This window comes from Beta vulgaris, chromosome 8, assembly GCF_026745355.1.
Source record: "Beta vulgaris subsp. vulgaris cultivar EL10 chromosome 8, EL10.2, whole genome shotgun sequence".
Taxonomy (NCBI): Eukaryota; Viridiplantae; Streptophyta; class Magnoliopsida; order Caryophyllales; family Amaranthaceae; genus Beta; species Beta vulgaris.
Window position 1 is genome coordinate 6792289 of NC_079209.1, and position 72089 is coordinate 6864377.

At 34.0% G+C, this 72089-nt stretch overlaps 4 protein-coding genes and 1 long non-coding RNA gene across 6 annotated transcripts; 2 read left to right on the plus strand and 3 right to left on the minus strand.

Annotated features, from left to right (window-relative positions):
• The first annotated feature begins 28652 nt into the window (after positions 1–28652).
• On the plus strand, positions 28653–31758 carry LOC104900877 (cytochrome b561 and DOMON domain-containing protein At4g17280). Its single transcript, XM_010688407.4, has 3 exons — positions 28653–29275; positions 30115–30369; positions 31501–31758. Exons 1-3 carry the CDS (start codon positions 28667–28669, stop codon positions 31756–31758), a joined length of 1122 nt encoding a protein of 373 aa, XP_010686709.2. The 5' UTR covers positions 28653–28666.
• Positions 31759–32136: 378 nt separating this feature from the next.
• Positions 32137–36570, minus strand: LOC104900878 (inositol monophosphatase). The gene is made up of 12 exons (XM_010688408.3): positions 36418–36570; positions 36215–36270; positions 36068–36118; positions 34761–34841; positions 34555–34658; positions 34383–34467; positions 33920–33974; positions 33793–33836; positions 33172–33240; positions 32988–33088; positions 32602–32658; positions 32137–32468 (listed from the first exon to the last, which is right to left on the minus strand). Exons 1-12 carry the CDS (start codon positions 36428–36430, stop codon positions 32372–32374), a joined length of 813 nt encoding a protein of 270 aa, XP_010686710.1. The 5' UTR covers positions 36431–36570; the 3' UTR covers positions 32137–32371.
• A 3372-nt stretch (positions 36571–39942) lies between these two features.
• LOC104900879 (putative MO25-like protein At5g47540) lies at positions 39943–47109 on the minus strand. 2 transcript variants are annotated; one of them, XM_010688409.4, is made up of 11 exons: positions 46779–47108; positions 44697–44858; positions 44373–44491; positions 43962–44036; positions 43199–43292; positions 42850–42909; positions 41171–41239; positions 40823–40921; positions 40663–40707; positions 40466–40568; positions 39943–40322 (listed from the first exon to the last, which is right to left on the minus strand). In XM_010688409.4, the coding sequence occupies exons 1-11, from the start codon at positions 46893–46895 to the stop codon at positions 40243–40245; spliced, it is 1023 nt and encodes a 340-aa protein (XP_010686711.1). In that variant the 5' UTR covers positions 46896–47108; the 3' UTR covers positions 39943–40242. The 2 variants fall into 2 exon arrangements, with proteins under 2 accessions (XP_010686711.1, XP_048490513.1); XM_048634556.2 differs by lacking the exon at positions 42850–42909 and having other exon boundaries at positions 46779–47109.
• Positions 47110–51207: 4098 nt separating this feature from the next.
• On the plus strand, positions 51208–51522 carry LOC130589812 (uncharacterized). The gene has a single exon (XM_057391399.1). The coding sequence runs from the start codon at positions 51208–51210 to the stop codon at positions 51520–51522; it is 315 nt and encodes a 104-aa protein (XP_057247382.1).
• Positions 51523–54303: 2781 nt separating this feature from the next.
• On the minus strand, positions 54304–55265 carry LOC104900880 (uncharacterized). Its single transcript, XR_791115.4, has 2 exons — positions 54808–55265; positions 54304–54599 (listed from the first exon to the last, which is right to left on the minus strand). It is a non-coding gene; the product is annotated as an uncharacterized LOC104900880 (long non-coding RNA).
• Positions 55266–72089: the final 16824 nt, after the last annotated feature.

The following is a 72089-nucleotide window of genomic DNA, read 5'->3' on the forward strand; positions in this document are numbered from 1 at the left end:
CGTTTTAAGTTATCTTTTAGGGTTTGTACGGGTTCCTTATGATTATAAAAGGGCTCTTAGTGTTCATCATTATTAACACAACTTATGAAACACTTTTAGCCTCTAGATTTAGGACTCTTGTATTATTCTCTCTGATTTTCTCCATTATAGTGAAGAAGCTCTAATCCCCACCTGTGGATGTAGGTCAAATTTGACTGAACCGCGTAAATCCTTGTGTTCTTTGTTTGTTCATCTTTATTATTTTCTCACCTTCATTATTTCATTGATTTTATGTTCCGCATTAATCAAACTACAACACATCCGTTATAACAAACTGGTATCAGAGCTTGGTTGTTTTAAGATCTTAGTGTTTATAGAAAAAGTTTGATTTTTTCATTATGTCAATGAAATACAATATTGAGAAATTTGATAGGCAAGTAAATTTTGACCTATGGCAATTAAAGATGAAAGCCATCCTGGTTCAAAGTGGTTGTTACAAGGCTTTGGTAGGTGCATCCAAAAAGCTTCGGATATGACGGATGACAGTGGGAGGATAGGATTTGAAGGCACTCTCAGCAATTCATTTAAGTCTATCTAATGAAGTTCTGAGAGAGGTTGCCAAAGAACGACTGCTGCGATTTGTGTTGAAGTTGGAGTCACTTTATATGACAAAATAGTGACCAACCGTCTACTACTAAAATTACTTCATGATCTCAGTCTAGAAGAAGGTAAACCGCTTGAGTCTCATTATAGATGAATTCTTCTCTATAATTATGGATTTGCAAAATATTGATGTTGAGATCGATGATGAGGATATGGCTATTAGGTTGTTGTGTTCTTTACCACTTCGTATAAGCACTTTCGAGATACCTTATTATATGGTAAAGATGATTTGAGTTTGCAGGATGTTAAGGAGGCCTTAACTCAGAGAGATTTAATTGACAATAAATTAGTTAATAAATCTAATAATTCTGCTAACACAAATGCTTTTGCTGCTCATGGTGGAAAGAATTCTGGAAAAATCTGTAACTATTGTCATGTGAAGGGTCATATTAAATCTGAGTGTTGGAAATTAAAGAAGAAAAGTGGAGAAAGGTCCAATGAGGGTCAATCTGCAAATATTGCCGACGCTGTTTTGATGATTCTTGCACTTTAGGGTTACAAGATTTGGGGCTGCGGTTTCTACGATCTCTTTATGTTTGGTGCCCTTTTGAGATCTCTTGGTAAAACGAGAAACCGTGTGGATTTTGCTATGGAGTCTATGATAGATTTTTGGAGTTTATAATAAATTAGCAATCTTGGTTATGCATTAGATTTTGTTCTAGTTATGCTATTTCTTATCTCAAATTTGGTACTTTTGTGATTAGTAAGTACAATTGCAATTTAGAAATTATCGTTGTCATTCAGTTTCTAGAATTGCCTTTGAGTTTGTTGTTGAGATGAAGAAGTGTTTGAAGAGAGTTTGTCAATTTGATGAAGCATGCTAGCGTTGGTGACTTTATACTCTCGATCTAGGCCATGTGATGGTTTTGTATACGAATTTTGTTCGAAGACGCATCGGTACACAATTATAGAAGATGTCCCTGGATTGCCTACAATGGGTAGGTTTATGGAATTTTGCTTAAGGTGGAGTTCTATGGTGTTTTTGGTTAGCATCATTTTTTGGTTTAAGGTGGAGTTACCTTGTTTGATCGGTTTCAAGTCAAGGTGGAGATTTGTTAAATATGACTTGAAATCTTGTGAATGGCATAAGGCTAACTTTGAATGCACATATCTCTCAATCTATAAATGATTTTGATGTGATTCAAATTGGAGGTGATAGCTTGTCAAAGAGCTTTCCAACGATAGGTCATATGCCCAATTTCGATGAGAAACGAGAAAGTTATGACTGTTTTACGAAAAACTGACGAAGCTGTTTCGTCCCGGGCCCGACCGGGCGGATTTCGCCCGACCGGTCGGGCGGTGCGCAGTTTTGAACGCTGAACGCGTTTTTTGATATATTTTTCGTTTTAAGTTATCTTTTAGGGTTTGTACGAGTTCCTTATGATTATAAAAGGGCTCTTAGTGTTCATCATTATTAACACAACTTATGAAACACTTTTAGCCTCTAGATTTAGGACTCTTGTATTATTCTCTCTGATTTTCTCCATTATAGTGAAGAAGCTCTAATCCCCCACCTGTGGATGTAGGTCAAATTTGACTGAACCACGTAAATCCCTTGTGTTATTTGTTTGTTCATCTTTATTATTTTCTCACCTTCATTATTTCATTGATTTTCTGTTCCGCATTAATCAAACTACAACACATCCGTTATAACAGCACCAGCAACTTGAACTTTAATGACAAATTTAGCGTAGGTTAATATTCCTAAAAGTACAGCTGACCATCAACTCACACGTGGGAAGGGTTAGTTGGGACCTGAGAAACTTTATTACATTACGATTTACGAACGACCATAGTCATTAGTCATTAGTCACTAGTCAGTTAAGACGACCGTACAATATCTGGACAGAAGGACACGTGTTTTACAGATAGGCCAACGTAGCAGCTGATGAGGGTTGTACACGGTTTCAACTGTGCACCGTTTGATTATCTTTTAAAGGTACCTGATCAACTTCAAAAGGGAGACAGTCAACTGTTTTGTAGCCTCGAGTTTTGTGTTAATATTATGACGGTCCAACGCCCTAGATTTCAGATCCTCTTAATCTTTCAAATTTTTGCTAATCTTTACCATTACTCTAAAGAGTTACACGTGCTTGCATCCAGCGCAGCTTTTGCATTTAGCACAGGGAACAAGATAAAGGTCCGGTTCTTTTGGACATTTTTTTTTTTTTTTTTTACTTCGAGCAGGTTTAATTTAGTTTAGACGCTCTCTCATGTTCAGACATTCTCTCAATTCACATCTGCTCGTTCAATTTATTTCAATTTAATTGTATTCAATTTATCCGAATTAAAAAAAAACAAGATCTAATTAGAGTTTTAACTTGATTTAAATACCAAACTACTTCATCAGTTCCTTAATAACAAGAATTTAATGTGATAACAAGCATGATCCAAACTTGTGGTTTATCTTTTCTCATCACAAGAAAATGCGCAAATTAGATCCTACACCGAGGTGTAGGATGAGCATCCTACACCTTGCCCATGTGGCTGACTTTTGGCAATATTTTTGAAAGTGGGCCAGCTCTTTCTCTTTCATCACGTGAAACAATTTTTTAAATGTACAAATGCATATGGTTTGGTGTACAATAATTTGCGAGTGTACATTTGGGGATTTTCAGTGATCAAAGCAATGACCGTCAATGTACATTGTGATTTTATTGAATTTTGGTATGAGATTGTAATTGTACATATTGAATTTCATTAGTGAACAAACATCAAACACACCAGTGTACAAAGAATGAAAATTACTCACTTGACATATTTCGGTATGGGACTGTAATTGTACATATTGAATTTCATTATTGAACAAACATCAACACACTCGGTGTACAAAGATTGCAAATTACTCACTTGACATCAACTTCATGAATTGGGTTATTACTTTCAGCTGGGGGTTGTCATTGTACATTTTGATTTTATTAATGAACAACCACGAAGCCAAGGATGTACAAGGAGGTTGAGTGTGGAAAAGAGAGAAGTGGTGAATTTCGGTATGAGACTGTAATTGTACATATTGAATTTCATTAGTGAACAAACATCAACACACCCAATGTACAAAGATTGCAAATTACTCACTTGACATCAGCTTCAGGAATTGGGTTACTTTCAGCTGGGGCTGTCATTGTACATTTTGATTTTGTTAATGAACAACCACAAAACCAAGAATGTACAAGGAGGTTGAGTGTGAAAAAGAGAGAAGTGGTGAACAGTATATGGGGGGACATCAAATCAGTTATTAAATGGTGAACAGTAATTGTCAAATCAGTTACTTTTTGTATTTTTGACATGTACACCAGATGTAATGGGAATGTACATTAGCTGTCAAATCAATTACTTTTTTGCATGTTGAATGGTGTGTTTTATTCTTATTGCCTTGCGTTTTGGAGCTGGTGTAGGATGCTCATCCTACACCTTGGTCCATGATCTACTAATTGAAGAAAATGTTAGCAACGCTAACTATCTTTCTCTTTTTTTAATTGCATGAGTCTCGATCGTAATATTGTGTGTCTATATCTTCATTTCACAACTAAAAGAATCATTAAAGGAAAATTTTTTGCTAGAAAGTTATGTGTTTGATCTGATTTGTTTTACAATAAGCATAATAATTTTCTTAGCATTGAAAAAAAGATAGAATAGAACGACGGACAAACAGACAGAAAGTCGAAACAATATAAAAAAGAAAAGGAAATAAGCAAATTATATATAAATTAAAGACGATAATGTTAATTTTATTATGAGACGTCTATATTTAGTAAATGTTACGATTATGATCAAGAGAAGAAGTATGCACTTAGAGAAAAAAATAAAGTTTAATAAGTTTTCAACAATATTTTACTTAAGGCATACCGCCTAAAATTGACAAAACTATTACTTAATACTTTAAACGAACAAATAATATTATGTTGATATTGTTAAAATATCGCATATAATATGAATTATTTTCAAAAGTGGCATAGAATTAGGAATGTTCAAACAAATGGCACATCTATTGATATTATTAATGTTTAGTTGTTACTTATTATTTCTATTTTAAATTTTTTTTATATATATAGCCCTTAAAATTACTTTTATATGATATTTTTTTAAAAGTTGATTGCGAAGTACTTTAATTAAGAAAGAAGCTAAGGGGAGTATGTGGTCATGTAGACAATAATAGTACAAGTAAACATAGTTTGATCTAGTAATTAGTGTTAACGAATGTCTAATTGGAGCATTCCTATTAGTTTAGTTTTTTTGTTGTTGAAAATATTAGTTTAGTATTATGATGTCTCTTTGACCACTCCAGAAGGTCATATATGTATGTTTAGTTTGATTTTGTCGGGGCCAACCCAATTTGTATCGGCACAATCTATTTTTTGTAGGTGTATAATAATATATACCACCTTCGTAGCAATGTCAATTTTATAAATAAATATTCTTATCAAATATCTACATACATGATCAAATAACAATATCTATATAATTATCTTTTCAATTCTCTATTTGTCATAAACTAATGGCATAACATATGGTATATACGAATTTGTATTGAGCGGCAGGTGATAATCTAGTGGTGTTGCCATCACCAGATATTTTAGGATCGAATTTCACCCCTTACAAAGAAGGATTACTCACTTAAAAATTGGTCAAAAATGTCAAAGGACCAACTCAACCAAAAGGTTAAGCTGATGGTTGATGCCCCAAGAATAAATCTATATACCTGGCGCGAAATATTCCACTGAGCAAGGAGGGGTGGATGAGATTCAAACCCATGACCTTTTTGTCACGCTGGCTCTTGATACCATGTCAAAGGACCAACTCAACCAAAAGTTTAAGCTGATGGTTGAGCCCCAAAAATAAATCTATACTCTATCAAAAAAATATATGTCAAAGTGGTAAAAGTAATTTATAAATTGCTTGCTGATATAAGAAAGACTTCATCTAAAAAATGCTCAATTATATTCGTATCTTGCATTGACAAGAACTGCTAATAATAGAGATTAGTGATCATACAAAACGACAACTATCACCTAAATACAAAGACATATCATAACCAAAAATTAATCTCTTAATACAATATATTATGAAAGACGTGTGTGCCTTAGATTTCACTCCTCAGTCCTCAGGTAACAATACCTAAAAATATATTGAGAATATTGCACAATAGGAGGAGTAAAGTGCAGGTTTAATTAAGGATATATGTTTAATTAATTAATTTAGTAAAGATGCATGGGCTCTAATTAATGCAATGCAGACATGCTGAGTTGTCTATCACCCCTAATTACATAGTCAACATTGGATTAGGAAGATTTGGTTGTCCCAACCCCGACCTAAATGGCTCAACCGTTAGAGACCAAACTCAATTTCTTTGTTTCCTTTTTTAAAAAAAATTGTTAGTAGTTTTTCTTTTGGATAGAGATAGTTCTTTTGTTTCTTGTGGATATATAAAGTGCAAATAGGTAATTTAAATAGTATTTGTTTGTGATATATTCGAGCAAACTTGGTCCAATACGTAAGCACCAACAATTACAAAATTCAAGACTTTATGCATTACATCATACGATAGAGCTAACAGTAGTTTTAACTATTACCTAACTTTTTATATTAATATGGCTCAAACGTAATTCAAACTAGTTTTTAAAAAAATTTACTATAATTTTTCAAAGTTTTTGTACTCTGATTTTGCCAATCTAATTTTACACTATCTCCAATTTACATTTAACCACAACAAATCCAACACAAGCTCATAATACTATATTTTGTTTTACAAAAGTTGCGAAAAGCATGGTTAAATGACCAAAAAAAAACCTCGAGTAGACCGTGTTCAAAATAACTTATTGTACACTGAAAATCATATGATATATAGTCATTTTTCATTTGATAAAGTCATTTTTTCTATGATATAATTATTGTTATGGCTGGTTTTGACAGGATGACATTGATGCAACGACGCAATGACCTTGACGTAAGATGTGAGGCTAGCCGTGAGAATAAAGCGCAAAGATCAAGCCAAGCAGCTTAGCAAACTAATGGTTCGAGAAAGGAGGATGGTGATCTTATCATGATTTAGTTAACGGAGCTACAAAGGAAAATCAGTTGCACAAAGCTAGGGACCGTATACAGTTGGTTGAGCATAATAAGGAGAATCTCCTACAATTGGGGAAAGATTACCGTTGTAAACTTTGAGTTGAGTGATAGAGTATTTAAGCACAAAAAAGCCATAAAGAAAGATACAACATTATTGATACAAAAAAGCATACAAAAAGAGTTATTCCTTAATCTGATTTTACATTGAACATTTGTACTTAGATCAAAAACTTAAGCTGTAACAATTGTTGTTCATCTGGAACGACAGTCACTGATAGTAGATTCTGTGTGTTCATCCCTTGAATCCCATTTGCATTCATTCCTTGCATCATAACATTCAATATCTGGTTAAATCATCCCTAACTTCAATTCTGTCGCAAGAGGCAAATTTTAGCATAAACAATTATACAGTTAGTTTTTGTATGATATAGTCAATTTCCATATGACATAGTTGATTTCTTTTCCTAATATAATCAGTTTTTGTGTGATTAATTCGATTTAGGTGCAAAATAAATTCTTGTGAAACTAGTTCACCCAAGACATTTCGTTCCAATGAACACGACAAAGAACTACGTTATTTTTCATCTTATTTTTTCTTGACTTATCTTACCTTATTTAATCTGAACTTTTCTTATTTTTCCATAACTTCTCTTATAGAACTTTCTTATGTATTCTTAACTTACTTTTCTTATTTAGGCTGATAATTAGCAAAAATAAGGTGAAAAGGATAAATTTTCAATAACGCCAATAATATTACAGAATACGACAACAGGACAAATATTAGGGATCATAATTCATGGAATACTGGTGATAATGGTAGATTTAAATTACAAATATACCATCATAAATTAAAGTATTTGGGCAATCCAAGGGGAAAATACATGAACGATAAAAAGTAAATATAACTTGAACTAATTTGGTGTTTTGGGTAAATTAAAAGGGAATATGGAAGTATTAAATGATGACATGTAATATTTGGAGTTGTGTTTATATGTATAATTCATATGTTGACCTTTAAATTTTTTTTAAAAAACTAACGTTATCTTGAGTTTGTGGCAAAGTAGATAAGAGAGGATGTGAAACAAAATTTTAAAGGACATGTTATTTTAAAGATTTTCAACTAGTTTGAAGAAGCTCAAGTAGCATTACAATGTTACCTCAACATTCTTGCAAGTGGATTATGTGCGCTAACAAGCGCTTAGAAGCGTAGACCATCATCTAAACTAAGAGGTTTGTATGGACAATTCTGCTGCGCTTGAACTCCTAAAGAGTCTGATGTTTGTTAGTCTAGTAGTTATTTAGCTAGTTGATACTTTTCTAAACTTGAAAAAGATGAATGGTCTTTTATTATTATAAGAGTCTTGCGCAGAAATCGGATGAAACAAGACAAAAGGATGAATTAACACAACTTGATCAGGATTTTTCTAGGGTTATATACTTATTAGTAACTTTCTATTTTTTATGTATTTAAATAGACTTTTCAAATATATATAAGTCCTTATTCGGTTGATGGTTCGATTTAGAGTTTAGATACCTAAACGTGTATTATATAGTATTTAGCAATATCTCTATTATATAAGGAAAGAGAGGAGAAACACCAAAAATTATAAACTCCATTTTACCCTTGACTAACAAAATACAAATTTACCCCTCTTTTACCATCATACCCTCAATTAACAATCACATTTATAACATTTCTTATTTATTGGTCTAAAAAAAAGGAAATACAATGAACGTTCTGAACGATTTTTCATATATGTTATTACACAATCAAGCTTTTTATTTGTTTTTGCACATGTCGCGTGCATATAAGGCTAGTAGACAGAAAAGAAACCTATGGCAAACAATTTTTATTGAATTTAATTGGGTAATCGTTTTCTAGAATCTCTTAATTCCACTGCCTACAATTTGGTAATAGGGAGGAGATGACGGAGCTATTGTGGCGTAGCTTATTCCATCAAACCACCTTAAACCCTAGGAAGAAATATTTAATTTATAGATTTGAGTGTCTACTACAGCAAGATTCTGTTGTATTTTGATAAGTACTCTTTCTGTTTTTTTTATCGTTCTCACTTAGAATCTTGACACTATTCATACTTAGAGAGAATTCTCATTTTTTTTCAATTTATATCATAAGAAAAAATATAGTCATGTGGGGTCTTGTTTGATTCGTCTCAATTAGTACATTATTAATATTTAATCGTTATAGTTTTTACTAATATATAATGAAAGATATTTAAATTTAAAAATGTGCATTGGGAGATGTGCACATGAAAGTGAGAAAGATAAAAAACAGAGGGAGTATATATTTTGTAAACTTTCCTAATAAGTCATTATAGGGAAATTTCCATTGGTAACCCTGTATTATGGAACATTTGCAATGATAAATCGTTTTTCTTTTGATTTTCAAAAATAACCCTATACTCAATAATACTACCTCTGTTTTTATTTAGTTGCAACGTTTTGACTTTCACGCTTGCCAATGTACAATTTCAAATCGTTTTATCTCTAATTGTATGTAAGTAAAAATTATAAAAATTTGATATTATGAAAACTTACATCGAAACGAATCAAACAAGACCCCACATGACTATTTTGTTTAACATATAAATCAATAAATGTGGTCAAATAAGAGAACATGAATAGTGCAATTTGTCAAACGTTGCAACTAAAAAAGAACGGAGGTAGTATTATACAATCGCGACATTAATGATCCTAACCGTCACTCTCTCCCTTCTGATGAATTTTTCTCTCTCCTCGTCACTCCCTCCCTCCCCGTGACTTATGTTCTCATCTCTCTTTTTCTTTTGCTGATGCCTCCCTGGATCTTCACCGTCACTCTCCCCCCCCCTTCATGTTGATGCTGTTGGTGATGTTCGTAGGGTCGGATGTGATGTTGCATATATTCTTCTCTTTAATTCAATGGTGTTGCTGCTACCTTTGTTGCGCTATTCTTGTTGTGATCGTGGCTTGTCGATGTTGGTGCTATCCCCCTCTGTCTATTTCTCGAGTCTTCCTTCCTCATCTGCCTACTTCGTTGTGCCCTTGATATCTCTTCCTATATCTTGTAGATATGGGGGTTTCGAGTAGTTAAATGGTGTTTTTGGTGGCTGGAGTGAGGTTCGGATTGATGGGTTGTGGTTTCAAGGCTAGGTTAGGATTTCGATGAGTCTTTAGTTTCAGGGGGCGAGACAATAGTGGTGGGTGGGGTGGGGTTTAGGTGGAAGGGTGGGACAATGGTGGTTGGGTGGGATGTTGGTGGGTCGGGTGGTGGTTAGAGGTTAGGTTAAGCTGGGTTATATAAACCAATAACACTAACAGTTGAATTAACTGTATAACCTTCATTAATGTTAGGGGAGTATAATAATATTACTAAGTATATGGCTATTTTTGAAACTGAAAAAACTAACGGTTTAGCATTACAAATATTCCATAGTACAGGGTTACCAGTGGGAATTTTCCATCATTATATAGTATGAAGTTTTACGATGCAGCTATATACTTCATTTTTTTTTTTAGTTCTACCATTTTGACTTTGGACGCTATTTACAAATCATACATTGAACATCTTGTATATATTATTTATACATAAGGAAAAAATGTAATTGTGTAAAATTTGTTAGATTCGTCCCGATATATATCTTCAAAAGATTAACTTTTTATATTTGTTATTTACACCTAATTAAATATATAATTGTTTAAAGTTGTGCGTTGCAAAAGGTGCAAAAAGCAAATAATAGAACCGAAAAAAGATGGCCAAGTATCTCCTAGCTAATGAATTACATTTGCTATACATGTCAAAAAGTTTGTACCTGTAACTTAGATTTATGTTTGAGTTAGACCCGGACATGGGATGGGCTTGTTCACGGGTTTGTACCTGTAACTTAGATCTAGAAGTGTCGAGTTGTGCGGGGCCGGACCTGAAATTTCCAGATTTTGTCGACAGCTCGGGCCGGGCTCGTGCCTCCTCTGCTAGTTGGCCCGTGTTTTAAAATTGAGTGAGGACTTATATTGAAATCACAAAAGAGAAATAAGAGATAATGAAAAGACGTCATGGTAAATCTCTATTATATAAGCCAAGGGAGGAGGTGTGGTGTCCTCTTTTGAAGTGACTAAAATACCCTTAATGATATAATTAATGGAATGAAAAAAAATTACAAAAGCAAATCATTTAAAAATTCTCATTCCAACTTGCCATTTAAAATAAGTTTAAAATGGTATATGCATCAAATACTTCAGTCAAAAATTAAATGGACAAAATATTTATACATTATAAAAAAAGATGACATACATAACGTGCACATGAAAAGTCTGAACATTCACTACCTTTGATACTCTTTAATTCAGTTAAACCAACTCATTATGTTTGTTCTTTCTGTTCGATATTCATTCACAAAAAATTAATGTTAACAATCACTCACAACCTTTTTATTTTTTTACATTAGCGAATTAATATACTACTATCTAAATTCATCTAACTGTTGAATTTTTCACATTTAAGTTTAATCATAAATAAAGTACGAATGGAGTATCGAATAGAATAACAAATTTTGAAATTAACGCACGCATCGCGTGCATATAAAGGCTAGTTTTTTTGGGCCTAATACAAACCCATGTTGGAAGAGAGTTTGATTACATAAAAAATTGGTATGATTCCATCTTAAAATCAATTGGTAATAAGAAGAATATATAAGCCATCAATTTATATGTCTGTCAATCTCTCTTTATTTTTTCAATATCGGACAAGTATCCCAATATAAATATGGGTTATGCTTTTAATTCTTCAAGTACACTCTGTACAATGTGAAAGACACATACCACTCCGAAAAGAGGTTTCGACAACTCTTTCTTTTTATTTTTGTTGATAGTTTCACTTCGACTGGAATTGTATGTGTGACCTTATTGGTAGATAATAAGTATCTCAAACATGGTTAATCATCTTATTGGTAAAGTTTACAAGTAAAATGGTTCATTTTTGTTGTATTCTATTATTTGTCATAAGCACTAAGGTTTATGTAATCTCAACCACTTAAATGCTTGATTTTAGGGATCATTTTCATGCCATATCGCATATATAATTAAAATGTCAAAATAGGAAGCTAATGAGTGCCTCAGAGCCTCGTAAGGGAGAGGAAAAAACGACAGAGTTGACTGATACATGATAAAGATTAGGGAATAATAATTGCACACGTAATTAAATTAGTGGATATTAGAGAAAAGCAAGTCGAAACTCGAGAGTGACACTCAAACTAAAGCATGGCACTTGACATCACTATTTATGTCCAATAATACAATTAAAGATTGAAAGGATATTATAGAGTCCAAACCAAGCAATGATAATATCCTCCTATGTGTGGTTAATAATTCTTCAACCATATAATGATGATTATGATAGCTAAGATGTTTCCACGGTAATCACTAACTTTATAGGAGAATTCCTCAATATGCACAAAAAAAATAGAAAGGAATTGACTCCCCCAAAGTGAAAAAACAAAAGCATGTTTGCCATAATTACTATGCAAATATTGAAATTTATTAGCACACCGACACATAATCTCCTCCTTAACCTATATGATTATTATTCTAGGTGAAAACAATAATCCAATAATATGTGACTTACGAACCGTGACTACTTTGGATTTAATATTGAGTACGTCTTGTTATTTATAATTTGAAATTTTATGAAAATAGCATAAGGTTGACTTTGAATACACATATCTCTTAATTTATAAATGGTTTTGATGTGCTTCTAATTGGAAGTGATAGCTTGTTCCAAGAGCGCTTTCCAACAACATGTCATATGCCCAATTCCGCTGAGAAACGAGAAAGTTATGGTTGATTTACGAATAACTGACGAAACTAGAATTTCTTCCCGCGTCCAACCGGGCGGGTTATGACCCGATCGGGCAGCAGAGTGTCGCTTAAAGCCATCATTAGAGTTATATTAGGAGATTAATAGGGTTTATTATGGTTTCTTATTGTTATAAAAGGACGGTATTTGTGATCATCATTTGACTCACACTTTTAGCCTCTAGTATTTAAGATTTCTTGTATTATTATCTATGCCTTTTCTCCATCATAGTGAATAATTCTCGTTCCTCCACATGTGGACGTTGGTCTACATTGACCGAACCACGTAAATTCTTGAGTTCTCTTGTTTATTTCTTTATTGTTTTTCTCATCTTTATTATTTCATTGATTTGTTCTGCATTATTCAAACAGTATAACACCCCTTTCCTAATACATCTTTGATGTAACATGTTACACCATAACTTATTATGTAACATGCATAAGGGTCTGTTCTCTTCGGCATAAAACAGCTGAACTGAACTGAATTGAACTGAATTGAACTGAATTGAACTGAACTGATCTGAACTGAACTGATCTGAACTGATCTGAACTGAATTGAACTGAACTGAACTGAAATGAATAGTGATATGTGAGAGTAAAAGTATTGTCAAGAGCTGAACTGAACTGAACTGAACTGAATTGAACTGAACTGAATTGAACTGAACTGAATTGAACTGAACTGAATTGAACTGAACTGAACTGAAAATAAGCTGGGGAGAACAGACCCTAATAATATACACTAAAAAAATTACATGAATTATACAAATAATGACATGAATGTCATGTTATTATACCATTAATTTCATCTCATTTGAGTTTCTGTTATAAAACAAGCGGTAATTTGTGAGTTGCTACTTATTAAACTATAAATTACGGCATAACAGTTGTACCCAAGAATTTGTGTTTGATGATATATGCATGCGGGATTTTCGAGCCGGCCAAAATTTAGCCTAATTTCCATATTTAGGTTGCTAGCGGCCCCTTTTTTTGGCCAAAAATTAGCCGGGACAAGCCTATAGCTCGGGCCAAAAAAAAGTGTATAAAATGCGCATTACCGAACCCATGTTGATCATACCTAATACAACCCTTAAGGTTTGCATATACGTATTAAATATATTTACTAGAATAATAGTAATTTAGAACTTCATTTTCAGGAAAAATGAAGATGGAACGGACATAACATAATCACGTGTTAATCGATGTAATTAATGCTTATTAATTATTTAATATTTTTATTTTTAACTTTTTATAACCATTTAAAATATGTATATCATTTTTTAATTAGAACACCCTGTACCATCTTATCTCTATGCACTTTATAGTCTTATAGTGATAATAATATTATTATTATCGAAGGCAAAGTAGTAGTTATTGATTATCCTGACGACTAGGATTGCATTAGAGTTTGATTAATTTGGCATTGACAACATGAGTACAAAAGTCAGCCTCTTCATTTTCATGGTGGCATGCAATGCTTTTAGTGAATACTCCAAGTCCTACTTTCTTGAGCACTACTTTTCAGTAAACCTGGTAAAGTTTCACTTGCTTGAAATGATTACCACTTACCAAAATAATCATAGTGATTTGTTTCTTTCATCTACTGTGTGGGAAGATAAATTGGAGAACAACATAACAAAGTTTTTTCTCTCCCCAAAATAATACCTAAGTAGTAATTACTCTATCAATTGCAATATTTTGATTTTGTACTTATACATTTAATTTTTTTTATAAATGTGACCATAAATTGAAGTATCTAGCTAATTCTTGAATAATAGAAAGTTGATATTTTCCATGTGAACATAAAGGTAGATTAAAAAAAAAAGTTATATACTAAAATTTATTTTATAAATTAAAAATTAGCAGGTTTATTAGGAGCATATAATACTTGACAAAAGAAAAAAAATGGGGGTCGGATTTGGGCAGATGACCAGTACATATATAAAAATCTTACTTACACCACTAATTCCATCGTATTTGGATTAAGATTTCAACACTGATGTTATCTCCCTTTCCTCATCAGTGTATACATTGGTTGCTAACTTGTTACCCATACATTTAATACAAGGAGTTTAGTACAGAAATATTTTATCAATTACAATGATCAATGTACAAATTTGTATTTGTTTAGCTATAATAGCATTTTATTTCATAACAAGCACATGTTGATACATATATGTACTCTTTCTACACTAAGTCACTAAGATATATACTTTTTCCACCCTTCTTTGTTATTTGCATATTCTTTTTCTATTTTACTTTTGGTAGTTATATATTATTTGTTGTTTGAAGAAGGTAATATTTTGTCCGAAAAGAACTTTATATATTATTCTAATTAATGAAGAAAGCGAGAGAACAAATTGGAATGGAAAGGATGGAGTAATATATAAGTTTTATTATTGACTTGTTGATCAATGGGGTGTAGTCGTTATGCGAATGAGCTTTATTATGGTCATTTCACATGAGTTTAAGAGTTGTCACTAAACTTTGATTATGTACAAGTTGTTATTCATACATTACAACAAAAGGAAGGGAAGATTAAAAACAATTACCAAAGACGAAATTGATGAATAGAAGAAAAAGGAGTAACGTATAGTTAGTTAATTTTAAACAATTTGGTAAAGATTAACGAGATTTTAAGTTACTCAATAATTAACATTTTTTAAGTCCAAACATAGATTCTTGGCTGAGACCATCTTAGTCAAGCGAATGATTGAGAAGACCAATCTGAAATCACTGAAATTATATGCGATCTTCATCTTCTTTTTCTTTCTTTTTTTCTTATCGCATCTCTCTCCTTTATTTGGCTATTCTTGTTGCTACGCCAACCACTTTTATTTATATTGAGTGAAATTTTGTTTGATGCTGAGTTTGCTTCCGACGATGATGTGAGTAAGGCTGTGTTTGGTCCAAATGTTGTGGTAATTGTTAAAAGTGGATGGAATGAAGATGATGTTTTGAAGCAAAATAAAGAATTTTGCATCAAAATTTGGAGTTGGCAAATTATAGGATTAAGCATAATAATCAGATCAAATTATATGCAAAAACCCTCTAATCTTTCTTATGATATTAGAAGAGAGCACTGATATTCCATATCATATATTTATTTATTTATTGGTAGTCACCCTTATTGCCGCTCTACAGAACCGTAAATGAGATTTTCACCTCATATTTCAAAAAACACATAATCCTTTATTAAATAGATCCTATCATGATATAATAAAAAAAATTATTATCACCTGTGTTAAGCTATGCTCAAATACTAAAGGCTTAAATAAGCTACAAACTGATTCTAACTATCTGTCCATATCAGCACCACTAGTTATAACAACCTTATGCTTCTTGTTAATTAGCTTAGCTATAACCTACATGTTAATTGTATAGTATAAATAACTTTAATCTTTTGTATTTAACATTTATTCAATCATTATACAATTTATTTTCTTCTCTCTAAACATTTCTCTCTCTCTAAATTCTCTATAACTAAACGCTTTCTCTAAACTCTTTAATTAAGGTTATTTGAACCTTAACCTTAACTTGCTCAATTATTTTATTATCATGGTATCAGAGCTATGAATCTACACAATCAACAATGATATTTTATCCTTTGATAGCTCGTCTTTGTCTGTAAGTTCTGAGAATCTGAATTGATCCTTTTCAATTCATCGAAAATTCTGTATTCTGTATTCTGCAAAATTCTGTTGAAATTTCTTGTGTTTTCTGCAATATTGATCTAGTTCTCATCTGAATTCTAATTCTCAACTTAGAATTCTTCAATTTGATTAGTTTCATAATTCTTCAATTCTTCTGTTCTAGATCCTATTTTCTTAAAAACTTGCTAAAATTTATGCTGAAATTCAAAAATCTAGCCTTAAATCATGCCTGAAATAGAAGATGAAATTCCTTATAGAGTTCCTAATGTTGGACAAGATTATTCTAGTCCTTTCTATGTCCATCCTAGTGACAGCCTTAAGATGTGTTCAATTCCTATCAAATTTGATGGTAATGGATATAGTGAATGCAAACGAGCAATGCTTACAGGATTATTTGCTAAAAAAAACTCAGTTTTGTTGATGGAACACTTGAAATGCCAGCTATCATTGATTCTAATTATCGTGCTTGGAAAAGATGCAATGATTTGTTAATAAGCTGATTATTAAGTGCTTTAGAGCCTACTATTGCTCGTATTGTACTTTATCTCTCTACAGCTAAGGAGATTTGGAGTAATCTTGAGGAAATATATGGTCAATCCTCTAGACCACAATTGTTTTCTCTCAAACAACTGTTATCTGACATATCACAAGGAGGTGAGGATATTACTGAGTATTTCACCAAGATGAAAATGTTGTGGGATGAACTAAATATTGTGAATCCAATTCCTACCTGTCCTTGTAATGGTTGCAGTTGCAATCTTAATAAGAAGCTGTTGTCTGCTAGAGAAAATCATAGTCTCATTCATTTTTTGATGAAATTGAATGAACATTATGCTATGGTTAGAGCCAACATATTAATGATGCAGCCACTAATAGCTGCAAATCATGCATATAGACTTCTTGTTCAAGAAGAAAGGAACATAACTATTGCTCATGATATGCAAAGTTCTAGTTCTCATTCAGCAGAGAATCATGCCTTGATTGCTGATAGAAGGTAATATTATGATCATAACAGAGCCAAGCCATACCATACTACTTATACAATGGATATCCTCAGGACTTCAAATTATAAATCTCACAATAAGAAATATGCTCATATTTCACAAGGAGTCAACAATACTGTTGGTGACATTGAGAGTTATGATACTCAAGCTGATTTGGATCTGAAATGGTTACTGCATCTTTCACTCTTGATCAACTAGATTACTGACATGATGCACAATAACTATACTTCAGCTACATCAGATGCTCATGAAGAGTCATCTACTGAGGACACTATTCATGGATCTGCATTTTTAGTAGGTAAAACATGCTTATTTTCTTATTTTCAAACTGACTGGGTTCTAGATAGTGGCGCCACATATCACAAGAGTTGTGACATGTTCTTATTTGACGATTATAAAGTGGTCTCATCTGGGGAACATAGAATTACAATTCCTGATGGAAACAAAGTGCAAGTAACACACATTGGTAGTACTATTGTGAATGGAGTTTCTCTACAAGAAGTATTATATGTCCCTGGCTTTAAATTTAATCTTATTTCAATCCCCAAGTTATGCAAAGATCTAAATTATGAAGTGATATTTACAGCTAATGCTTGTTTTCTTCAAGTCAATGAGAATGTATGCCTCTTGGTAAGTTCAAATGTGGGCTATATGGCACTACTACTTCTCGTTCTTCTGTTGCTGCTGAAGTTTCAAGTGACAAGTTATCAGTTCCTACTGCTCATGGTTTATCTACCATTTCTACTTCTACTCTTGAAGAAGTGAAGCTCCTTCATCTCAGGCTTGGTCACATGCCCTTTCAACAACTAAGGTATCTATTCCCTTTACTTCAGATCAATGTTGCTATAGTCAAGTATGCCCTGCTGTCAGGCAACATAGACTTCGATTTTCATCAAGTTCTATATGTACTTCTGCACCATTTCAGTTGATACATGTAGATATTTAGGGGACCTATAGGGCATTTACTTATAATAAATGCACCTTTTTCTTGACTATAATGGATGATTACTCAAGGAGTATATGGATTCATATGCCGAAATTCAAATCTGAAGCTATGGATATTTTTACAGAACTTTGTTTCCTATGTGCAAACTTAGTTTCACACTCTTGTTAGTTGTTATTTCCCTAGGAACACTACAAGAGGGAGGGGGGGTGAATTGTAGGTGTAGAAATAAACGTAACTTTTTCGGAAATTTAAACTTAAACAAATAAACAAGCTAGAGGAACACAAGGGATTTTTACGAGGAAAAACTTCTTGGGCCCAACAAGAAGAAACAACCTCGACCACTAGGGATTTTAAACTCAACTCTTTCACTAATTAGGCCAAACAACTTTGTTAAACCTAATTCTATTCTCGAGCCACACCTTGAGTTCCTAAACTCAAGTTCCTGAGCCACTTTTCCCTTAACAGCAGTTCCTCTCAACTTCACTCGAAGTTTTCTCACTCTTACTAGCTTTACTCAAAGCTTCTCTCTTACAGAACTTCACTCAAAGTCCCCTTACCCAAAAACCAAAATACAATTGATCGAAATAAGCTTAGTGGAATTAGAGTAATAAGCAAAGAACAAATGGCTATTATGAGAGAATGAAGGCACTGACACTTAATTAGTTAAACTCACTTAATTACTTAGTCAGACACACTTTGGAACTTATTTAGCTTCAATATTTATAGTAACAATAATGTAGAACGTGGGAATAAAATGTGTTCATGTTTAAAACCATTATCCCATGTGTTCCTTCCCTTAAGGAACACGTTCCTTAACACACCCATGATCCCATGATCTCTTTTTGAACGTGGACATGTTTTGTTACTGCTCCTAGATTATAGGAGTTCTTGAGCTTTTATCCGAAAATCAGTTAACTTTAAAACAGATTTAATTTAAAACTGAAATTAAATCTTTAAGAAAATATTATCTTTAAATAAAATCTTTAAAAACCGAATAATAATTTTTTATCTTTTTCGAAAAACAAAATCTTTTTCTTAAAAGATTTTCTAAATGAAACTGATTTTTACTTAGAGAAAAACGGTTACCTATTATTTAGGCATGACTTAACATCATAATTGAACCGTTTATTCTGCTTCACGCCTAAGTCTAGTTCCTCTTTAATTGTCAAGTTCCTTTAACAGATTTGATTAGTGCCATTTAGTTTGTTCCTTAGAAAGGAACAAACTCTCATTCTCAAATAAGACTACCAATGTCCCTTACCAACATTACTTGTTCCTTTTACAATGGAACTAGAAAATAAAACGCCTAGCTTTTATTCTTCTTGATCCAATGCAGCTCCAGTATCAACTTCTAGAAACATCTTTACTTAGTCTTTGAAATCCTCTCTTGACTTCTTCCTTGACTTAGTATTCTCCTTGTTCCTTTCACTGATACCTTAAAAATCATACACTTAAATAACTCATTAGTTCACTACTTAGTTTGCATCTTTGTTCTTTTGTCATCATCAAAACTAGGGTTCAACATTAGTGCATAAGAGCAGATAATGCTAAGGAACTTTATGAAGGTGACCTTAGAAAATTTTATGCTTAGAAGACTATACATCATCAAAGTAGTTGTGTTGACATTCCACAACAAAATGAAGTGGTGAAGAGAAAACACAAGCACTTGCTGGAAATAGCAAGATCCTTTTTCTTTCAATATAATCTTCCCATTTAATATTGGGGTGAATGTATCTTAACAGCAACCTACCTCATAAATAGAATTACATTAGCCTACCTCAAACACACCTCTCCTTTTACTAAACTCTACAACAAAGAGACAAACATCTCACATCTTAGAGTATTTGTCTGTTTATGCTTTGTCGCTACACTCAAACAAGGCAGAAGTAAATTTCATCACAGGACACAACTTCATGTGTTCACTAGTGGAAAAATAAGGAAGGGCTGCGCTAAAAAAGGCCCTTAGGGCTGCGCTTTTTCACAGCAGCCCTTTCAATATCAGCTCTTCACTTTTTAAGTAGGGCTGCGCTTTTTAGGTAAAAGCGCAACCCTTCCTACCAAAAAAAAAATTTACTCATATATTAATCTCACATTTTCTGAATATTAACATTTGCATTAAACTTTAAAGTAAACCATCCAAATCCAAAAGGGGAATAGGAAATATGGTCAGGAAAACTAAAACTAAAACAGGAAATCAAAAAATGTTATCACATAGAGAATTCTACAATGAAACTAAACCCAAAACAAAATAAAAAGAACGAAACGAAAATGAAAAAAAAAGAACGAAAATGAAAAAAAGGAACAAAAACTAAAATACAGAAGAGAAAAAATTATAGATCTGAAAATACAAGAACATTAATCAAAACAAAGATTAAGAAATTATAGATCTGAAAAGTCAAAAACTGCCTCCAAACATTGACCTAATAATGTTTAAATACGTAAAACAAAACCCTAATACGTGATTAAGGAAATAATAAAATTCGGAAATACTTAAAATGCCTATTTTGAGCCTTAAACGAACTCGGATGGCTTAAAAAGCCTATACGTCACGGCATAGCAATGTGTTTGACTCGTTGGCCCGTTCCGCTTCCGAAAAGGTATCACAATAGGCAATCGGACTCCGTCGGCCCGGTTAGTGCAAATCATTTCAGGCTTTTTATCGCGTTTCTAGGAGTTTTTGAGAGAGAAGAGAGGATGAGAGAGGAGGAAAAGGAAGGGAGGAGGGACGTGAGAGAGGAGATAGAAGGAGGAAAAGGGAGGAGGGATGTGAGAGAGAAGAGAGAAGGATGGATAATATTTGAAGCCCGCGAATTTATTATTTCAAATTTTTTTAAGAAGGGCTACGCTTGTTTTAAAAACGCAGCCCTACATAACAGAAGGGCTGCTCCTTTGAAGAAAAGCAAAGCCCTTCACTTAGTAGGGTTGCGCTTGTAGAAAAAGCGCAGCCCTTCTGAATGTAAAAAGGGCTGCGCTTTTTCTACAAACGCAACCCTACTAAGTGAAGGGATGCGCTTTTCTTCAAAGGCACAACCCTTCTGTTATGTAGGGTTGTGCTTTTGAAGAAAAGCGCAACCCTTCACTAGTAGGGCTGCGCTTGTAGAAGAAGCGCAGCCCTTCCTTTTTTTTCCCCTAGTGGTTCCTTGGTTATTCTTCTAGCCAAAAGGGGTATAAGGTTCTAAATCTTCACACTTACTATATTCATGTATCAAGAGATGTAGTGTTTTATGAAAAACACTTTCCTTTTCACTACAACCCTTCTCCTACATCTTGTAACACCAATAAATCCTTTCATATATTTCTTTCTTCTACTACTCTCTATTCCCTTCTTGCAGACATCCCTACTGTTTTTCATTTCCATCTTCTACTGCTACTTCTCCACAATCATATTCTCATTTTGCTCCTACTTTTTCACCTGTTACATCTTCTGATCACCTTCTACTCTTTAACCACCTATTTCTTCCTCTACTCCTACTACTACTTTTTCACCATCTTCTACTGAAGATACTACAAAAGTAATTTCTTGTACTCCAGTCAAAAAGTCTTCCAGACCTTTTGGACAACCCTCTTATTTGCACACCTACATTTTTAATCTTGGGATCCCTACACCTTCTACTTTGCACTGGTGTAATCTCATTCCCAATACATCCATACCTTCTCAACACCTTTCACTCATAGCTGCTATTGATCCTTTTCCCAGAACCTCACTCTTACACAGAAGCTTGCAGGTCACATGCTGTTTGGGTTGAAGTAATGGAAAAGGAATTGAAAGCCTTAGCTGATATCATAATTGGTATATTATACCTTTACCACCACCAAAATAAACCAATAGGTTGCAAATGGGTTTACAAAACTAAGCTAAAGGTAGATGATCCTTTAGAAAGATGTAAACTAAGGCTTATTAAGGGTTTTACACAACAATATGAATTGGATTATGAAGAGACTTTTTCCCAGTTGTGAAAATGTCCACCATCATATGCATTTTAGAAATTGCTTCTAATAAATCATGGCCTATATACCAGCTGGATGTTAACAATGCATTTTTTCATGGAGACTTACATGAAGAAGTGTATATGAAAGTCCCTGAAGGTTTGCCTTGTCCATATGGTTCTGTTTGCAGGTTTAGAAAATCATTGTATGGGCTCAAGCAAGGCAGTAGATAGTGGTTTGCCAAACTCTTATCTGCCTTACAAGATCAAGGTTTCATTCAATCCAAGAATGACTATAGTCTCTTCACCAAAAAGATTATTCATCATATCACCATAGCAATAGTCTATGCAGATGATATACTGCTCACTAGCACTGACTTTGACAACATCGAATCTCTCAAGCATCATCTTTATACGATTTTTAGTATAAAAGATCCGGGCTTACTTAGCTATTTTTTGGGCATGGAGGTCACAAGAACGTCATCTGGGATCATTATGGCTCAAAAGAAGTTCACTAAGGAACTTCTTTTTTCCTCTTATTACTTGGATCTTTCTCATCACACATTTACTCATCTACCTTCACATTCAAAATTGTCAGCATATGAAGGAGATCCTATATCTGATCCTGCTATCTACAGATGCCTAGTAGGGAAACTTAATTTCCTTCCTCACACTAGGTCATACCCGTCTTTTACTGTACAAGCTTTAAATCAATTTATGCATGATCCTAGGTCTTCTCACATGAATGTTTTCATCATACTTTGAAGTATGTTGCTGGCACTGCTGGTCAATGTATTTGATTACATGCCAGTGCTGATTTGAAGCTGTAAGCTTTCTTTGACTCAGATTGGGGACCTGTCATGACTCAAGAAGGTCTATCTCAGGCTATTTACTTCTTCTTGGCAATTCAGCAATTTCCTGGAAGTCCAAGAAACAAGCCACTGTGTCTAAAAGCTCCTCTGAAGTTGAATACAGGGCTATGGCTAGTGGCACTTCAGAAATTACATGGCTTGTAAGATTATTGACTGAGCTATATGAGGATCTGATTTGCATCATGTTACACTCCATTGTGACAATACATCATCTATCTATATTGTTAAGAACCATATATCTCATGAAAGGACTAAACATATAGATATTGATTGTCACTTTACTCGTGAAAAAGTTATAGAGGGTCTCCTACAACTTTCCTACTTACCTACCAGACATCAATTAGCTAATGTTTTTACTAAAGCTTTGCCCTCTTCTCGGTTAACACACTTCTGTTCAAGTTGGGAATGATTCTTTCGGATTCCAGCTTGAGGGGGGATATTGAGCTATGCTCAAATAGCTCAAATACTAAAGACTTAAATCGATCAGTTACAAACTTATTCTAACTAATTGTCCATGTCAGCATAGTTAGTTATAACAACCTTATGCTTCTTGTCAATTAGCTTAGATATATATACTACATGTTAATTGTATAGTACAAATAGCTTTAATCTTCTGTATTTTACATTTATTCAATCATAATATAATTTCTCTTCTTCTCTCTAAACATTTTTCTCTCTCTCTCTTTCTAAATTCTCTATAACTAAATGCTTTCTCTAAACTCTCTAATGGAGGTTATTTGAACCTCAAGCTAAACTTGCTCAATTCTTCACATTTTATCAACCTGAAACTATACTAAATATTAATATATTATATAATGGCAATAGAGTAATGGCAATTTGAATAATTAGTGATGATTTTATTAACTTAAATTAATGACAATATTGTCAATTATAGTTGCTTTTTTACCAAAAGTTGAGTGGTCCCAATAGATGAAACTATCCAAAGTAGTAATGGTTACAATAGAAAAGGAACGGGGTAAGTAAGTAAATACAATGGTGTTGAAAATTCTCATTTAATAGCAAAACAAAATCAACAATGTTAACAAAAAAAATAGCAAAAAAATAATAAAAACAACAACCAATGCGACTCATGGGCTTTAAAACTAGATTAATTCATAAGCTAAATATAAGGAAACTGATAAATATATTGCTTAAAACGATAGATATATAGTTTAAGTTGATACAAAAGTGCGTTAAACATAGAAAAATGTCAACCATTTTGACGTGTCTCAATCAATACATTTTATTATAATCTAAATTGAGTTGCAGAGTTAAACAGAAACGTGCTTTAAGAAACAAACTTTTCTGGTCACTTCTTTACTTTTCTTTTGCGGTTTTGCCTACCAAACTCATCACCATAATTAGTAAAACTCAATATGAAAACGGTATTTATTTTGTGATAATACTAATTTCATTTCATCCACTCCTTTCCTAAGTTCCTATCAAATAAGTCGCATAAAAGCTCGATGAAGTTTGACCAATAACAATACGACACTAAAACGATCAACCAATTAATATAACAACAACCTGATTATTGATTAAGACCTTGAATGGTAAGCAGTTCGTATAATTTGTGGAGGGAAAATGTAGAATAATCCAAAGAAATTAAACAGTTGGATGCTAAGGATATATAAATGGGACCAACCTTATCAATTGTTATGATTTTATTTTCTATCAACATCTTAAATTTAGTGGCGGACAGTGCACAATTCCTTGTACCTGAGCTTTTGCCTGCTTGCACTATGACATAGTAGTATAGTATACACTTTCACCAGTCACCCTTTTGCTTCTTGCTGCTTTAAATTTGGTTACTATTTTCAAACTTCAACTCATCAAAATCATACAGTCTTGTTCTGTTTATATTCTTAGCTGTTTTTTTGTCATGATGATGATCATGATAGAATTAAGACAAGTGGTACTTGTTCAGATCAAACCTGTGCATGGGAACATATACTATACCAACTTATATAGACGCAAAAAACGTTATACTGAGAATCAACAACATAGGATGATAGGAACAAAGACATGACATAAGATATACTTCCTTCGTGGTATAACAACATCGTCTATTAACATGTTTTTTTCTAAAAGATAGACAAAAAGCGGGATTTATGTGATAGAAGAGTGATAAAGAGAAGATATTATCAAAAATGTCATAATTAATACGAAACTTTTAAATAACGAAAACGTTGCAATTAAAAAAGAACGGAGTAAGTAACATATAAGGATGAAATTTAATTTCTTTTTTTTAAAGTTATACTATAAAATACTCCTTTCGTTTTTTTAAAGATCTTGATATCTAATGTAGCAATAGATATCAAAGTAAGGGGCCAAGGAAGAGGAAGCATGTGAAAGTGAGATCCTTTTGTTTATTTGAATAACACAAAATGTCACTATGAGATAGTGTAAATGTATGAGGGTCCAATAGATAAGTTAAGATAATGTGTAAAGTGAACAAACTTTTACCAAATAAAGAATAAAATAAAAGTAAGAATCTTTTTAGAACAGACTTAATACATTTATTTGAGCTAGCGATAAGTGTTGTAGGAATATAAATGAACATATAGTGGAATTTCAGGAAATAAATTTCCTAATATCTATCACAAGATCGCATGCATAACATATATATGAATCATATTATAAGGAAAAGAATGTACAACCTTTGTAGGGTATTTTCCACCGGATTGCAAGTGCTAGAGATCAAAGAACATCAATTGATGTCCCTCTACTTAGTCTATGAGCACCAACTGAATTCCCACGTTTGCTAGAATGGAAGAGGATGAACAGATTTCGCTCTCTTGCTTTTTAGGGAGTGTGACCGGATTTTCCAAAGGAAAATAATAGGGTTTTGCTCTCTCTTTTTCAATTTGAAAGTTAATGACAAAAGGAACGCTCTATTCCACTCTCCTATTATAACCTTTTATGATAGTAGGAGCATGGGTTTAGAGAGAGACCTAACCTAACCCTAATTTCTCCTATTGACCGGTTTCCTAACTTCAATTAGTTACTACAATGTGTGACCTCATATGATTAGGTTAGTTTTAGGTTCAATCAATATTGTCCCGCTAACCAATATTTATTCTCTAGCAAGTAAATGTGATTACTAAACTAACATAATTTATCATCTCTATAATAATTCCTTTTATATTTAGTAATTGTCGGGGTGTCTAAGGACATATTATTTCACGTATTGGAGTAGATTAGATGTATATCACTGCATCAATACATGTCGAACATGGTCCATATTACTCAAATAAAGTGTCCATACAATCATGTTATGTTTGATTCACCTTATATTTACTTATCTTTAATTAACCCGTTTTATTCAACTCATTTTATCTTATATTATTGCCTTACCTTTATCTTATCTTATTTTTCTGAAATTAAGTTAAAATAAGTTGAACAGATTAGAGCATAAATCTATACACCTTTAGATAAATTTTTTTTATATTTTTTCTATAATCCATATGAGCCACAAAGACAGTATAAAGTATAAAGAATAGGAGGGGAAATTCGAACCTGTGACCTATCGTTCACAACACCTTAATCATAACCACTAAGCCAAGACATCCTTGATATAACTTTCTTTTTTATTAGTACCACATCAAGGTATTTATCTTTGTATTTAAAGATAACATTAGAGCATAAATCTATACACCTTTAGATAATTTTCTTTTATATTTTTTTTATAATCCATATGAGACACAAAGGCAGTACAAAGTATAAAGAATAGGAGGGGAAAATCGACCTTTGACCTATCGTTCACAACACCTCAATCATAACCACTAAGTTAAGACATCCTTGATATAAGTTGCTTTTATATTAGTACCACATCAAGGTATTTATCTTTGTATTTAAAAATAACATTAGAAAGTTCAAAGCTTTTAGTGAATTTAAAAGGTTGCTCATTATTTTGAGATGATCTAATATGCCGCGCCTATATCCTACTAGTCGTATATGCACGCGATGCGTGCGTCGACAATCTTATGTACGATTTTTCGATGTAAAAAAAAAGACAATCTTATGTATGAATAGGCATATACTTCATTCGTTTCACAATAAGTGAAACATAGAGAAAGTGGGGAGTTACCAAGGAATTTAGAGAGAGAAGTTAGGACCACAATAAAGTTGAGTGAAGAAGTATTGAAATTGTGGTCCCTTCTTACTTTTTAGTGGTATATAATAAAAGCAAGTGAACTTTTTTTACCATTTGGAGTTTGGTTTCACTTATTGTGATTATTCCAAATAAGGAAAGTGTCTCACTTATTGTAAAACGGAGGAAGTATTTTTTTAATCTAAAATTATTTTGGTAGTGATTTAAATTATTGAGGTTTTTTTTGTAGATATTATCTTTTTGAACAAAAGGTGACCGGTTTTTAACCGTTAGAAAACTTTGGTCGAGATTTAATAATAGTTTGCCAGCGGCTTTAGTATAGTTCTTCAACGATTGTAAATGTTAATAAACCATATTGTTTGAAGTTTGTAAATACGAAGTATTATGATGTGAGTATATATTACTAACTTTTTTTAATTGAAGATTTTAATTAATTTCGTGAATTGATTGTGTCAATCTAGTCAAGTTATTAATGGTGGTTGCATATTTCATTTTTGACTTATTCCATATGGCAAGTTGCATTGATTCTCATTTTTAAATTTATTATAAAAAAAATATTATTTTAATTTATTAGAGGGTATTCTAGTCATTTCAAATAGGAACGCTACACCTCCTCTCTTGGTTTATATAATAGAGATAATCAATGTATGGATATGACGAAATGACGACATGAACCCAATTGACCTTTGTTCTCTTGACACACTATTGGTTGCAGCTTGATCTGGGACTGAAGCCCAACAATATAGTCCAGTTCACATAAAGCTATTTGTATGGCCTGCTAAATTTAATTACTATGAGCAAAATGGGGGCCTTTCAGAGTTTCTTAAGGTTTAAGGATCTGTTTCCTCATTGTGCTCTTTTAAGATGTGAAGCAAAATTTTAGCCTCTAACATAGAATATAAATTCTTATACACGAAGCACCACATCATTAATTAATTGTACCACATATGTTGTTTAATTAGCATAAGAGAGTTTATTAATAAATATATTATGTATATATGGCGATAATTATAAATTTACATCTTGGGTGGATCAAATTCACAATAATTTATTATGCATCCAAACTGACTATATAAGAAAAAAAAAACGACTATATCATACAGAGACCAAATCTGACTATATAAGAAAATTGACTATAGCTTTCAAAAATTTACTATATAAAAAGTGGATATATCATACAAAAATTGACTATATATCATATTTCCGATTCACAATAAGATATTGACATATTGTGAATACGATTTATTCAAATTCTTTAAATTTGAGCGTGCATATATTTGAACGTGCGACTTGCACAAGGAACACAAACCCCGTTCTTTCCTTTGGAGATAATTTAACGTGACAATTATTATAAATTTATAATATGTTGATCAATCAACATCTATTGATACATTAGTATTCACTGAAAATGGTGATTCACATCATATGATCAAACAATTGATTTAAAAATCCCTTTATTTCCCTGTCCTCTCACTTTCATATTATTACAATCTGTCACTCCTATCCTCTCGCCATATTTTTCGACCATTGTAAATATCCCCTTATAACAATCAAAACCTACAAAAAAAAACTACACAATCATTATCTTACGTAAAAATGTTTTCTCTCATTCTCATACTACTAATTACAACTCTACCTTCCTACGCTCAATCAACTCCTGCTCCATGCACTAAATACAACTTTGTACCAACCAAAAACAAACCAAATAACGTCTTCAAAAAATGTGTTGATCTCCCTCTATTAAACTCCGCCCTACATTACACCTACCAACCTCCCACACAAACTCTCGAACTCGCCTACCGCCACCACGGTACAAGCTCAATGTGGGTGGCGTGGGCTCTTAACCCCACCGCAAAGGGCATGATTGGAGCTCAGTGTTTGGTTGCGCATCGGAGTCCGAAAAATGGGTCCGTCATTGCATACACCTCGGCTATTAGCTCCTATAAGACCAGGCTTGATGAGGGTGTGTTGAGTTTTAACGTGACAGGTTTAAAGGCAGAAAATATTAAAGATGAGATTATTATTTTTGCAACGATTAATAATGTTCCTAATGTTAAATCGGTGGTTAATATGGTTTGGCAAGAAGGCCTGCTTTCTAAGGACGGTTTTGTTGAGGAGCATAGTATGTCAGGGCCATCCCTTCGTTCTATGGCCTCACTTAATCTTGATTCTGGCGCCATACATTGTGATTCTTCCTTGAAAATTGTAAGTTTTGTTATTATAGCTTTACTATTACGTACGTGTGTTTCTTCTTAATAGTACATTGAAATGTGTTGCATGGAGAAGGAAAATAATAAATGGTAACATAGAGAACACATTACACACGCAGTAATTTATTTTTTATGTTATGTTTGATTGGACGGAAAATATTTCTAAAAAAAAAACATTCTTTTAAAAGAAAAACATAATTTTCGTTTGTTTGATTCCTGAATAGGTCAAGAGAAAAAAAATGTAAGTAATAAATGGTGGAGGAGAAAAGAGAAAGATGATGAATAAACACACAAAAAAAAGAGTGATATTTCTTCCTCTGAAATATAAAAAGTTTTCCACGCTTTAATTTGATTTATTCAAAGAAATTTTTGAATAGGAATATAACTATAACTCTACAGAAAAATTTAAAAGGCTTAAACTGTGTTGACCTACAGATACGTGAGGCAAAAGAATGATCTTTTTGAAGATATTGTTACCCTTTTTAATTTCAACTAGTATTTGGGTCCGGACATTGTCTCGGATTGGTATTGTTTTTCGAATTTAACATACATTTTTTCCATTCTCATTAAAATATATTAAGGAAAACTCAATATTCAAAGATACAAATATAATAATGTGAACACTTAAAACATAATTAAAATTAACGCACGCATCGTGTGCATATAAGACTAGTATATATATATATATAGGGCGGCAAAGTGGCCTACTAGGCTACCAGTCAACAAATAAAGTTTTAATTTCTATGATTAAACTTGTGTTATTCTATATCTCAAGTAGTATTGGACACACTTTTCCTTGTGCAAATGAACGTAAAAGTAAAAGTTTGATTTCAGGCGCATGGGATAATAAACGTAATAAGCTGGGGACTTTTGATGCCTGTGGGAGCATTAATTGCAATGCATACGAAGAATTTTTTTCCATCAGCAGACCCAGCTTGGTTCTACCTCCATGCTGGTTGTCAACTCACAGCCTACATTCTCGGCGTTACGGGCTGGGCCACCGGTCTTAAACTTGCCAGTGGCTCGGCCGATCACCACCAGCTCCACAGATTCTTTGGCACCCTCCTCTTTTGCATGGCCACGCTTCAGGTACTATACATGTATATCCACCAAGCATTTTGTGTAACAAACGTGCTAGAAATTTTTTCATGTAGTAGTTACACACCACTTGGATGCATTACCCTCGCACATCATCCAATCATCCTAATATAGGTGGGAGAACTGATGTTGCAACCTATTTCCTTAATCGTTATAAATGATGGTAATGGTAATACGTTATATAGTGGTATATAAAGGAATTCCATATGTCAATATCCATAGTACTACTATTATTTTTCTAAAGTTTCATTACCATATGTTAGCACTTGGGATTTGGGAAGGCAGCATTGAGTTGTAATGAAAGCTTATGAAGAAAAACACATATTTTAAGATGAAATTTCATTACCATGGATATGAACATGAAATTTTCTTACAAATTAAAACTATATTCCATTACCACCATTATTACCGCCTGTCAAGTGGACTGTTAAGGTGACATCACATCATCAATTCTATTGCTTCAAGACAACAAAATTGGTCGAACTTGCAAATATACAATATAGGGGATTCATTTAAGAGGGATGAAGTTAAAATAGAATATTTAACCTTGACTGCATGAATTTCAAATCCCACCATAGTACCCTACTTTTGCTGAGTCGTTTAACTGCGATTTTTATTCTTGGAGAAGTCGGGACAATGCTACATTTACCCGGTGGGTAGTTAACCCACTAGAAATAGAAAAATAAAAAACTATTAAAATTGATGAGTTGGATTCCACTATTTATTTAGTTCTATTTATAGTGGATTTTGACCCACTGGGAAGATAAAGTTTTTTCCGAGAAGTCGAAATCCAGCATTAATGTGGTGAAAATTAAAACCAAGGAAATCTCAACCCCAATCCACAACTGCAGTTGCAGCGCATGTGAATTTGAGGTGGGCGAATATAGTGCCGTCTACCACCTATCTAGTATCTGCTACTCCTGGTGGGTATGACTATTGACGTCCATATTCACTTATATATAGCACACCAAAGCCATACTTATGCCTACTTCAAATGCAACGCATACGCATGCGACGCAAATATTACCGATTCACCTAATCTAACCCGCGCCATCCCTGTTTTGCCAAAGTACAAAGTTTTAAGAGTAATTTTTCATGTTTTTGTGTGTGGATATTTCTCAGGTGTCAGCACTTTTCTTAAGGCCAGATAAAGACCACAAGTACAGAGCGAACTGGAACAAAGTCCACCAGAGTGTTGGGCAAATAACAATCCTTACCAGTATATTAAATATATTTCAAGGTCTCCGGATCCTCAAGCCTGGTTTTACTTGGCACATAGCCTACATTATTCTGGTATTTGTACTACTGATGATTGAACTCTTACTGGGTATCATTGTTTCGAATAGAAAAAAGACTGAGGTTGCAGAAAGCAGCAACTAATCAGGGAAAACTACAGTAGCAGTAATCAACAATTTAAGAGCCTTGGACATAGACATTAAATTAAATCTAGCTAGGTTTATTATAAGCTTTATTTCTTTACCTTTAGCAGAAACTCTCCCCCCTCCCCCGGCCGGACGTTGGGGGGATAATGTAACGTAGGGATTAAACATACAGATAGGCAATGAGAAGGCGGCATCTGTTATTAGATCTTAGATACAGTACAGTAGTATCATGCTCCCGGATAACAAATTGTTTGAAGTAAAAAAAAGTTATATAGTTCAGAATAAAAGAATGCTTCTCATCTTCATTCATAAAAGAATATGCAATTCGTTATAAAACAACATACGATAAAGAACTTGCAAAAATATGAAAAGACTATTAGCCAGGAACATATTGCACATCATGCTCATTTATGTATAATCTAAGTGGTAATGCACTTCTCTGTTTGTTCAATACATTAGGACCATTAATTAGGATTAAAAAGCAAAACTTGACAAATTTTCTAATGTGCAAAAAATTACATACCAAATGCTGGTGCTGACAGATAGAAGAGTGCAACAGCAGCTTGTAATATGAATTGAATGTATTGTTCATAGTTTGCTAGTTTGTTTTCTCATTCAGATTGTTGAAAAACCTCAGTAAATGAATCCTTAATAAGGGGGTTTGAAGCGGCTACTCGAGTGACTGTAATATCAAAATCTTTACCAGACCTGATCATAAAACAGCAGCAAAAACACACTCCAAATGTTAACAAAATAACAATGTCTTATTTGAGTTCAATGGCAAAGATTCAAATCAATAGAATGAAACAATTAATAGAACATGGGCAGTTTTGCATCTTACGGATCAAAAACACGCCCTCCAGCCTCTTCAACAATTACAATGCCAGCTGCGACATCCCTGACATAAGGCAAAAACTGCAGAACATGAGCGTTTTTTCCACATAATTTAACCTTCAAAATCCCTTTTAAATTCAGACAAATCCTGAACATTTCGTTTGGGTAGCAATGATAGAAAGAAAGGCAGAGGAGGAAAGGAGAGGGAAGGAAGGACAGAGAAGAGTGAGATTGCATTTTCCTTTCAAATTATTCCAGCATTAGAATGATTTGGTCTTCCTTTCCCCATGTATCAAGACAAGGGAAGCTGACATCCCCCTCCCTCTAAATATCCCTATCCAGCCAAACCATAAAATGATAGATAAAGAAGCAAGGATAATACGAAATTCATACCATGCACCTCCATATCCAATCTCATACATAAGATCAAGCCTTCCGCAAGCTATACCGCATAAGTTCATTGCACAGGAGCCTGACATTCTTACGGATCTCACCTGATAGATTACCGGAGACATTGATATATCTTATGAAAAAATGCTTATTTATCAAATTCCGACAATTGGGTTCAGATTTATACCTTGAAAAGCAATGAGTTAATTCGGTTTGTTGTGGCGTCAACAGTGGCTTTATCACGTTGTGTGCCAGTCTGCTCCAGCAAATGGAATAAACAATCACAAGTTGAATTTCATTCACTTTTTTTGAATTATTAAAAAAAAAAAACCGAATATTACAAGTAGGGGTGCTAATCGAGCGAGTCGATCACGAGCAGAGGCTTGCTTGCTTAACTCATGCTCGCTAAGTTTCGAGTCGAGTCAAGCTGCTCAAGATCAGCTCGTTTAGAATTCCGGTTCACCTAATTCTAGCATTTGATTATTATATTTTCTTTTTTTTACAATTTTTTCTTTTTTATACTAGATCAATATATTTTTCTAGAGTGTTAATATATATTTCTTTATTTCAAAAAGAAATTAATTGAAAACAATTGAGTTACGTGGAAGGTTATTTGAGCGAGCTCGAGCTAACTCGAGTCGTGCTTTGACCGAGTCGAGTTCAAGTTGCTCGCGAGCTGCTCAACTCGATTGGCACCCCTAATTACAAGTATTGAGAAGAAATCTCACAACTAAATATAGAATCTATTACCAAAAGTGTATTATCGTTCATAAAGGTAAAAGTTAATAGCAAAAGTCTTTCTATATACCTCTGTTGCAAGGAGGCAGTTGACAAGTTCATCTTTCGAAGACACTGCATAGAGGCAACATATGAGGCTCCGATCAAAAAAGTGCTTAGGAAATCCAGAAGCTAGCAATTGAATCAAAGACTCATACCTTGTATAGGCTTTCCGTTTAGAAAAGCTCCTTGCCCTCGGACTCCAGTGAAGAGCTGAAAAACCAAAAGCCAGATGTCGGTTCACATAACTAATCACAAGTTTTGAACTTCACCTGACAAGTACTTGTTTGGTTTACATAAAAAAGAACATGGGAAATTAAAGTTTCTAGGAGGAGGAACTTGGAAGAGTGTGGAGTTGTTTCAATTGCAAAAAACACACGGAGTTCTACCTCCCACAAAATAGAGGAAGCTGCAGGTAAGTGGAACCTCCATGATCAACCAAACAACTTTATAATACACAAGGAAAAAAACTAGAAGATATCACTTCCACTATGCAAATCAAAAGAAAAAAGTTTCCTGAGTTCCGAGAGGTCAAGAAGGTTTACATAGTCACTTATGATATTTGAAGTGACTCACATTATTCCATTCCTACCATAAAGTATAAGCATTGGCAGTTCTCACCTCATCCATAATTGGATTATACACGACACCGACAGTTGGGACTTTTCGGATGGTGAGACCAATTGATACACACACGAAAGGGAACCTGAGAGTTGTTATTTGCAGGGAATACAACTTAAAATCAGTAAGTAAAACATGGAAGGAGAAAGGTAGTAAGTTAGTAACTAGTTACCCATGCACGAAGTTAGTTGTCCCATCAAGTGGATCAACAATCCATGTTGGATCATCTGTCAGTTCTGTAGCACCATAGAGAGCTGTAGTTTCTTCACCAATGAACTGGAACGATAAACGGAGAATATTATGTTAAAAACTTTGTCTTGTTGTCATCATAAGACATTCTGAAAAAGGAAAAGATAGGAGAATTAAAGAGAGGAAGACCTTGTGATCAGGGTAATACTGCTTGAGATGATTAAAGACAAGCTCTTCGCATGCCTTGTCAGTTTCCGTCACCAAATCCACCTGCTTGGACAAGTAAGTGAATAAGACAATAGTGAATTGCTAACTTTGGCCATGATAATTTTAGTTTCAACATCAGCTAACCAATCACTTTCTCTGATTTCTATATATAACTCTACATCATTTACAGTACACACTGAAAAATCATAACCAAAACACCGGACATTATATATGCATAAGCATTCAAGTACATATCTTGGTGTTACCTAATTTGCTCAGTCCCCAACAAACTATGTTCAGGAATGTAGAAACTGTTTCTACATAATAGTAATAAAGTGGTACATCCACAGCTTAGTCTGATAAAAGTAGCCAATTAAATTTAGATACCCCTTCCAAGTGCCAGAACATACCATATCCTCTGAATCTTTGTTATACTGATACATCCACAATGCCAATATAAATCCAACAAATCCCTGCTAAATTAAGGTATTTCACCACCAACCCCGTATACAAAGTTTTCACGGTAAATTACGAGTGGATGCAATAATGAAAATAAAGAATCCGATCCCTTCTATTACGGCCTTCAAACACCATCAGACCACAGAGCTTTCTTTTAACAGTCATTTCAAATCTTTCTTACTGCAGTTTCTATCAACCAAAAGCAATGGCCTAAAGTTCATATATATACAGTTATCATTTCATTTTCTCTCCACTTGATTGTTCAACCTTTTATATAGCATTGCTTTTAAAAGCACGACTCAATCTCATTTTTGATAATCACCACCTTAAAAGTTGAATTGATGGCAAAGACATGCATTAGCAAAGCCTTAACTCAAAAGGGCAATGTTAGGTATGAAATGGCGAATCTGAAGACGATGATCACCATAAATTCAGCAAATATTCACACTATTATGGAAAATAAATACATCATCCTCAACATCATTCCTTTATCAGATTAAATTTATTTATAATTCCCTTAAAACTTTAATTCACTAATAAATTGATCAAAAAGCAATACTGCCCATAACTCAATTCACTCCAATCTATCAGAATATAAATAATACAATGCACAATCTGCCGATTCCACATCATCAAACATGAAACACCACCACATTTTGGCTGTACATTCATATATTTCAACTAAATCTAACCAAAAAAAATATTAACTGAACTCAAGAAATATGTAATCAATCACAAAATTTACAACTACCCCAGAAATTTTAACATAGATTTAGATTAACATAACATAAGAAAAAAGAAATTTAAGAAAGAGTGACAAAAAGGGTAACCTGGCCTTTGTGCTCTACATTTTTGGTTTGATAAAATCCTTTTCGAATTACCTGTAAATCAAACAAAGAAGTTTTTTTCAGTCATTTTTTAAGTGATAGAATTTTATAAAATTGCAATTTGATATATAGAGATAGAAAGATTGAGACTTCGCCAGCTTTCTTGGCAGCATCAACAGCAGTTGCAAGGAAATCTGAGAGTGGCACTATCAAGCAAAAAATGACAAGAAAAATGAAAAAGAATTCGACTTTTAACAAATTTCAATGAAAAAAAAAAACATTAGGATTTGTAGAACAAATTATGTAAACGAAAAAAAAAGGAAAAAAAAAGGAAAAAAGAAACGAGGTGATACCATTGGTAGCCATTTTTTGTCAATCTACAGGGGACTGTGGAGTGAGTGAGGAAGAGAAGAGGGGAGTTCGAGTTCTAAATTGGTGATTAACTTGATTATACGAATAATGAGGGTTGGGAATAGAATATTACTCCCTCGATTTTTTATCGTTCTCACTTAGAATCTTGACACTATTTGATAGAATATAAAAATATTAGGATATATTTTTGTATTACGATATCTTTTCAAAGATACTTAGAATATGCTTTAGGTTGTAACCTATTACCTATATATTGTAATCAATGGATTCACTCCAGACAAGGGAGTTTTAACAAAAATCTAACATGGTATCAGAGCCTAAGAAACAATAAACAAAATCCTAGCTTTTTTTTTCCGGTGCTTCGCCCAGCACCTGTTTTTTTTTAGCTTCGATTTTTTCCGGTTTCTGTTTCGGTCCTCACCTGCTGCCCTCGTCGCCTACCTTCTGCTTCCGCCCCTAACTATGACCAAGGAAAGCGACGCCGAGGTAACGCCGCCTCCTCCCCCATCGCATAACCCTAACTACCATCCGGCCTTGTCGGTGAGTAACATCTAGAACGACATACCCTTGATTCTTGATAGGGAGAAGGTGCAATACTCTAATTGGGTAGAATTATTTGAGATTCATTGTCATGCTTATGATTGGGGTGGTTGTCCAGATACTAGACGTTCTACTTCGGGTTATTGTTGTTTTCTTGGTGACAATTTAATATCCTGGCAGTCTAAGAGACAACCCCCTCTCTCTCGATCTAGCGCAGAGGCCGAGTATCGCGGCGTTGCAAATGTTGTAGCCGAAGCTTCTTGGTTACGTAATCTTCTTCTAGAGTTACACTGTCCTATTCGACAAGCAACCATTGTTTATTGTGATAATGTCAGCGCGATTTATTTGTCGCGCAATCCCGTACAACACCAACGCACCAAACATGTTGAGATGGACATTCATTTTGTTCGCGAAAAGTTGCTAATGGTCACGTACGTGTTTTGCATGTTCCTACTCGATATCAGTTTGCTGACATCTTCACCAAAGGACTTCCGCACCAATTGTTTCTAGAATTTAAGTTCAGTCTTAGCGTCCGCCCACCTCCCGCTATGACTGCGGGGGTGTGATAGAATATAAAAATATTAGGATATACTTTTGTATTACGATATCTTTTCAAAGATACTTAGAATATGCTTTAGGTTGTAACCTAGATATTGTGATCAGTAGATTCACTCTAGACAAGGGAGTTTTACCAAAAATCTAACGCTATTCAATCTTCTCTTTTTTTTTTCAATTTATAAGAAAAAATATAGTTACGTAGGATCTTGTTTGATTTATCTCAAATAGTATATTATTAATATTCAATTGTTATAACTTTCATTTAAGTTCAAAGATGTGCATTGGGAAATGTGCACAGGAAAGTGAGAAAGATAAAAAAAAAGAGGAAGTACTTGCCAATAATAAAGAAGAAAATAATAGAATAAATGAATCGAGAGAACTTTATAATGAAACAAGGCACTTATGCTTCATGCAATCTTAAACATTTAGGGTTGTTATTCAAAAAGAAAATTTAACAATTGTCCCTATTTGACCCTACACGACAATAAGATCAAAGTCGATGCTTTATGGACATGAAAATACTAAGAGATGACAAGAAATCGACGCAACATGATACGAACACGACTTGTTCTGGTTGATTTGTCATATTTGCAATATCTTATATTTACATAGATTACAAAAAAAATTGTGCACATATCTAGATGAACATGTGACCAGACACAACTCGATTTGCCATCTCTACCTGAAATGATATGATCTCATTTTGACTTTTGGTAAACTAAATGGTGAAAGTTGTTGAATGATAGAGCTTTCATCTAGGTTCAAGTCCAAAGCTTGGAGTTTGACAAGGAGCAAGTCAATGTTTTTGACAATTTATTTTATTTTTGCAAAGTATGTTCCAGCTTATGTTTTTTAAATAGATTTTTTACGGTTATATATATATATATATATATATATATATATATATTATATATATATATATATAATATATATATATATATAACTTAATTATCATGTCTATATTGTATATTTTACGTATCAATATTACATTAAAAGATGAGTAGTAGCTAATAAGTGAATTTAATATTTTTCATGTTTGAACATTTTGATAAACATTAACACACTTCCATCTATTCATAGATGAATTTGAACTTAGTCATTCCCAGTATAAACCAATCATAAATCAATGATTCAAACCAATTATGTTAAAATTGTAAGACTTTTAAGTTGAGTTGCAATTATGTTTGATTGCTTGTCAAACAATGATTTTAATGAGTAATGGACTAATGGTTAAGATATACTCCATCCATTTTTTTTAATCTATACACTTTTTTTTTTAGTCCGTTTCCTTTCCATCTACAGACTGTTGCTTTTTCTGTTTTTGGTAACATATCACATCTACTTTCTCCTCTTTTTTAACTTATGTCATTCACTTTTTAATACTTTAACCCACTTTTTTGTTTCTCTATCTCACATTTCAGTTTCCCTCTCCAGTTTTTCAGTTTATCTCTTATACTTTTGTACTTCTTCCTTGATTCTTCCTCGAAGTAAAGTGAGTAAATTAAAAAAAAACGGAGGAAAAACTACATTTGAGGAAGCTATATAGTGGTCATATAATTGATACAAGGAGTGTATGGAAATGAATCAACACTTTAAGAGCAAGGAAGGCATGAATATGGCTGTCAAATCATGTGGACTATGGAGCAATTCTTTATTCCCTTCTTTTCTTTACTTTTTTTTTTTTTTTACTAAAATAAGGTTGGAAGTTTCCATGGCATTCTCAAATATACTTTGGAATATACCGATCCAATATGCTGCTATGAACTTTTTGTTCTACTTTTTTTTTTAACCAGATGTCCAGATCCATGACTTCCCACGGCTACAAGTCTACAACATTTCCTCCAGAATCCACATGAAACACAAGTTTCCAACTACATATTTTTCAATACAATTGCTAGAATTCACTTACACATTGTATCACCAAAGTTAAAACATACAAGTATAATAGAAGAGCGTCAGATGAGGTAAAAAACAATATTAAGTATATCTTTCATATAAGAGTATTTTAGGTGTAATATTTTACAATAACTTATTGTGTAACAAACTTCACACTTATTTAATGACATAAAATCTAACAAAAATAACATAGACTATATAATAATGACATGAAGAGTATATTGTTAATCTCAAACGAAATCTTTACACAAAACAGGTTGAGTAATATTTGGTTCGACTTTGTTAGGAAAAAAGTTCATAATCCATCAAATCAGTAACCGAAAATGATAACACAAGCAAATCATTGGGAAGTAGATATTGGTTTTATTAGTAAAAGTAAATTTGAAATAGTATATATCATTATTAATCAACAAAATAAAGAAAATCGACAAAATCAATTTGTTAAAATTCAGATGAAGAGAACAAGAGTACATTAAAAATTTCGCTGTAGAGGTGATAAAAAAAAAAATGCATTTCACTTTAAACTCATCGAATCAACCATATTTACCTTTCGACGATGTTTTTTAAATACAAAGAGTGTTCTCAATAAACTCAAAATTACAAGATACTGAGAACTAAATGCTGCTTACTACTTTAATACCTATAAGTAGCAAAAACAAAAGGATTGCAAAAGATAGATACTTGTGGCAAACAGATAGCACCATAGCGCAACCGAAATCGCAAGCTTATGTTTAAAAAAAACGCGATGAAGGGGAAAGAAAGGTTGGAGAGATGAACAATGGCAATGATAATACACATAAAACAAAGAAAACTTATGCAACAAGCTCCTTGAGTTCAAGAGAAGCGATTTCTTGCATGACTTGGGCCTTGTCAGCATCAAATTGTTCATCCTCTACAAAAACATCAACACCTTGTATCAAAAAGTGTGAAAGTGCTCTTCAATAATATCCGGTCTTAGTTTATCCTAAACCTAAATTGTTAATTCCCATAAACGCCAACTCAAGGGCGAAAGAGAGAATTTTGTAATAGTCTTACCTTTATCGGTCTTCAGATCACCTAATAATCGAAGAAGCTTGCTCTTATTTGCAACAAGGATGTTGACAATATCGGCTGGCTTGTTTTGATTTGCAGCAAATAGCTGTTTAGGAAATCAAAACACATTTAAAAGAGTAAAAATAGATATTGTAAAAATAGATATTTATTATGTAATTGTCATTGTAGAAAAAAAAAACCTTGAAAACATGAAATGCTTCAATTTGTATGGTCTTGCTTGACTCCTGTATCAAGAAAATACATGAGTTGAGAAATCATACAGTCATATTCTTCAATGAAGTAATTCTAAAAAAAATATCACTATATGGAAGTTCATAATATTAAGCTGGGACAAGTTACCCTTAGAAGATTCATGAGTATCCTTAAATTATCCCTCGAGCTCACGTATTTTGTCATTGTTGCGGCATTGCTACGATCAAGTAACATGTCTCCCAAAAGCTGAAAAACATTAAAAAAAAAGGTTGAGAAATAAAACTCTGCCAACAAATTACACAATCATCAATTCCTTCCTCGAAAGACAAAATTTGAGGTGTATCAGCTCATACAATTAAAAATTTGTTAAGAGGTGTATCAGCTCATACAATTCAACTTTAGCTACATTGTAAAAGGATGATCATTCAATTCAAAAGTAAGTAGCCCACGTCCTAAAAATAGTAGTAACTTATTGCAATTGCACATCTACCATACCTTGACTGCTTGTCTTCTGGTAATGTAGTTGCTAGATTCAAGCAGTTTTGAGTTATACTCTGCAAAAAACTGAAATACGCAACAAACTCAGAAACTCAAAGTGAAATTCAACTATGTTCAGCATCGAAGTGGTTAAAACAATCAAACTCTGAACAAAATTAAATAAAGCATTACAACTTCCTATAGAAAGGTTTGAATTCATTAAGTTCATAATCTAAAAAATCAAGCGCTTTCAAAGACATTATATTGATAATTTCCAAAGATAATGTTCAAGTGAAGCATATCCAATTGCACGCAATTGGATAAATATACACCGTGCATTTCTTTCGTGTCATCCATATATATATATATATATATATATATATATATATATATATATATGTATGTATATATGTATATGTATGTATATATGATCCAATGAAAACAAGGCTTAAGCAAAAACCGGGCTTTTTGTTTGTTTTAAGAAATTTTTGCTCATTTTAAGAAACGTTTGCTCCTTTTATAAATTTTGTTCATTTTATGATTTTTGCTCATTTGTTTTACATATATATATACCATTTTAGTCTCCATAAACATCCATCTCTAACCAAATAAGACTGCAATGGTGTCCATTTTGTTCACTTAGTAAAGAGTGTGGTTGGGCAGAAATTATTTCGAAAAAAGTGCTTTTGCCATTTTCCTTTGTTTGGTCTGTAAAGGGTGGAAACATTATCCTTCCTAAAGGAAAAAAAGCCGCAGTTTCATCCCAATTCTTTACCTTCACCTTTCCTTCTTCGCAATCCTTCATCTCCCTTCTATTTCATTCTTCCTTCTCCAACTTTTCAAGCAAGGAACCAAACAAAGAGAAATTAATCTACAATTATGTTTTCCCCTGCAGCATGAGTTTTCATGAAAAATCATCTCCGGTTGAAAATGTTTTCCATCCAACCAAATTAAGAATTCTTCAGCAGTAAATTACAGAAATAATTCAGCTCCAGAATCTTATAACATCTCCTCCCCTCCCTCGTTTTTCACTTTGTTTGGTATTTTTTTAATAAAGGAAGGAAAAAGAAAGGAAAAGAAAGGAAAAGAAGGAAATAAAGAAAACATAGGTAAAAGCTTCCTAGCTTTCTTTCCAGTCAAATTCCTCCGATTTTGGGAGGAAAGAAAAGCAAGGATTTGAGAGTATTATATTCCTTCCACTTCCTCTCCTTTCCAATCAAATCCCTCTTATTTTCTTTTACCAAACATGAGAAAGTTTGTTTTTACCTCTCCGTTCCTTTCTTTTCCATCCAAATCCTTCCTACCAAACAAAGTCTTTCACTTTCTAATCAGTAAATATTACGAAGAAAACAATGGTTAGATTCATGACATTTGCTGTTTTGTAGCATGAGCAGCAATACAGCCATTTGTAATTTCTAGGACCGGGTCAGCAACTTAATGAGACATTGACTGCCTAGAAAAAGGCAGTGACAGTTGCAAACTTGTAATCCTATAAATTCTGAGTTGTGATCCATTTTCAGTACGACTCATGCATCTATCGTCTCCCAACACTAATTTCTTTCAGCTAGTTTGCAAGGCTCTCAAACTAGATAGCTCATATTGTTCAAATTGACAAGGCATAGAGTAGCATAATTTGGAAAAAAAATTAAAACCTGCCATAATGAAAGAAAAAGGAGAATAATGTCCACAGTAATTACCCAATCATAGTTCTTCGAAAGAAATTCAGCCACTGTAGATTTATGCCTTGTCAAGAGTTCCTGCATCGTGACCCCAATGGAGTCAAAATTCCTGACATATATTTTTGCAATCTAGCTGGGGCATAGTTGAGACCAGAGCAAACCAAGTCCATATTGAGTTTCAGGTGCACTATACCCATGTACATGTACTATAACATATATATACATCTATAAAGTAATTAAAGCTTGTACTTTACCTTCACTTTTGAGACATAAGACAAGACCTTCCAATTATAATAAATCATGAAAAAAGAACTACCATGTTCAGTCCCAAGAGCAGACAGACTCCAAATAAAAAAGAAATCCAGACCTTAAAAGTTGCAGCAGCATCAGCAGCAATGTCAAAATTTGGGAGCTGAATGAATCCAAAGAACTTCTTCAAAAGTTCTGATTCTAATACATATCTGTGACATAAATGCATAAATGTCAGAGATAATCATGACACTGGAGCTTAGATAATACAGATCAGCAAAAACATATGCACTGTACTACATGTCTAAAAACATGGCAGGCTGATTATAGTATCAAACACACCAATGCCAATGAAAATGGTAAATAAAGCTCAATTAAGTCCAACAAAAATAACATTAAGGGGGTAAGCTTTTGGCCTGTAAAACTAACAAAAGATTTTATCACACTATTGATTGGTGCTAGAGGCATATATGAGACAATGCACGTTGCACAAGGGAAAACCTTAAGAGTCAAGGAAGCAACGAGCCAACAAAGATGAAAGATTCTTAATATAAGGTAGGATTATATATTTCAAATCTGGCAAAATCAACTCTAAGCCATGCAAATTCAGTGTATAAAGTTAAATAAAGTTTCCTCTTTATATCTGATCTATTCACTGCTTCCTCAAACATTTCTATGATTTGTCGCGAACAATCATAGATCAGATTTATAGAAATGTTTGAGGAAGCAAGGAATAGAAAAGATCCTCTCTGAGGTAGGGTTTATACTTCTAAACTCCAACACAGTCAAGTCCAAGCCATGCAAGTTCCAAGTAGAAACGAAAGAAAAAAAATTCATCATCAAACTTGAACTACCATTACTCAAGAGTCAAGATAGCTCACTTGGCCACAACTTGATGACGTATGCACTCCCTCAACATGGAACCATAATGCAGAGCCATGTCTGTATTCTCATACCTGTACAAAAAGTATTGAGCTAAGAATCATAACTCATATGCTTGATTTATGCTACAAAGAAAAACCCTCAAGGATGATATCCATATACCAAGAAGACAAGCTAAATGAGCAAATCAACCACGTTAATCTTCCTTAAAGATTAACAAATTCCAGACACCACTAAAAGATGGGGAAGAGTTACATGGGCAGTCTAGTTAACCCAAGAAACATTATTTCCTAATCAATAGCATATGTTGTGCAAAGAGTTGAATGATAATTCGGCACTAGAAAGATGTTATCATTCAATAGAAACTTGTCAAAAGAATCAGCTCTAATTCTCTCATCCCATTAACATACCCTGTTATAAGAATATCCATGAGGTCTTTGTTTCTTTCCAGGTAATCAGATGCAATTAAACGAGAATGAACTTGTTGCCTTTGCAAATTAGCAACAATTTGAGTGGCATCTTTACGAGCCTGCAAAAGATTACCTCACACAATTAGGAAAACTAAGGGGAACAATGTTAGACTGATCACTGCATGTGCCCTTAAACCAAGTGTCTGATCAAGCAAAACTTTGGCACTGCCGAAACTCAAAACTCGATAAAAGAAGCTACATCGAACGCCAGAATATAACTGATGTCCCAAATTTTGCCATTTCACACGTAGACAAGTGACATACCTCGAGGTTCAATTTGGGAAGACTATTGACCAGCAAGCGAAATGTGTTCTCCTTAAAGAACTCTTGGGTTAACTGCATGCAAGCCTCTGCAACTGGCTCTGCTTCGCTATTTCCATATAAAATACATTTTAGATCTCGAATGTGTTTGCTTAGCTCTACCATCTGTAGAAGGAATGTTCACAAAGTTAGCGGTAACTATATAGTATATACATCATTATAAAAATAAAACATCACGTAGCAACTTGAAAAACAGCAGCATACGTCCTGTACAAAGGTATCTCCCTTCTTGATCAAGCAGGTCCTCCTAACATTTTCAACCTAATATGTACATTTGGTCCATGATAGTATAACACGAGCTTGGATTTTAAATTAGCATACTTATATATTATGGCTTTTATGCATAAATCTAGTTCAAGTAACATAAACTTCAACTTCAGACGAGACCAAACTTAACAGCTGTTAAAAAACAGGTCACTACACACATCAGCACTATGAACGAAAATCTAACAATTATACAAACTCGCCTACATAATTAAAGAAAGAAAGAATCAACTTGAACTACGATACAATTATATAGACACCACACATACCAAATATCAACCCTTTTATGAAGTTAAAAGTACAATTTTCCAAGGACCATGCAGAACAACTATTAGACTATGCTAAAACTGTGCTCTACATAAAGATGCAACTCTTTGATCTCACCACATTGCAGCAAAAGATGTGAACTGTAAGAAAAAGTGCAGAATTCTCATTTTTAACAAGGGCAATTACAGCAATAGAAAAAGGGAAAAGGAAGGCTGCTAATTCGATTTTGAATAGGCACAATGTCATTATAGATTTACACCTCACCAATTAGAAGTCAGCATTAAACAATAAATAAAATTGAAAACCTGGAAAATATGAGTTCTATAGCCCCATAAGGCTGTCATTCTGAACAGTTCGACTTCGGGAAGCCAAAAATCAAAAAGGGCCATGAGAACTATTGCATCAAGATATTTAACATCTATGGACAAAATTAATCTAGAGGACTTCTTTCATTGCCCAAATATCCATGATTCAGCAGTAAGTTATACACTTTCTCAAAGGTCAACCACATAACACCTTTAAGAGGACCCCCCCCACCATAGCACAGTAAGAGAGGTCAGACATACACAAGCTTAGCTTATGATAACAGTGAGGCTACTTCAGACTGAACCTTAGCACCATAACAGCGACCAGCCAACCACCTAGCGACTGTTTTCGAAATAAGTTATGAGCCATTGTAAATTAGCCCATTGTAATCCAAAAGTCAAAGAATGAGGAGTGTCCAAGTTCATTAGAAATTGATAGGTCTTCCAATAATTGCCCATAAATTCTATGGAGAACAAAAGATTCCGACTTTCTGTGATATGTGAATTACGATATATTCCAGTCACTATATTGTAATTCACAGCACCTCAAAACCACAATATGTGATGCACTTACATTGTTGCCTAAAATCTCATGAGTAATCCATCAACCAAAAGCGAGTCACCTAGAAAATAGCGATCCAAGTGAATGGATCCAGCCATCTCTTGACCACTTAGTAAAGTAAAAGGGAATCGCTCAAAGTCGGACTCTCCACACGCCACACGGCAACTAGGACCAAAAACAGCTTCCAACTTGGCCTCCCTAGACAGCTTTTACTATCTAGTCTAAATTTTACTCACCTTACAAAACCTCAAAAACCAAAAAGTTTGCACTTTCTTAGGAAAAATTCACACTTTCATACCACTCATCCAGAAAAATCAACAAAAAGAATCCAGAAAAATCAACAAAAAGAATCAAATTGTCCCAATTAAGATCCATAATATTGTCATAAATCACACGTTCAAAATATAATTCAGATAACAAAATCAAAATATTGACAGGATTAACAAAAATAATAAAACGAACACAATACGGTCAATTGGATCTAGATACAAAATCTAACAACATATTAAAACAATAAAACTACACTGATCAATTGATTTTTCTTCAGGTAGATTCATTTAATTGATTACAAAACAATAAAAATACAAAATTCACATCACAAACAAAATCAATAGTGTGAAATATAACCTTCTCATCACGCTTGCTCTCGCGAATACTGTTCATATCAAATTGAACAAGAAGATCTCGAGTGAGACGAACAATCTCAGCCGGGGTTCGAGGTTTGGATTTGAAAAGCCCCTTCATTCTCTCCCGCAAAATTAACAAAAAAAAATTGATTGAATAGGAAGAAAAATCAAAATGTTAGTATTACTCTCTCTCACCTAGGGTTTCGGATTTCGATCGAAGATCATCAGTGGATTGAAAGAAGGAAGGATACATGATATTGTAAAGAGTATATCTTGTTTTTATGTTGGACAGCAGAGTTAAATTTTTTTTGTCGCTTATCTTGTGTTTAGCACATGAAAGGAAAAAGGGGGATATTTGTGGGATTTTGTTACTAAATTATTATTCTGTGGAGGTCAACTACTCTCCCAATCAATACTTTTGTTTTTTTGTTTTTTTTTTTTTTTAAGGGAATCAATACTTTTTTTTATTGGTTTAGATTGCACTAATCCTACTATACCCACGCTAAGTAGGTTTTTTTTTTTTTTAACAAGACCCAAGCTAAGTAGTTACACTAATTTGTTACACTAATTTGATGCGCATTTGGAGTCATTTTCTATTTTAGAGTGGGACAAAATATATTCCCATGATATAAAGAGTGAGACTAAATAAAGAATAATTTATTTGGGATAATTTTTTATGTGGAGTGTAGTGGGCATGGGCCAGGCCGGCACGACACGATTTGGGCTCGTCCCGGCACGACACGATTTAGGCTCGGCCCGGCACGCACAACCCGGCCCGTTGTCCGCTACGTGGGCCGCGAGCCTGTCACGGTCAAGAAATTTTATTTCCGGCCCGCACCGGCATGAGCCCGCGTGGGCCGGCCCGGGGGCCGAACGCTCCTTTTCTTTGTTTTTTACTCTAAAACTGTCAAAAATACAACATAAAACATGGGCCGGGCCGTGGACAAATTTTTAAAATTTCAAGCCCGGCACGACCCGCCACTCATGGGCCCGGGCCCGGCCCGACCCGCCATTTACTCAAGCCCGCGGGCCGAGCCTGTGAACAGGCCCGGCCCATACCCAACTACAGTGGAGTGTGAGAAAATATACTCTGATAAATTTATAAGATAAGGAGTAAGACAAAAGGGAGCGAGTTAAAGGAGGAGATACTTCGATAGATTAACTCTGTATAGGTTTAAACTTTTACATCAACTCTTTTTTTGTTTACTATTGAACTTGTTATCAGTTTTGCCTTTTATATTATCTCAATTATATAAGGGAAGGGGGCAAGAAGATGGTGCCCCTATGAAATACTAAATTACCGTTAATGATTTAGTGAAATGAAAAAAATTACACAAGAAAATAATTTAAGATTTTTTTCTCATTTCAACTTGTGATTCTAAACAAGTTAAAAATATATATACATCAAATATTTCAATTAAAAGTAAATGAACAAAACATCTTGACTTTTTTTATATAAAAGAGGAAAGTGTACATGCAAAAGTCTGAAACACTCACTACCTTTGATATTCTTTCATTCAATCAAACTCACTACCTTATGTCTATTATTTTTATTCAAAATTCATTCACAAAACATTAATATTAAAAATCACTCGCAATATCTATTAGTTTTTTTATGTTAGTGAATTAATATATTATAAATTCACCTAACTATTAATCTTTTACATATTAAGCGTAATTTTAACTATAATATGGATGAAATATATAATAGAAAATAAGTTTTGGAATTAACGTGTGTATTGCTTACATATAAGGCTCGTAGATAACAATATGAAGACAATATCATTTGCATGGATTAGTGTCAAGATTAGATAGTGTGTGAAGATTAGATCCATCTTTTTAATTAAAATAAGTCGTGAGTGTTATTTGTTTAATAATTGAATTAATTGGGTTGCGCTTGTTTTAATGCAAAAACTAATTATTAGGCCCGGGCTATGTTCCGGGAAGATAAACTTTATTTATTAATATAATACTTTATGATAATAATAACACTAAATAAAACTTAGCCTAGTGGTTAAGACTTTAGTATATGTATTTGAGGTCTCGGGATCAAACTTTATACTATGTGATTTCTAAATTTTTTATTGTATATGGATTACATGAACTAAGAGCATCTCCAACGGTCTTCTTTGTGATGTCGCTTGAGAAATATACTTTGCTGAGCGACATGCTGGACCATTGGAGATGAAGGAATGAGTTAGCTTGGTTTAAGCTACTAGCTTGTTTCAGCAATATAGCTGGAGCAAAAAGGAAGAATAGTTGAAGAAAGAGAAAAGTTTTTGGTTGAACTACACGCATGAATGACAATCATGCGTGAAACTCACTTTTCTTCTTTGCAATTTTTGGGTAAATTTTATGTGGGCCCTACAAGTTTTTACTCTCCAACAGGTATATTGTGATAGTTTGTTTCCATCAAAATCCTGTGCAACAAATACAAGTTTGTAAAAATAACAGATACTTTCAACGTTAATTTTTTTTGTAAAAAAATATTCAAAAACTGAAGATTTTAAATTTCAATACTTAAAAATTGTCTATAAATAGCAGTAATTTTTTTAGTTACCACACTTCTCATATTACCCAATAAAATTACCAACAACTTCTTACAAGTATTTTCTTACAATGGATAATTCTGAAGATCGATATAGTCAATATTATTCCTACGTAGAAAATTCTCCAAACTTATCAAATTCCAACCCTTTGTCAAGTTCCCAAGTTTTTCCAATTCGCCCAACTCCCCACAATTATCATGTAAGAAACATGCGTCCACAATATCATGAAAACATGTCTGAACCAAAATATACAATATCCCCCCGATGCTCATATGTATTACCACCCTACCTATTACTACTCGTCTCCTGTTGGGCAAGGGAATCGTCCGATTAGGCCAAACTATTACCCCCGTCCATCTTATTATCCTCACGAAAATACAAGAAGGAAAAGTCTTGATTCATCTGGTATGCATCAACAACCTCCAACAACAGGTAACGAGTCTCAAACTGAAGTTCCTGAAGATGAGGAACAACAAGAAAATATTCAAGATCAAGGAAAATTAGACAAGTTCAAGTGGAGCCCAGCACAAGACGTGGATTTATGCAAGAGTTGGTTAACAATTTCAACTGATGGTGTCACGGGAACTGACCAATCAATGAACAATTTTTGGGAAAATATTTCTAATTACTACAATGAATGGAGAAAGGAAGGTCTGTCTGTGACCATTAAGACGACTTCTAATCATTGGTACAAAATGAGTGTCGATGTTTCCAAATTAAATGGGTGTTATATACAAATCCAGGATAGCCACCCAAGCGGTCATAATGACACACTTGTTATCAATTTGGCAAATGACATTTAGAGCAGCCGTAACAAAAAGAGAAAGTTTCCATACACACATTCTTGGGAAATTCTTCGAGATCAACCAAAGTGGCAAGAGTTTGAAAAAAAAAATGGGGGTTCATCAAAGAGAACAAAAGTTTTTGCTGCGGGTGCCTACACTTCGTCATCGTCAAATCCAGGTGCAAGTGAGTCTAGTAGAAGTGTACAAAACATGGATGATCGACCACCAGGACAAAAGGTAGCAAAAGCAGCAGCAAAAGGTAAGGGGAAGGTGATAAGAAGAAAACTGATGAGGTCTCTGAGAAGTGGGAAAAGTTTCAAGATATACAAATGAAAAAATTATCTTTATTCGAGGAGTGCATTCGACTTCAAGAGTTTGAGCTTCTTTGCAAGGATACCTCGAACATGGATGAAAGAACTTTGCAAAATCACATACAAGTTTGTGAATTTCTTAAGGCTAAGCGTGAGCTATCGTAAAATTACTATGTTATTCTAATAAGAAGAAAACTGATGAGGCATCTGAGAAGTGGGAAAGGCTTCATATTATGTTGTTTTAATATTCATATATCGTAGGATGTTGTAATTTTGTACCGGTGATCGTATTAATGTAATGTAATCATAGTTATGTATCAGAAATTTTAATATATAAAAGTACCTTTCCTAAACTAGCCGTTGGAAAGTAGCAATAATAAACTAGCCGTTGGAAAGTACCAATGCAGAACTAGCCGTTATAAAGTGTCTGTTTGCAAATTCTTCTATATATTGAGTTCAATGTCATTTGAGAATCCTCACAACTCAAAATTCATATACTCTCACATCATCTAAGTAGTCTCTTCTATAAGCCTTCAACATCCATCTATTAACCTCATCATATTATTAAAAAAAATGTCTCAAAATTCTAGTTCATCAACCAACGTCGATTAGATGAAAGAGATGGATGAATAATTTTGGGATGACAGTGATGAAGAAACGGAAACGTATCTCCTTGAAAAACTATCTCAAAATCCATCGACAGATTGTGTTCCTCGTGATCGTGAAGGTGGTGCAGAACGTCTTTATTTAGACTATTTCGCACCCAACCGATTTATCCTGATAACATGTTCCGTCGACGGTTCCGTATGAGAAGGGAATTGTTCCTTTATATAGTAGATGCTGTTGGAATCCAATCGAAATATTTCAAACAAAGATTTGATGCTGCAAAAAGAATGGGTTTGTCCCCATTACAAAAGTGCATTGTCGCTATTCGCATATTAGCATATGGTACTTCTGCTGATATTGTTGATGAAGACATCAAAATAGGTGAGAGCACGGCTATAGAATCTGTATTCAGATTTTGTCGTGCAGTTATTAATGCATTTGGAGGGTTGTACCTGAGAAGGCCTACTAATGCTGATGTCCAACGATTGCTTTAGATGCACGAGGAGTATCATGATTTTCCTGGCATGCTCGAAAGTCTTGATTGCATGCATTGGCCTTGGAAGAATTGCCCAACTGCATGGAAAGGGCAATACACCAGAGGTAATTATGGTCATCCAACAATAATGTTTGAAGCAGTTGCCTCTGTAGATCTTTGGATCTGGCATGCGTATTTTGGTGTTGCAGGATCAAACAATGACCTTAATGTATAGAGTAGATCAAATTTGTTTCAAGAAAAATTCCAAGGAAATGCTCCAGAGTTAGATTTTACTGTGAATGGTAGTCAATATACTATGGGATACTACCTTACGGATGGCATATATCCTAAGTGGGCTGCATTTGTCAAAAGTTTCCCACATCCCCAAGATCCCAAGCGTTTTTGTTTGGTTACTTAGAGAACATGCATGAGGTTATTGGTTAATATAAGTAGGTGTTACTAATTCAGATAGATAGGGGTTACTTTCTCATGTAGATAGGTGTTTGTAATTCATATAAGTAGGTGTTACCAAATCATATTTAGCGGGTTAGTGATTATTATATCTATGTGTTACTTAGATAAAATATATGTTATTACTTAGAGCAGATAAATAGGGTTACTTAGATTAGATATATGTTATTACTTAGAGCGGATACATAGGGTTACTTAGATTAAATATATGTTGTTACTAAAACAATTTGACGGGGTTACTTTTGTTTATTTGTTTGGGGGTAGAATTCGTTTATTAATGGGTTACCAACTAAAAAATTAATAACAGATGTGACAGTAAGGGTTACTTAGCGGCCATATTTTGGTTACCAATAAACCTTTAAATTGAAGTGACTATACATATTATGAAAAAGTGTTCGGTAGCAATTTTAATGCAATTATATTGAATACGTAAAATTTAGTTCTTTTTTTCATGTATATTCAATGAATTAAAATGCAATTATTATTATAAATAAAAGATTTTCAGAAGTCATTTTCGTTAGAAAAAATCACTTCCCTCTATTTCTTTTCAACTTCTTCAGTTCTTTAAAGTTTCTTCATATTTTTAGAATTTACCATCTAAACTTATGGATCCCGAGTTCAAAGCCAAAGTTCTTAAAGTGTGTCAAGCTTTTGACAAATTTTATCCAAAGTTTAGGAACTTCTAATCAACTATAATGGATTCTCTTCGAGTTTTACTAAGCACTAGAGAGAGGGGTAGATCCTCATGCAATAATAGAGGATATATGCAACATGAAGGACCCAACTATGTACGCTGTTAGGGATGAAAAGTACCTTCTTAAGAAGTGGAAGGAACAGATTGAGGAGGAGAAGGAGGAGGAGAATGAACATGAAAAAAGGAGAAGGAAGATGAAAAAGAAGAAGAAAACGAAGAAGATAAATAATTTTTAATAGTTATTAATTTTAAGAAGAAAAATATGTAATTAGTTTATAAAATAGTTTCTGCCTATGTATTTTGTGTTCAAGTAATATAATTGAAAACTTGAATATTAATAAAAAATTATTCCTCTTTTGTGTTGATTCATTGTTCATGATTTTTATTCCTGTTTTCTATTTTTTTTAATTCTTTAATTTTTTTTAATAGTATCAATTGATGCTACTGATAAATATACTTATAGAAAAATGACGTTAGTTTACTGAACATTTGGGGTTACTTGTATGACTAGATCAGGTTACTGTTGTGAATAATTGGGGTTACTCATATGATTAAATAGGAATGTCATATGATTAACTAAGGTTACCTATATGAAGAAATGTAGTTAGTTTTGTGAACAGGTTACTGTAAGTGATAAATACATTTACAGGTTACTGTAAGTGTATTTAGAAGTTAATGACAAATATATTAACATGTTACTAACTCATATAGATAGGGGTTACTATAGGGTTACTTAGAGCAATATATGGGGTTACTGATTATTATAAGTAGGAGTTACTGGTTAACATATATATGGTACTTACTGATTAATATAAATAGTTATATTTAGAAGTTAGTAAAAAATACATTTATAGGTTAGTGTAAGTGTATTTAGAAGTTATTGATAGTAAGAAATTAGTAAAAAAAAAAAACATTTAGAGCTTACTGTAATTGCATTTAGAACGAAGTTACTCATAAATATACTCATATATTACTGATAAATTTATTCACATGTTACTGATAGATTTACTCACAAGTAACTGATAAATTTATTCACATCTTACTAATTCATATAGATAGGGGTTACTATAGGGGTTACTATAGGGTTTACTTAGATGAATATATGGGATTACTAATTAATATAAGTTGATATTACTTATTTACATAAATAGGCGTTACTGGTTAATATAATTAGTTAGTCATTAATGTAAATAGGTAGTACTAATTCTTATAAGTAGGTGTTACTGATACATATTTTTGGGGGTTACTCATTCATATAATTAACAGTTACTAATTCGTATAAGTACACTAGTGGAGAAAGGTCAATTTGCATCGGACTTGGGAACACCATTTGCGTCGGACATAGGTCCGACGGCATAGGTCTCGACGCAAATGGAAGATACAGGATCTGCTTCGGATAAGAATACGACGCACTTGAGTGGCTATTTGCGTTGCATGCGGAGCACTGGCAACGCAAATGGTGCATAATCTGCGTCGCACTTAGCTTAGAATGCGATGCAGATAGGAGAAGAGCAGCAGCCCAGGCCAGTCATTTGCGTTGCACGTAGTCCTCCATCCGACACAAATTTCCCTTTTTTCAAAAACAAAATATAAATTTTCTAAAATCAACCCACAGGCCACAACCAAACAAAAATCTCAAAAACAAAAAATGAAATTCAAGGTGTGACGATGAATGTTTAGAGAGGATGGAAAATCAAAGAAAACTAATAAACAATAAAGCAAGAATTTGTAGAAATAGTTGGAGTTTCAGAACATATATAAAACAACAAATTCATAATAACAAATCTATCATTAACTAATATAGTACAAAACTTTTGGAGCTTCCTTCACATCTTGACCTTCCTTCTCGTTCTTATAATTCGAACAAATCCACCAGCAGCAATGTGTCGACACAGACAAAAATGAAAAAACGAGGAGGTCTTCAAACAGATCTGAAAAAATTGATAGATAACGAAAAATCAAGACAGGCGAAACAAAAGAAAAAGAGAAGATTTATTTGCGAAAAAAATTGAAACACGAATGAAGGAGAAAAAGGCAAAGGAGATGAAAGAACAAAGTTACCGTTTAAACTCAACCAAAAAGAAACAAAGTTACCAGATTTCCATATGGTTTCAATTTCATAGACTAACCCAATATTACCTTATTCTTGGTACAAAATTGGTACGGAATGCAGTTCACGAAGTGCCATATTCGAATTGCAGTTCACGAAGGATTTGCCATTTTTTCTGAGGAAGATTTGCAGTTCATGAAAGAACGAATCCGACGAGCAAACAACCACGAAATCAGTATTTTCGATGATGTGACGATGAATCTAATTTCCGGTGACAATAATTAAGATGTATTTTAAGAATTCAGAATTTGATGGAAGAAAGATGGGAAAAAGTGAAGGAGAGAGAGGGATAGAGTGACGGCTGTGTGAGATGAGGAAGGAAGAAGTTAATTGGTAGGTTTTGTAAATAAAAAAGAAGGAAGAAGCGCGTGTGTATATTGGGCCTCATCTGCGTCGCACTCTAAGTATTATCCGGCCCAAATAATTATCTGCATCGTATCTAAGTGCATGTCCGACGCACATTATTGAATCTACGCAGATAGGGCCTCATTTCTTTTTACCAAGATGCAGCTATGTGCGTCGCACCCTCATGATGTGCAACGCATATGGTCCATATGCATCGCATGTAATGAGGGTGCGACGCACATCGTTCGTACCTGGTGCTTGTGCATTGTTGTTTTGTGTCGTACCCCAGCAAGCATGCGACGCAAATTTGGTTTTTGCATCGTTTCCATTATAGTGCGACGGACTTGGGGGGACGCAAATAGTCCTTTTTCTACAAGTGGTAGGTGTTAGTCATACATATTTTACTTAGACCATACATGTAAGGTTACTCAGAGCAAATATATAAAAGTAACTTAGAGCAGATATATAGAGTTACTTAGAGCAAATTTATAAGGTTACTTATAGCACAGGTATGGTGTTACTTAGAATAGATATATAGGGTTTCTTCGAGCAGATATATAGGGGTACTCGTGCACATATATAGGGTTACAACAGATAGATAGGGTTACTGGAACAAATATATAGCATTACTTAGAGCAATATAAGCGGTTAGTCATTAATATATGTAGGTTTTACTAATTAACATATATAGGGTTACTGACTAATATAAATAGTAACCAACTGAACAACTAATTATATTTCTAAACAATTTCTATTATTTTGTTAAAAGGGTTACATTACTTACTTACACTACAAATATACGTGCATTGATAATAAAGAATGAAATTTTTAATAACATACCTTTTTTTATCGCATTTGACATAGCTAAATCTTGATCAGCAAAGATTGTTGTAGGCGTTAGACCACCAATAGATTTCTTGAATGTGACTAATAACCATTCAAATGTTTTTGTGCTTTCATTTGAAATGAAAGCACAGAGAAGGGATGGCATGGTATGGAGGGCGGTGAGGGGGTGGGGACTGGCTGTGGCAGTGCAAGGGGGGGGGGGGGGATTGGTCGTGACAGGGCAGGGAGGGGAGTGGGGAGTGCAGGCTGTTGAGGGAGGGTGCAGTTCGTGCAGTGGGCAGTGAGTGTGTGCAGTGGCAGGACAGAGAGGGGGTGGGTAGTGAGTTTGTGGGGAGTGGCAGGGAGGTTGGGTAGTGAGTGTGGGGAGTGCAAGATAATGAGGGGTGTATGCAGTGAGTGTGGGGAGTGCAAGGCAATGAGGGTGTGTGTGTGTGCAGTGAGTGTGGTGAGTGCAGGGCATGGAGGGGGTGTGTGCAGTGAGGGAGGGGTGCAAGAAGGGAGGCAGTGCAGGGGGGAGTGGTAGTGCAGGAAGGGGGAAATGGCAGTGCACAGAGGGGGGTAGTGAGTGTGTGCAGTGGCAGGGCAGTGAGGGGGTGAGGAGTCGCAGGTAGCAAGGAGGGGGGCAGTAGGCAGTGGCAGGTAGAGGGGGCAGTAAGCAGTGGCAGGTAGAGGGGGCAGTAGGCAGTGGCAGGTGGGGTGGGGATTGTGGGGGGGGGGGGAAGGGATGCACGTTTCTTATAGCTTCACATGTTCTTGTTTCACCATTCGCGTTTATACTTTCTTTCATGTTTTTGTTTGATCTTGCGCGTTTCTAAGATCTTTTTGTAAATATTTCAAGATTTTCAAACATGGTCCTAGAAGATGTGATTATGGAGGAAGAAAATGACGATGAATACGATAAGTCATTGGATGATGACGAGTATGATGCAAATAAGGAGGAGGATAAAGGTGAACCGGAAGACATAGCGCATGATGAGCAGAAGCACTTGCAAGATGAGGAAATACGCAAGGTTCAACTCCTTGAGGAGCTAGGCGATAATGCTCCCCCCATTGACAACAATGCTCGGGAAGATTATCCAACTGTCTCATCGATCAGTATGCCACCCACAAAAGCCGGGAAAGAGTTGCAAGTCTCAACCAAAACTCCAAGGAGAGTTGCAACAAAGAAGCGGAAAGGAAGGGATGCGACTAAGGGTATAAATTTTAAGACCAATATGACCCTCGAGTATGATGATTTGGGTCAACCTTGCAGTCAGTGGCGTGTAAAGAATGGGCAGCATATTGGGTTTTGTATGCGCAAACTCAACATTTTGGTCAAGTGGAAGGATGTGCCCAAGGCAATGAAGAAATCATTATGGGAAGGCACTTGTGTAAGTTAACTTTTTAACATTTAGCAAAGTATGTTTCGTGTACTTAGTTTCACGCATTTAGCAACATGTTAGAAATATTTAGCTCTAATAACAACATATACAACCATTATAGGCAACTAAAAGCCATTCATATACTTAGAAACCCATTTGAGTAAGTAAAGGTCATTTCGGGCCGATTTATTCTTTTCATGTTCCACGTAATTTTTTTTTGTATTTAGCCACATGTTAGGACATATGTAACTAAAAATACAACATATATAACCATTAGAGTCAAGAAAACTCACTTCACATGCTTAGAAAGCCATTTTGCGTAAATGAAAGCTAAATCGGGCCGCTTTTTGCAAAGTATGCTCCATGTACTTAGTTTCACGCATTTAGCAACATGTTAGGACATATTTAGCTCTAATAACAACATATACAATCATTATAGGCAACTAAAAGCCATTCATATACTTAGAAATCCATATTGGGTAAGTAAAGGTCATTTCGGGCCGATTTATGCTTTTCATGTTCCATGTACTTTTTTTTTTGTATTTAGCCACATGTTAGGACATATATAACTATAAATACTACATATATAACCATTAGAGTCAAGAAAACTCACTTCACATGCTTAGAAAGCCATTTTGCGTAAATGAAAGCGAAATCGGGCTGCTTTTTGCAAAGTATGTTCCATGTACTTAGTTTCACGCATTTAGCAACATGTTAGGACATATTTAGCTATAATAACAATATATACAACCATTATAGGCAACTAAAAGCCATTCATATACTTAGAAAAATAAATAACCTAACTAATCCTCCTAACTATGTAGTAGGGTAAGTCAGGGTCGATCCCACAGAGAGAAAGTTGTTCTATGATTAGCCCTTAAATAATGGTTTAAAACCGCAGCAATATAATTAATACCTATTAATGCCCTCTTAATTGTTGCGCGCCCAAAACCGCAGCAATAGGGCACTTTTTAACCGCAGCAAATAGCATTTATTCTACTAGTGTAAGGGAGATTAATATCAAGAATAATGGTGGAGTTAAACTATACAAATCAATATAAAAATAAAAGACTCTACAGTTAAGTATCCCCACTAGCACGAAATAATACAAAATAATTTCTACCCCAAACTAATAAATTAAATGTTCACAAGGAAAAGTACACCCTATAAAGTACCATAAACCTCTCCCGAGTATCTATGGCTTCTCTAATATGCATTCAAGCCTACTCCCGTGGAATCATGCAAATTAAAGACATTAAACACGGCACTTTAACTTCCTAACAATCCATTCTACCTACTCCCGTGGAGAACTTCATGCCCTTAATTGAAATATCAAATCCGTCAAAATCCAACTCCCGTTGTGATCAAGACAATGGAATAATACAATACTAGTTATCCCTAATCTAGTATTGGAATATGCACAATCAATTAAGCAAGAACAATCAACATTAATATGAGAATTTAAAGAAACAATCATGAATTAAATCATACTAAGGTTCACTTAACCATATATAAAAGAAACTACTCTATCATGAAATAAATAATGAAATCTAAATCTACAAAGAAACATATAATAAAAGAAATCAAGGAAAGAAACTAATAGAATTCATGAATTAATGAAGAAGAATGAAAATTAGGGTTTACACTAAAAACTAGAGAGAAAGAGAGAGAGAAAACTAAACCTAAAACCTAGAAAGAAATAACGTGAGAGGGAGAGGTGGAGAGAGAAAGAATGAAAACCTATCTAAATATATATTCAATAACCTAATATGACTTGGAAAGTAATTTACAAGATAAGGAAAGTCATAATTAAATCATTAATAGGCGGATTAGTGATCCGCGCGTACGCGTGGCAGATTCCAGCAGAAACAGTGCAATCTTCCGAAAGGCATAACTCCTTGACTAGAAGTCTCCTCGGGGCGTGCCACCTATCGTTGGAAAGATCTTTAAGTCTAGTTTCCAAATTTGGTGGAATTACTCGATTATAAGGATTACATCAAAAGTTATGATCATAAGAGTAGACGTGACTCTTTTTACATTTCTTCTAATGATTTTCCGCTTCGTTTTTGCTCAAACTCGTACATAGACATATCCATACGATCCTTATTCATTGTAGCTTCTTTCCAAGTGTTCCTAATCCTCAAGTTTAGCTAATCATACTCCAAATACGTCCTCAATGCCTGAAATTCATCAAATACAAGAAAACATATCGAATAGAATAACATAACTTAAGAATATAATGCAATAATGAAACTAAATATGAAACTAAATAAATAAAATGCAACCTAAATGCACCTAAAAACTATATATAAAAATGACTTATCAAACTCTCCCAAGATAAACCATTGCTTGTCCTCAAGCAATAAGATATAGACACGGAAAAGTTAGACAACCTACAATATGGGACTACAACAGGGCTAAACACTCAATTGAAAACACAAGAGATATAATCACTACATAAACCAAGCATCGAAACAATCTCGAACAAAGCCGCATAGCATATCATGTATCGCAATCGACTCTCCAATCATACCACAAACCATCTCTCCCAAACTGGATTTAACCAAACATGACAGACATCACTATAGTTATGTGCACTCAAATCTCTCATGTGTTTAAGGGTTAAATAATGACTCTCCACCTAAATCAGTCGACTCAGATGAAGCAAATACTTTTTAACTTTGACTTTTTGACTCACTTAATACTCAACAATACAATACATAATGATCAAGAGGACTTTTACGGCCCGTTTGGTAGTTGGTCATAAATGGTGGTAATGGGAATGAATTTGTGTGTAAATTTGTGAAAAATATCATTGTCCATTACCATGGTACTGCTAATTTATCCTAAAGTGTCCACTTTCCTTCTTGAATTTTCATTCCCATCCAATACCACCTTGTAGGGTGGTAATGAGTGGTAATGAAAATTGCTTCCCCTTGGAGACAAAAACACAAGTTTAGGGGTGAGATTGCTTGTCCATGGAGAAAAAATGCCTCCCCATGGAGATTTTAAGGGTGCTTCCCTAATAAAATTACATTTAAAATTCATTCCCATCACCGTAATTTATTAACGACTACCAAACGGGTCGTTAAGGGTTGTAATGGAGCTGAGGTTAAAGGTATGGAAATAATTTGGGAATTGTGGTGGAAAAACAAAGAAGGAGGAGCATCATATAAGAATGACCATGAAAGGTCATAACAACTCCATGCAACAACCAACAATCTCCAAATCTAATCAACAACCTTTTTCACTTAAGAAACTCAATCATAACCCTATTTTATTTCACTTTATTCAAAACTCTTTTTTTTCACTTCTTTTTCATTTCATTTTTCACCTTTTTTTGTGTTTCTTTTTTTTTTTCAAATTTTCATTTTAATTTTCAAGCTCACTAAACATATTTTTCATTCTTCTAACCACAAATGAGCACTTTAATTCAATACAAAACAAACAAAACTAATACTCGCTCCCCCAAGCTAGGCTTGGGACAAGAATCAAATGAGGTCAATGGCTTGTAATGTAGGTAAATCAACAAAGTCAGAAAGGCTCAGCGGGGTAGAGGAAGGATAATATGAAAAAGAATAACTCTGGAGCTAAGATCATCAAATGAAACGCCTCAATCATATCAAAATGTATGCACTATCAAATATCAAGGAGTACCAAGTCAAAGTCAAGATCAATGCAACAACGAGGAACTAATCACACATGAAAGAACAGAACTGACACAGATACGTCAGTTTATAGGCACAAAATCTCACTTAGGTTAAGGTGTCTGCATAGTAATGTTAAATCGAGTCAGAGAAAGATCCATCAATCTTACCACAAACAATCAGTTGCGAAACAATCGTGCTATGAAGTATCATGAACAAGTTGAGTGACACTTAACATATGTAGTAAAATATCAATAGAGCTCTCAAAAAGTCTTAGCAGTATTCCCATAGATGCAACTAAAATGAGATGAAATATGCTAATGCAACTAAGAAAGCAGTACATTTTTTTTGGTTACACGTAAACTCCTACTCCTAATGAGTAGTACAAACCGTGCAACATCCTACGAAAGCAATAAAATCTACACTAAAAAGCAAGTAAATGATAGAATATTCCTCTCCCAAGCTAGAATATGCAGTGTCCTCACTGCATAAACCAGTTCAGAAAAGGAACGAAAACCAATCCCGGGATCACCAAAGTTGCCACCAAAAGCCACAACACCACAAAAAACCACAACACCACAAAAACCACACACAAATTTCCGATAATCCGAAGAACTAATAATTCAATCAATGTACAAGATTCTCAACAAGATGGCATCAAAACAAAAATCCAAGCAAAAATCTGAGATGAACATTAACAACAATTATAGGTGAGAAAAGATGTGTACGACCCAATTAATTGGGGGAAGACTCAAATATTCTCAAAAATTATGTCATAATGCTTCACGAAGGTGAACTTGAATCAATTTGGGGCCTTCTGAATAGAATCCTATAACAATCATCGATAAAAAAAAATTAGAAGCTCATGGGGGAAAAATAATAATTAAAGAAAATTGAAAAGAAAAAGAAAAGAAGAAAAAAAGAAAAAGAGAAAAAAAAGAAACAGATTAAATGATGAATACAGAAGAACAGAAAAAGACGATGAAAGAAAGAAAGAAGAAATAAGGAGGGGCGATAGTGCCATGAGAAGGCAGGCCGTATGGAGGGTGGTAGGCCGTCGGAGCAGGTGGTGCGCAGGTGGACGGATGGAGATTACCGGCGATGCTGCGGAGTTAGTGCGCCGTTTATTTTTTTTTGGTCGCCTGAGATGGTGAAGGCGTCGCTGTCGTGCAGAGGAATTTAGTGACGTGGACAGGCGCCGGCGAAGATGAACTTCGGTGAAGGTGATGGTGAACAGATGAACCGGTGATGGCGGGGTGGTTGGTTCTGGTGGTGCAGATTGGCGGTGCTTGGTGTGAAGAGGGTAGCAGGGGTGGGTATGAAAGATTGAAACAGGGGAGAGGAAAGAGAAGAGTGGGGTAGTGTGCGGTGTGGACGCCGGCGATAATTCCGGTGGTAGGGCGCGGGTTGTGCGAGGATGATGAACGGCGGTGGTTGATGGTGGGGAAGGTGGTGAGGTTGGTGTCGGGTTCAGGGGTGTGGCGATTGGCAGCGGGTTGGACGAGAAACGCGGAGAACGGGTGGCGCTGTGAGCGAGGCAGAGGAGATGCAGTGTGGTGCTGGGTGCAGGTCAGCGGTGGCCGGCGGTGAGCAGTAGCGGGCAAAAACCTAAAGGAAACATAGGTGGGGCGGTGATGCTGTCGTTCCTCTCTCTCTCGACTGCGTCTTCTCCTCGATTTTTGTTTTTTGTTTTCTTTAAAATTCTTTTCAATTTCAATTTCCACCTACAATCACAAGAACCAACAACACACCAAAAATCACACACAAAGAATGAAAAAAAATAAAAAGGAAAGAAAAGAAAAAATAAACTAAGTTAAAACTCGGGTTGCCTCCCGAAAAGCGCAAATTTAAGGTCTTGCATGACCGTTTAAGATTAGTAGACCACTCATAATAGTTCAATGCTCGAAGAAGCTTATCATATGTTCCTGCAAACATCTCAGAGCTTATTATATAACAGTGAAAAGGAAAAATGAAAAATGTTAGTCTTAAAAAATTATTAAAACTACAAAAAGAAAAATCAAACGAAAAGTTATATTTACAGAAGAAAAAGAAAAATCATTAGTCTTTTTACATGACTCAAAAGAAGGAAAAGAAACGAATTGTACATTATTTACATTATCATGAAAGTCATTCAAAAGGGGATAAAGAAGGAACGATGGAGGATATAATATAGGGAAAGAAGATATAATATCAAGTTTCTCAGAGAAAGGAACATGAGACTCAAAAACAATAGGTGATATCGATAAAGACTCATAAATCACCTCACACTCAACTTGACTTTCCTCCAAAGAGGAAATTTCAACCATGGCTTCTTCCTCCTGCAAAACATCCATCACATTAGTCGTTCTTTCAATCTATTCATCATCCCAATAGCTCTCATTTATTATCCACCCCTCATTGTCATCATAAATAAACGAATTAGGGCTAGAATTCTGAGCAGATTGACATTCAAATTGGGAAGAGAGGTCAAAACCATCTACTAGTGGTGGTGTCATGTAAGTTGGAGGTGAAGGAATTACTCTAGCTGATAAAGACATCTCCCACTCATAAGTATCCCTAGCCAACCACTCAATTAAATCCCAACAGTAATCAGGAGATTGGAATAGAAATCCTCCATTAGACATAGATTCTACCACTATCCTAGTTTCATTTAATTTAACCCCTCATAAATCACTAGGCACATATCCCACAGTTCAATTCCATGATTAGGACCAATAAAATCACCAAGTCTATGATAATACTTCCAAAACACTTCATTCTCATATTGACGAAAAGAAAAAATTGCTCTAGAATTACTAACATGTATATGGGGTTCACATAACATATGAGGTAATTCAGGAGAACTCATGCAAAAATTGGGAGGATTTTGATATGATGCATCAAAACTGTAAACATGAGAATTCCAAAAATTATTACTATGTTGCCTAGCAAAATAATTATCCCCATCATAAATAGCATGACTCCATGATAAAAAAAAAAGATAAAAAAAATAAAAATATTCACAAAAAGGTATATATATATATATATATATATATATATATATATTATATTATAATATATATATATATATATATATATATATATATATATATATATATATATAGAATTTAGTATCACCAACAAGAAAAACTAAATAAAACAATACTGTCTCCCCGGCAACGGCGACAAAATTTGATAGGCGTGTCGCGCACCTAACAAAAATAAATAACCTAACTAATCCTCCTAACTATGTAGTAGGGTAAGTCAGGATCGATCCCACAGAGAGAAAGTTGTTCTATGATTAGCCCTTAAATAATGGTAAGACTAAGGGAGATTAATATTAAGAATAATGGTGGAGTTAAACTATACTCCCTCTGTTTTTTTTTTTATTGTTCTCACTTAGAATCTTGACACTATTCATACTTAGAGAGAATCTTCTCAAATTTTTTCAATTTATAAGAAAAAATATAGTCATGTGGGATCTTGTTTGATTCGTCTCAATTAGTACATTATTAATATTCAATTGTTATAATTTTTACTAATATATAATGAAAGATATTTAAGTTCAAAGATGTGCATTGGGAGATGTGCACAGGAAAGCGAGAAAGATAAAAAGAAACAGAGGGAGTACTAATCAATATAAAAATAAAAGACTCTACAGTTAAGTATCCCCACTAGCACGAAATAATACAAAATAATTTCTACCCCAAACTAATAAATTAAATGTTCACAAGGAAAAGTACACCCTATAAAGTACCATAAACCTCTCCCGAGTATCTATGGCTTCTCTAATATGCATTCAAGCCTACTCCCGTGGAATCATGCAAATTAAAGACATTAAACACGGCACTTTAACTTCCTAACAATCCATTCTACCTACTCCCGTGGAGAACTTCATGCCTTAATTGAAATAATCAAATCCGTCAAAATCCAACTCCCGTTGTGATCAAGACAATGGAATAATAACAATACTAGTTATCCCTAATCTAGTATTGGAATATGCACAATCAATTAAGCAAGAACAATCAACCATTAATATGAGAATTTAAAGAAACAATCATGAATTAAATCATACTAAGGTTCACTTAACCATATATAAAAGAAACTACTCTATCATGAAATAAATAATGAAATCTAAATCTACAAAGAAACATATAATAAAAGAAATCAAGGAAAGAAACTAATAGAATTCATGAATTAATGAAGAAGAATGAAAATTAGGGTTTACACTAAAAACTAGAGAGAAAGAGAGAGAGAAAACTAAACCTAAAACCTAGAAAGAAATAACGTGAGAGGGAGAGGTGGAGAGAGAAAGAATGAAAACCTATCTAAATATATATTCAATAACCTAATATGACTTGGAAAGTAATTTACAAGATAAGGAAAGTCTTAATTAAATCATTAATAGGCGGATTAGTGATCCGCGCGTACGCGTGGCAGATTCCAGCAGAAACAGTACAATCTTCCGAAAGGCATAACTCCTTGACTAGAAGTCTCCTCGGGGCGTGTCACCTATCGTTGGAAAGATCTTTAAGTCTAGTTTCCAAATCTGGTGGAATTATTCGATTATAATGATTACATCAAAAGTTATGATCATAAGAGTAGACGTGACTCTTTTTTACATTTCTTCTAATGATTTTCTGCTTCGTTTTTGCTCAAACTCGTACTATGACATATCCATACGATCCTTATTCATTGTAGCTTCTTTCCAAGTGTTCCTAATCCTCAAGTTTAGCTAATCATACTCCAAATACGTCCTCAATGCCTGAAATTCATCAAATACAAGAAAACATACCGAATAGAAATAGAATAACATAACTTAAGAATATAATGCAATAATGAAACTAAATATGAAACTAAATAAAAAAAATGCAACCTAAATGCACCTAAAAACTATATATAAAAATGACTTATCAATTATTACCATTTTTTTAATTTTTATAAAAAAAATCATTAAATAGTTGCATGAAGAAAATAGAATTTAAGTAATTGCAATAAGAAGTGGGTTCCACATATTGTAGAGCCATCTCTCCATCAACCCAAATGGTATCTTCCCCAAGAGCCACTTTGCAAAGTTCTCCATGGAGAGACACCCAAGATACACCCAAGAGCCCCATTGTTGAGTAAGAGGTGGCTCTCCATTTTCTCTCTCCTTGGATAGCTAGTTGGAGAGCCCCATTGTACATACTCTAAGCAAACATCACTTCTTTTGAAATTATATGTGCTCTTTTTGCTATGGATGCTAATAAGGCCCTGGGTATGGATGGTTTCAATGTGGACTTTTATAAATCTGTCTGGAGTATTATTGGTTCTAATGTGACTAATGCAATTCAATACTTCTTTCAAAGAACCTCTATGTCTAGGAGTATAAATTGTACTTAGTTCTATGTAGTCCCTAAAGTTCCTACTACTTGCTCTATGAAAGCTTATAGACCTATTGCATATTGTTTTGTGTTGTACAAAATCATTTCCAAGGTTTTGACAAAAAGGATGCAACATGTTTCATCTAATTTAGTGGGGGGAAAGCTAATTCGCTTTCATCAAGGCGAGAGTGATCTTTAATAATATTATTTTGAGTAATGAAATTATCAAAAGCTAAAACAGGAAGCACATGTCTCCTAGATGTATGCTTATTTTTTTCTTTCTTTTTAATCCATTTGAGCCATGAAGGAAATACAAAGTACAAAGAAAGGAATGGGGGATTCGAACTTGTGACCTATCATTCATAGCATTTCAATCTTAACCACTAGGCCAAGACATCCTTGGTAATGCAACGAACTTCCTAGATGTATGCTTATAATAGACTAGCAAAAGGCTTAGCTTATGACTCTGTGGAGTGGCACTTTTGTCAAGCCATCTCATGTTACAACTAGGCTTTCTACATAAGTTTGTTAAGTGGATTATGTATTGTCTCACCGTTGTCTCATATTCTTTCAATCTCAACGGTGAAATGAGTATGCATATTGATGGAAAAAAGGGGATTAAGTAAGGTGATCTCATTTCACCTTACCTTTTTGTCTTGTGTATACTTAAACAAGTGTCTTATGTCTTTAAGCACAAACAAAGAATACAAAAATATCTCCCTAAATGCAATTCATCATGTCTGCTTTGCAAATGATTTACATTTATTTGTTAGAGGTGATACAAGTTCTGTCAAACAATTGTTTAATGCTTTTCAAAAATTCTCTCGTCTCTAGTTTCAAAGCTAATCAGGCTAAAACTTACATGTATTTTGAGGTGTTAGGTATGATATTCAAGAAAGCATTCTTTCTGAGTTCTAAATTTCAAAAGGTGAACTACCTTTTAGATACCTAAGGGTCCTTCTATCTTCAAAGAAGTCTATTATGGAATGTCAACCTCTCATTAAGAAGGTACTTCCTAGGATTGATTGTTGGACTTTCAAGCTCTTATGAAATGTTGGTAGGCTCCAACTCATTAACTCTCTGCTATTTGGAGTTCAGACATGTTGGTTTCATATTTTTTTGTTGCCTAAGAAAATTCTCAAGGTTATTCAAGCTGCTTGAAGGAGCTTTTTTATGGTTTGGAAGAGATGGTATTACTACGAAAAATTTAGTGGCATGGAATAAAGTTTGTTTGCCTAAGAAAGTTGGTCGCCTTAATGGTTATTAATATTTAGCTTTTGGAACAAAATAGCTATATGCAAACTTCAAAGAATTCAGCACAGAAAAAAGACAAGGTTTGGGTGAAATAGGTACATATTTATTATGTAAAAAACCAAAGTCTTACTACCCTTGAAGTACCTCAACAAACTTCATATGGATAGTGATCAAGAAAGATTTTGAATGCTATGCAAGTTTTTAGTGGTGACATGAATATTTTGCTGCAACCTCATTTCTCAATTGAGAAAGTTTATCAGAAAATTAGAATCCAGGGGGACAAATGTGGAGTGGAAGAAAATCATGTGTAATAACCTTGCATCTTCTAAATACATCTTTGTGTCGAAAGAGTAAGCACCTGTGATAACCTTGTCAAGATAGGGATCTAGGTTACTTCATTGTGTGATCTTTGTGGTATTGAAGATGCAACCATCAATCACTTTTTCTTTGCTTGTGCATACTCCAAGGTAGTGTGGAGTAACATGGTTTGTTGGTTGGATATTGATAGAGATACCTTAGGATGGGATTTGTTATTGTCCACCCACATGTTGAACTCCAATTCAAATAAACAACAAATTTAAGAATGGTGTTATCCATCATCATCTATTGTTTATGGCAAGAGAGAAACTTTAGGAAGTTTGAACACACAAGAAGAGAGATATATGAGCTTAGTAAATTAAGTCAATTTTTTTTGGCTTATTCTATATGTGTTCAGATTTCTAAATTAGCCTATGTAATTATGCACTTTGGTGATTGTTCTAAGGCATGTTGGCTAGTTTGAGTTTGATTTGCTTATTTAGCTTTTGAGGTCTGTTGGCTTTCTGTTGTTTGTATCAAGTCTGGTCTTTCTTGGTTTTTTTGGTTTAGAATCTTAATATTAACCAAAAAGTTAATCATTGAGTAGTACAAGGGACGGGGTAAATATAACGAAGGCCTTGAATACTTTTTTAAAGTTGGGCCATTTATATGTAGTCAAAGGAAGATATAAGATTCTCAATTTGAAAAAAATTACTTTGATATTGAATATATTATCTAATTACATCATATTAAAAATAATCTAAAAAGGTTTATTTAAAAAGTGTTGCACATTTTTGTACTTTTAAAAGCAAAATCACCAACAATGCTCAATGTCCACTGAAATCTTACCATTTCTCTCTGTTAACATCCCCCTCCATGTTTACATTATTTTCAACTTCACCATTAATTTCAACATTTTCACATCTAGAATTAGATCTTTCGCCTACTTCATGTCCTATCTAAAGCACCTTTTTGAGATTGAATCAATTGTTCTATTCTTTTTTTTTTTTTTTGCATTTTTCGTGCCAATGAGGATATTTTCTCAACATATCAAATAATAATTATAAACAAACATATATTTAATTATAATTAAAATAGGAGTAGTCAAATAAAAAGAGAGATAGAGGAGAAAACATCAAGAGTTAAATTTGCTTGATTGCTTCTAGTTGAGTAGTTATCAGTAGTACGGTTTAATCTTTGACTAGTTATTGTCCCGGACGATACCTCCAGATTATTTACCAACTTGCATTTGAAGTCTTCAAAAATAGAAATAGTATATTGTCTTTAAACGATTTTTCCTTCACAAAGACCAACGTGAGTATTGTCGTGTAGTTGTTTAGTACATTAGCATATCAAATGAGATGCCATGAGTTCGAGTCTTGAAACAAACATTTGTATTACTTAGGGTAAGTTTATCCCAGACTCTAAGATTTTGCTTCAGACTTTGCCACATCAGCTTTTCACTAACTATTTACTTTCCAGATTCACAACAGATTCTCTATATTTTTACACTTTATCCCAAGATTCCAATCCAGATTCTTTAAAAAATAATATATCTTAAATTGTACAAAAAAAAAAGACTCAATAAAATTTGGACACATGTCCAACATGAACATGAGTCTTGAGTTGAATTTTGCTTTTCAAAACTCACCTTGAGACTCTAGTGGGTCTTATACAACATTATCCCTTAAGACTTTAGAGAGTCTCAAGTTAAGACTCATCTCAAAACTAGGGTTAAACATACCCTTAATATTTTGATTGTATGGGAAGGGGAGATTATATGGCAGCATAGCAATAGATTTCACGAAATAATTGTAAGGTAAATTTCCTTAGGTACCCCTGAGGTTTGACGTAATTTTCAAATTATCCCTTACATTCGGGAAATTCCTCAGATACCCCTAAACTTTGTGTTTGGGCTCAGAACACCTTTATCATATACCGAAATTTAAGTGCATTAATTTTCAAAGGTACCCTTGAAACTTAAACTTTGAACTTCAAAATTCAATAAGAGTATTTTGAGAATTAAGCCAAACCTCAAGGGTAACTCAGGAAATTTCCCTAATTGTAATGAAAGTGAAATTGACCCATCTCTTTACTTCTCCTACAAGGTTTGTTTAATTCAAATTTAAGAGTAAATATTATTGATAAAAATATAATTTTGAAATACCCAAAAATGAGTAGAAATTAATGTGGGCGAGATAGCCATTAACGGGGAATATGAAGAAGCATTGATACTTGATAGTTGATACATCATCTCTTTAAAGTATTACCAATGAAAGGAAAAAAAAAAGTAATTATACCCTAATGAATACGCGTCAAAAGTTGAAACAAGATAACTTTAATAAATTTTGTTGTTACCATGACTCTGAACCAAATTTCTAGTTGTTCCTTGCCTTACCAGGCCACTTAATCAACAATTCAAATGTCTTACTTTCAAACAAGAAATATATTTTGAAGCCCTTGTATTTTAAAGATTTTTTTTTAAAGAGAAATTTCATTAATTGAAGATCAAACGACATTTACAATAGATATGAAAGTAAAACAAGATACAAAAACAAGATACAATTAAACAAGACTAAATCAAATTCGTCCTCCTAGAAACTACAATGAACCAAATCGAACAATACAGCACAACCCTCTTGTATTTGCTGAATCAAACAGCCCTCTCGTATTTTAAAAATCATATCGCTCTAATTACATGAATCAAAAATCGCCCCCACCTGTCACCTACAGGCTCCAACTTAGTTTTTTTTTTGAAAAAAATTATATTAATTTGTTGATTCAAAGTCATACGACATCTATAATAAAAGTCGAAACTAAACAAATACATATCAAAATAAAATAAATATAATTTTAATATAATAAAACCATTATCGTTGAGTAAATCTAACACTTTCAATCTGCTAATCTTTTATAGTTTTGAAGTAGAACCATATCTAATTCAAGTGATTGTAAATAAGGTCTTGATATCTGTTGTAATTCCGCACAAATTACAATCAACAAAAACATCTCGAAAACTCAATATATGAGTAGAAAAACTAACATAAATATGAAAAACTAGTAATACAAGAAGTAAAGAGACTTACCACCGTCTAAAAGGATCATGATGGCCCTAAGTTGAAAATGAGGCTTTTGTGGAAGAGGAGAGAAAAGACAAAAAGAAGGAGAGAGGAGGCGGTTTCTTTTCTTGATCTAAGCAGATTTCACATTTTATGGTCATTCTACTCACAGGCTACAACCTAGTAGGCTAATACTATTTTCCCCTTTGTACCAAAACCAAAATAAAAAAGAAATTTGCATGTTGATTGAATTATTGTTGAGTAACTTGAGTGCCATTTGTTGTAGCGTAGCGTGGGAGTAGGGGCAAAAAACTTTTCCTCTTTTGTCAATTACTTCCGGATTCTTCTCGAGCCACGACTTATCCGTTTCAGCAAATTTCTTTCCCCAGTAACGTAAGAACATAAATTTCAACCGTCAAAATCCCAAAAACAACAAAATCACACATTCACACCCAACAACAACATTAATTAAAATCAAACACAGACACACACAATACTACAGTCTTAATTTAATCTCTTTTATTCATACAATAACCTTTAATTAATATCACTCATAAAGTCATAACATTTCAAATACAAACCAAAATTTATAACAAAAAAAGTTCTACTCAGATTTTTCGAAGGAGGTGAGACTCCTCTGATGTTGCCACGGCTTATCATAAACAACGGCGACATACTTTTGAGAATCATCGGCAGAGAGAGTAAGACGATAATTAGTACCGGAGACAACCTGCGATTCACCTTTGACGATTTTGACAAGTTTAAGGTGGGACCCTTCTTCTTTGTTATGTTCATCAACGGCGAATTTCGCGATTTCTTGAACGTACGGATCTTTGATGTCTTTGATGGGGCGGTAACCTCCGAGGACTGGGCCTCGCCTTGTGGCGGCGGATGCGGCGGAGATCACGGCGAGGAGAGAAAAAATTAGGAGGATGTGGCGTGTGGACATGGTGGAGAAATGGGAGTTTGGCTAGATTTGAGGGGAGATAAATTGTAGTTTGTGTAAAGATTAAAGAAGGAAGGAGTTTTAGTTTGGAGAATATAGGGGTGGTTGTGGGAGCATTTATAGAGAGGGAAGAACGCGGAGAAATGACACTTGGGAGGTAAAGGATCCTTCCGGATTTTTTACCAACTTATACCCTCGTCCTTTTTGCAAAAGT

What these genes read in the sequence shown, in the direction of transcription:
- LOC104900878 (XM_010688408.3), bottom strand. An exon ending in AAACGGAAAGCCTATACAAG is followed by an intron (nt 33,837 to 33,919) that starts GTATGAGTCTTT and finishes GCCTCTATGCAG; the next exon opens with TGTCTTCGAAAGATGAACTT. An exon ending in ATTGGATATGGAGGTGCATG is followed by an intron (nt 32,659 to 32,987) that starts GTATGAATTTCG and finishes GCCTTATGTCAG; the next exon opens with GGATGTCGCAGCTGGCATTG.
- LOC130589812 (XM_057391399.1), top strand. Translation starts at nt 51,208, where the DNA reads ATGTTCCGTCGACGGTTCCGTATGAGAAGGGAATTGTTCCTTTATATA.
- LOC104900877 (XM_010688407.4), top strand. Translation starts at nt 28,667, where the DNA reads ATGTTTTCTCTCATTCTCATACTACTAATTACAACTCTACCTTCCTAC. An exon ending in GTGATTCTTCCTTGAAAATT is followed by an intron (nt 29,276 to 30,114) that starts GTAAGTTTTGTT and finishes GTTTGATTTCAG; the next exon opens with GCGCATGGGATAATAAACGT. An exon ending in TTTGCATGGCCACGCTTCAG is followed by an intron (nt 30,370 to 31,500) that starts GTACTATACATG and finishes GATATTTCTCAG; the next exon opens with GTGTCAGCACTTTTCTTAAG.
- LOC104900879 (XM_010688409.4), bottom strand. Translation starts at nt 46,895, where the DNA reads ATGAAGGGGCTTTTCAAATCCAAACCTCGAACCCCGGCTGAGATTGTT. An exon ending in TTTCGAAGAACTATGATTGG is followed by an intron (nt 41,240 to 42,849) that starts GTAATTACTGTG and finishes TGCGTATTTCAG; the next exon opens with TTTTTTGCAGAGTATAACTC. An exon ending in TACTCATGAATCTTCTAAGG is followed by an intron (nt 40,708 to 40,822) that starts GTAACTTGTCCC and finishes TTCTTGATACAG; the next exon opens with GAGTCAAGCAAGACCATACA.